The sequence below is a fragment of the Lygodium microphyllum genome, chromosome 23 (assembly GCF_053477565.2).
Source record: "Lygodium microphyllum isolate KBCC chromosome 23, Lygodium_microphyllum_v1.1.10, whole genome shotgun sequence".
NCBI lineage: Eukaryota > Viridiplantae > Streptophyta > Polypodiopsida > Schizaeales > Lygodiaceae > Lygodium > Lygodium microphyllum.
In genome coordinates, this window is record NC_141157.1 from 128,877,367 (window position 1) to 128,949,455 (window position 72,089).

Genomic DNA, 72,089 nt, shown 5'->3' on the forward strand with positions numbered 1-72,089 from the left:
ATCATATATTACCACTTGGAAATACCATGCTTGAGTCTCATGATCATGGGCGACATGTTTTACAAAAACTTGGCATGGACTACAACAACATCATGCATGTGTCAACGATTGCATGCTGTTTCAAGGAGAGTACGAGACAATGGAGACATGTCCAAAGTGTGGTGCTCACAGTCTCAGAAATTTCTTAGATACTTTTCACTTATCCCCCGTATATACCACATGTTTCAAACGTCGGGCTTGGCAAGCTTGACAACATGGCATACGCAGAATAGATCAGCAGATGGAGTCCAACAAATATCAATGGATTTATGCACATGGAGCCACATTGACTCTACCTTTCCAAGCTTTGCATGAGAGCCAAAGAATCTTCGGCTCAGTCTTGCTATGGATGGCATGAACCCATTCGATCTCGGCTCAACTTCTTACAGTGTGTGGCATGTAGCCCTTGTTAACTATAACATGCCACCATGGCTTTCTACAAAGAAAGGACACTTGATCCTTAACTTGCTCGTTCTTGGCCGCTACAAATTCAAGAATATAGACTTCTATCTCCATCCATTAGTCGATGAGCTAAAGATCTTATGGAAGGAGGGGATCACTGTGGAAGATATGAGCAAGCGCGTTGGTCAATGGTCTACCAATATATGAGCCATTCTCATGTAGACCATGCATGACTTTTCGGGATTCGAGGAGTGCTCAAGTAAGTAGGCTTTTGTTCTCGTTGGTCATACCTATCATAGCTCATTCAAGTTTGTATTCACAAGATAGAGGTGTTGGGACAGGTTTGGTTACCTCAAGTTATCATGCATATCCCTTGTGTAGGCAACAGTTAGACTCTTGAAGGTCACAAACCATGAAGAAGATGATATATCAAGGACACATCGCTTTCTTGCTGGAGGGTCATGAACTGAGGAAAGGTTTTCTTGGATGACCTCTAGCACAAATGAATGCCCAAAGCTGATACGAGTTGAAAATGGTCCACACAGAGTCGTATCCAAATGGAATGCGACGGTTCTCAATTTTCTACGAGTTTCCGTATTGGACTCGCTTATAGATCAAACCACTTGTTGGATCCCATGCATATTTTCAAGAATGTGGGTAGCTTACTATGGGACCACATCACAGGAAAGAGAGACTCTACAGGAGCACGAATGGATTTGAAGGAGGTAGGCAAGATGGAGGCGTTGCCACAATTGGGTGCTAATGGTCACTTGCAACTACCTCATGCACCTTGGATTTTGTCCACTAAAGAAGAGTGCATTATGAAGCAAATTATCAAGTCTATTCGCACTCCGACGGGCATGATGCATTCTCTCAAATCCCATGATTGGCATAAGATATGTCAAGTTTGTACTACGAATGGATTGTAAGTGATCAGTATATTTTGCTATCGAGTCTAGTTGATGTTCGTAATGCTTCTTCATTTGTGACAGTTTATACTACCAATCGCAATCACACGATACCTCACTCCAGAAATACGCGAGGCGATTTACAAGTTGTCAAATTTAGTGCAATGGATCTCACAAAAGGAGATCAAGACATCCTCTATTGAATTCGTAAGGCGAGGACTAGTGAGACGGTTTGTCTCTTTGAGAAGTACCTACCCACTAGCATGCTCACAATACAAACCCAGCTCCTGGTGCATCTTGTAGATAAAGTGGAGATTGTGGGACCTATCCATACATGATGGATGTTCTTCTTGGAGCGTTTCATGAAAACCTTGAAAGGCTTTGTGCGACAACGAGCTCAGCCAGAAGGTAGCATGGCTAAAGGTTGGTTGGTGTCCGAGGCATTAGTGCATATCTCACAATGGCTACCAACGGTGGATTCAAACAATAGTATGCTTGGTCATTGAAGGACGATAATAGACTGACCAGAGATGTGGTGGTTGGAAATGGGGTAGAAAAAAGGATGGATGCTGTCATGGAGGAGAAAGTGAATTGTTTTTGTATGTTGCACCATGTCTCCATGGAGACGTGGCTTGCTAGGTACAAGCAAGCCAGGAAAGATCGGGAAGAAGCGTGATCCAAATTTTGACGTATTACGTGCCATCGACCGATTCGATATCCCGAGGGCATGGAGGAGATGCTGCAATTTATATCTATGTGATGGTTACATGGAGCTTTGATCGCAGGAAAGGGGTGGAGGTCTCTACTGAGGAGTGGAAATTCTCGAGGGGATATAGTCCAAAGGTGACCACATGTTTTATAAGCTATCTTATCTAGATTTTATATGTGACAACTAATTAACCATCTCAATCTACAATATAAAATACATAGTGCGGTGTGGTCGCGCGGACGACATTTTCGCCTAGAGCGTATCGACAAAATGCGCTCCACAACGGATTGCAGTGTCATGGCAAAGTTCAAGCAAGAGAGCTGACGGCGAGCCACAAATCCAAACACTGTTATAGAAGAGATGAAGTATTTTGGAAACTTGCAAAGTATTATCACCGTGGATTACCATAGCTTCTCCATGATCCCATTTGATGTGCAGTGGCTCAAAGTGATACTGGAAGAAGCCATGGCAATTGTTCAATGAGGTTTATCTGGATTTCTCAAAATAGATTTCGAAAAAAGATGGACGGATTTGTGTGACACGTTGTCTTGCCAGCCAATTGTGAATAGGTGCATGAACTCATGTTTTCTTAAATTTTATTATGACATGGTATATGTAACAAATGTTAAATCTCTCTTGTATATGATTTTGAACAGGTAATTTTCTATCCAAACCCTCGACAACCTCGATGGTGGTATGTTGTACTTTCAACTCCCCGAAGTATGAGAGTATATGATGAAAGTAATGTTCCCAATGTAGATAAGGACAGTATGGAGATACAGGGGTTGATATTGCAAGGGGTGGAGGTCGCCCAAATCTGGGAGCATGTAGAGAAGGCAGAATCGAGTAATGATGATGGAAAGACAGGAGGCCAAGAATTCTTTGAGAACGAGGTGAACTCATCCTTTTGTGGTGACCTTTCTATCGATCTTCTAGTGTATGTGGAGTTGTGTCAAGAGATTGACATGGGACCATAGGCTACGTCATACTTGTAGCATCCACCTACTCAATTCGTTGATGAATCACTTATAAGGGTACTCTAGAATATGCATTTTAAGTAATATCATTTTTTTCAGAGTTATATTATCGTGCTTTATTTGAATCTTTATACTAATTATACTAACATCAATTTTTGCCTATGCAGGTGACCTTTGTGGATATTTGGATAACACGATGAGTTGAGGGAAGAGCGACGAGGAGCTGCCAGAGATCTTCACATGTATATCTCCAAATCAGATGGCTTGATTCAAAGATATGGCGGACCAGGAGCTATCTCGGACACCATCAGGCCGTTCCATTAAATCCGCTTTGGCACGCTTTGATGCTTCAATTTCTAGTAGACGAGATGGATGCTCCAGACTTGGACTGGACAGAGGGAGTAGTTCTAGGGGGTGCTGCGGAGAAGTGGATATGGTGAGCCCAGCTTGAGATGCAGGTGCTACTCCTCGCTCTCATGCAGGTTCGAGAGAGAGTGGCTCAAGTGGTTGTTGTGGAGGTACCGACTCAGTATCTCCATCTCGTCATTCTGCTAGAGTTGCATCACCTATGGGAACATCTACTTCAGTCACTCCAACTTTTGCTCAGCCACCCGCAGGTGGCATGCCTATGGGTGCTACTTCGAGAGATACCACCCCCGTGGGTATACCAGATGTACAAGGGTCTCCTGGATATGCCCAAGAGCACGGTCACAGGTGGGAGAGGACACATCTTAGACATACCCCAGAGGGGTATGGATACCTTGTAGATGATAGGACATGAGCCATCATCATGAATGATGAGGAGAGGAGGGTGATGGCTCGTATGAGAGAGTTGTGCCAACAAGTTTTTTGGCACAATGTCTTGGATCATTGGAAGAACACACTAGAGGGGAACAAGGACTACATAGTAGCATCCTTGCATGAGGAGTTTCCGGTACCCACCACAGCAGATAGGTTTTCTACAGGTTGGATGATGGAGTGCGTGTGTACGTACATGTCCCACAAACAATTGGGGGCCGCACCCAAGGCAATTAAGAGTGGGGCATCAAACCCCGAGTGGCTAGACATGGATGACTGGCACCAACTCAGGGAGGAGGCTACAAATTCTCCAAGATGTTAGAGACAATAGCGTGAGGCAGCAAGGACACAACTGGAGTGGTCCATCATCTTGGGAGTGGCAGCCACACATGACTTATTTGGAGGACTTTATAAGTTTTTCGTCTATTCTTCTCGCTTATTTTTTTGCAATATCCCTTGTAATGAAAATCATGTTTCTAACCGTTGTATTTTGTTTTCTTTGTAGCACTCCATTACAAACCACGATCCCACCGGCTTAGAGACTCGATATGCAGAGAGACACGGTCTCACTGCATTGATCGATAGATTGTATGCACGCGATGGCCCAGTAAGTCACTCATCTTTCTTGTCTGTAATTACTATTTTTAATTAAAATGCATTATTGTATGGTGGACTAATGTGTAGTTGTTTCTTTTTTTGCAGAGTCCATTCAATGCTCCTTTGCGTTAGGATGAGCTTTCAAATGGCAAGGACCTATAGCTCACGCTTGGATTCGTGGAGCGCACATCCTCTTCTTTTTTGGTCCAGTGATTTATATAGGCATTTTGTATGCACTATGCTATTATCATCCTTTGTATCTTGCCATGATTCCATGACGCTTTCATTAAGCAATCTTGTATTTATTGTATGTGTCACTCTAGTGGATTCAAGTACACTTTGCCTTCATTTTGACAACCATTGTACACTTTATATGTAACCCATTTTTAAATTTAAAAAATCTCTGTAACCATCGCTATTAGTGTTGCAAATTTACCGCATGCATTGCTATTGGTATCGCAATGTGCATCGCTATCAGTGTCATTATGTGACGCACTAATAACGACGCTAATAACGACGGTTCTACGGAGATGCTAATACCAACGTGTTTAGCGATGACGGGGGCAATTTTTTTGTGAATATTTTCATCCCTTTAAATGTATGTATGAGGCATGTATCTTGTAGTGGTGGCTAACCTTGTATATCTTTGACTTGACCTTGGCTACATCCATTGAAATGCCATCTAGACTGACACTATGAACCCTAGATATTCAACCTACTTTTTGAAGAAATCACATTTCTTCGTTTTAGCATACAGCTTGTGAGTTCTCATTATTTTAAAAATTATTTGCAGTAGTGGTTCATGGTCCTCTTTATTCATGGAATATGCTAAGATATCATCGAAGAAGACAAAGATGAAATCATCAAGATAAGGCCTGAAATGCCTTGAATCAATATGTTTGAAGGTGGCAAGAGCATTCATTAATCCAAATGACATCACAATAAATTCATAATGACTGTACCTTGTGTTAAAGATGATTTTTGGGCCTCCTTGATTCTTATTTGATAGTAGCCCTCGATCTTTGAAAATATCTTTTCTCCTTGGAGTCGATCAAGCAACTCATCAATCGTGGGCATTGGATATTTATTTTTCACTATCACCTGGTTCAATCCATGGTAATCAATATAAAGGCAGAGTGTTTTGTCTTTCTTTTTCTAAAATAGTACCGGGGCTCCCCATGGTAAATTACTTGGCTAGATGTATCCTTGGTCTAATAACTGCTTGAGTTGTTCTTTTAGCTTAATGGCTTCAAGAATTCACATCTGTAAGGGTCACTTGGCTACATGAGCAGCACTGCCTCTAGAATTATTTGGATCTCATGATCTACCTCTTTAGTTGGTGAAAGCTCTATTATGTCTTCTAGAAAAACATCTGTATAATCTTTTAGCCAAGATGGTTTTCCTTGGCTTCACTATCTTGCTCAGCCTTGTTGAGTTTAATTAGATAGATTGGTAATCCCTTCTTCAGACCTTTCACTATTCATGAAGCTTTAGCCAACTAAACTTTAGGTTTTTTTGCTTCTCCCTGGTGGTTACTTGTTCCCTTTCTAGGTTTTGAAATGTAATTTGACCCTTTCCACAATGGATATGGGCGTTGTTTGGAATTAGACAATCCATACCCAACAAACATTCATAGACCCCAAGGTTCATAATCTGGAAATTCATTTTGGAAAAATTGCCACCCAAACTAAATTCTACCTTGTTAATTTGTTGTGTTGAAGGAACTTCTTTACTATTTGCTAGCTCCACAAGCAATCTAGGTACAAGAATAGTATTTATGCCTAGATTTTTTGCACATCTTGGTGATATGAAAGAATGGGTACTCCCACAGCCAATTAAAATTCAAAAGGGTTTACCTTGATAATTTGTTGGTGTCTAGATCATCAAGAATTGGTGATTTGGACCCTTCTTGTTGAGAGTGGCATGTACTCTTGCTCTTTCCATATCAATTTCCATCATAGGATCTTTATTATCACTGATCTCTTTTAGGGTTACTCTAGCAACTTTGCCCTTGCTTGCAGCTTGGTTCTACCCCGAAACTGCCCTTGGTGGTTATTTGGGCCAAGCTTCATGCACTACCTCTTAAACTATCCTAGTTCCTTACAATAAAAGCACCTTGGAGCCTCGTTATCTTTTCTTGTGGATACAAAGTTTCCTACCGCATTTGACTTGGCTCTCTTTGCCCTATCTGTGATACTACCCTTGAGCTCTTTTGCATAGGCTTGGGAGTTGCCGTTATTTTGACTGTTTTTGTTCCAAACTTTAGCATTTCTTGGCCTTTGCTCCATCTATTGAACTATTGGGGCCGCTCAAATCAATGCATCCTATAAATATGATGGTCACATTAACTCAAGACACATAGTCAGGGGCATATTTAGACCATTGCAAAATTTGGATACTTGGTGTAAAGTATCCATCGATGTTGCATATTTTAGAAGCATTACGAATTTGGAGTAGTAAGCTTCTAGGCTTATGCTTAGGTGCTTCAAGTTGAAAATTTCATTCATCTTCTGGGCCTAATACATGGGTGGAAGGTATCTCCCATGCACAACATGCTTAAGCCTATCCCATGTGATAGTGGTTTCGAACACTCCTTGGTCCTTGCACCATTATTTCCACTAAAAATGGGCATCCCCTTTATCAATTTTAGTTTTGTGATTATTGCTTGATTCAAGGTGCAGTCCTCCCTTCTGCAATTCTATCTCTCAACTTAGTCATGGGTCTCGAGTAACTCAATAGATCTTATCGAGGAGTTGTAGCGTATACATCCATATTTCAATATTTAGTGGGAAAGTATAGATATCTGTCTCTGTAATAGTTATGATGAGGGTTACTCCCTAAAATAGCAATTCTATCGACCAGGACAAACTTAGTTAATTATTCATATACATAATGATTTTGGAGATCTAGTCAGCCATTAATACGAAGAATGGGATTCTATTCAAAGATATCAAAGAGAAATAATTCAATGAGCTTTGAGCTCTCCATCCATTGGATTCGCCTAAGGTTGATCTTGATATAGTCAGGATGATCAGTTTCAATGTATCAATTTGCCCCATATTTCCCCTAATACCATTCTGGATAGGAGGGATAAGGACTATACATTCACTATATGATAGCTATAGAATTATTTGCCATTCATAATCCAACGAATGCATGGTGGATATACACATGGCCTAGAATACAAGGAATATCTTCCACCTTCATTACCTTGAAATAAATTGCTATTAGTCTATAATAACCCTATTTGCACTAGGGTTTAACAAATCTAGAATTCTTAAAATTTCAAAAAATTACAACAAAAAGGATAATATGTTTCCATTGATAGATATGATCAATGGCCCACCCTCATTAGGTGCCACCAATGATCCATGGTGCCCAAATTTGTAAGGCCCCCATTATGAGGAGAAGCCAAATGTGAGCCCAGACATTGGTTGAGTCCTGACTTGTATATCAGATGAGCTCTATGTGACCAGATGGCAAAAAGGTGACCGTTCTGGGTCTAATCTTTGGGTTAGACGAAGTGGTTAAGCTGGTAGCAACTCGAGGCGCATTGCACCGAGTTGCGGGGTAAGGGAGTTAAAAGGGGCCCCTATGTTGGGGTCCGGGGGCTGTAGAAGCGGCCCCTGGCTGGGGGGGTCCCATGGGGGGCCAGCGGCCCCCCTGGCGAGGGTTCGAGGGCAGCGTCCCCGGCCCGATGGTAAAGGGAATATTCTCTGGAATATTCCTTGGTCGACTAGTGGAGGCTCATATGGTAGGTCGGTCAGACCGACCTAACGGCCTTCGCGGGCTATAAAAGCTAAACCCCTTCACAGCCATCGATCATTCATCTTTCACCCAGTCAGAGTTAGTGTTCCAGCTAGCCTTGAGCTCTTCACCTATCTTCTGTCTAGATCGCCATTGAAGCTTCACACAATGGAAGCACACGGGTGGACAGAGCCATCTTTGTATCAGTTGTTTGGAGCTAAAGAATTTACTGATTCTCCTCTTATCTGTTGTATATTCTGTTCGCTGCGCCATGTAATTTTTTACATCCATTATTCTCAGTTGCTAAGGGTGACAATCAATCTTGATTACAATAGATAGACAAAAATAATTACTTACATCAATAGGAAATGGATTACATTATTCGAGTAGCCTAGAGGCTTATATTATTCTTAAAATAGGATTTTCTATTACAATCTAGGCATGGCACTATGATACATCTATTAAATAATGATTAGGGTTCTGGGAATGGATATCCAAAAATATATATATAGGGGAAGATCAGGTAATCCATCTCTTATTGTAGTTGCGACAACTGGAGCGACCTACAACCATCACTCAGTTAATTGATATGATCTTTGTGATCTCCCTGTAGATGCACCGGTTTAATTTGACTTGGCATCCTCCAGTGAATATATTCTAGTTTACTTTGGCCTCATAGAATAGATAAATCTTGGCAACCTCAAGGTTTCCATCCATTTTAGCCTCTTTAAATTGTTCTAGAGGTAAGCGAGACAATTTGTGTCAATATAACAGTCCCTCCACTTAACATCCATCGCCTTTCACAATACAAGGGTAAAGGATTCTATATCTAGTCTAATATTTGCATCGTTTGGTTTCTCTAATTGAAACTAGATGAGTGCATAGCTGACATAAACATGACTTGGAAAATCAAGAATCACTCCCATGGTTTGCCGTTCTACCAAAAATCAAGAACATATATTAACAAAAAGAAGAATTCACAACTTAAAGAAAATATATATTATGTTGTAGTTACAAATCTCTACTAGTTTTTATACTTGAATCGTATCCTATATTAACGTAGGCTCTGATACCAACTATGATGTGCCCACCTGAGCCACTTCCTCGTTGGCACATTCTTAGCAATCCATCAAGAGATATCCTAGACACTAATGTCCAGGACTTCGTGGAATACCTCAAAGTTTGATGTCTAGGCTCGCTTGAGTCTACCTTGCAATGGAATTTTTTGACCATTCCCATAAGGATCAACCTGAGTTTTGGGTTCCTAATATTGTTCAAGTCACCTATCGGTCAGCTAGCCTCAATATTGCATGTTCTCACTTCTCATAGCATTACTCAAATTGAAGCAGACTTGCGATGTACTTGGTTTAAAGAGAATGGGAGTGGAGCACATTGACCCTCTTACCTGGAAGGCAAAATCCCATTCCAGTCCCCTAAAACGATGCAAGTCAGGTTTTTCCTACTATCTAATGGCCATTTTTTTTGCTTTTTTGCTAACATAATTTTTATGTGAAAAGCTCTCAACTAATAAAGTCGTAGGTCTAGAACCATCGGGGACCCATATACATGCTTCCCTCAATAGTGTATTTTTACTTACCTAATTACCTACCACTTTAGATTGGATATATAAAAAGAGCTTTGATTATCTTCTAGCACAGGTTCATTACACGTCTTTATTTCATGATACAAAATCAGTGTAAAGCAATTCTTTCTCATAGTTCCTTTACGAAAAATATATTTTTACAATGTTTCGTATCCTAACTAGACATAATATCAACCCGAAAGTATTATTCCCACCAAGTTCAATCCCTAGACTAGTATAGGCACTTCTAGAATGCTATCTGGGTTCGAAGGGTAATTGACAATTCATAAGAGTTTAAGGAAGTTGTAACCAGAGCCCCCTCGTATCCTCATCTCCTCCTACCAACTAGAATTCCCTATGATAAGACCTTTCACGTCATGATTTGTCCATACTCACTAACGCAAAAACAAAAACCCCTTGGAGTAGGTTTTATTCATGCTAACCTTGGGGAGATCTAGCGCCATTAGGGAACACTACCTCAGTCAATGTTCTCTGCCTATCGACAGAATAGTGCCTCAGTCTCACGACGTCGGTGATTTGTACCCGATTATTGATCTTTGATCATCTTGATAATTTAAGAAAAAATAGAATCTAATTTACAACCACAAACATCTTAGTATTATACACAATAATTTTAATAAATTTTCTTCTAAGACAATCCTTTCCCTAGAATAACAATATTAGGGCTAAACTTTAGTATAAGTGGCAATAGCTTTCAATAATCCTCTAGGATTACTCTTCCCCTTGGGATCTAGCCCAAAATAAATTTTAACAAGAGTAATTTTTCAAAAGTTTCATCTTTGAAAGTCCAGACAACCCATTAGTTCTTCCAAGATTGCTAAAGGACTTCTATAAGCAAACTTTCGTGATGATCTTTTTCTTTTTTTTCTTAATGGATTTTTGTAGGTCCTTGTCTAGTGATAATTCACTATATTCAAAACCCTTGGATATTTTATTATGAAAAGTATTCTAATGATTCCATCTCAAGATTTTTCAAGAAATTAGTATTTGTATTTATTGATCATAAGTTCCATCAGTTTAGTACAAATTGGATTCAAAATTTTTAACTAGTCAAATATTTCTTGTTGCAAAAATCTTAGTCTCTAAATCTAGTTCTTATTAAATCCTATTGATGCAATAAAATCAAAAAAACTTTCGAGTAGTGTAATAACTTCCCTACGTCCTATTCCTAACACATCTCATGCAATCCAAATTAATCCTTTGAATTTGCACTAAAAAGTTTTTCTTTAGAAAATTTTCTGTGCATGAGATTATGTAGAAAAATCCTACTCTTATAGATCCAATTTTTCTTTACCAGTCTGTGAGATTATGATCTATTTGCCATATTTAATATCTAAAATAATAGTCAAACATGGCACCTAGGGATTTATGACGAGTGCTTGGTTATTATTGGTATTCGCAACTCTGTTTGTAATTTCGGTACTTGCTATTCTATTTGTAGTGGTTGTATCCACAACGTGATCAGTAGCTCCCACTTCCATGGCCTTCATAATTTTCCTCTTCGGGGTTATGGTCTTTGATCAAGAAATTGCAAAGAAGGTTTTGATAATAGATTTATGGGCCATCTCAATTGGATCAATAGAGATGGCAACAGTAGGAATTAAGAAGAAATTGAGTAAAGTCTAGATTCTATAGGGGAATGAAGGTAGAAGAGATTGGATTCGACTTAGAATGGCAGTGGAGTATCCCCCTTGTCTTTGCAATAAGAATTATCTCTCTTGCTCTCCTCTCGCCTCTCTCTTACTCTTCTCTCTTGATTCAAGAAGAGACTCATCCCTTAATTCAGGCTAATGTTGTCTATAACTTCTCATGCCCCATATTTATAACTTAATTGAAGGGAGGGGGGTCTCGTGAGTTGTGGCCAAGAAGAGGAGTTCTTTATGGAGGGTATCTTACTAATCCAGCTATTTGGAAGCTTTCAAGATGCAATTTGATGCTTGCAATCTATTCTTTGAGGTCCAAAGAGGTTGTCAAAGATGTCATGATGTGATTTATTCTATGGCTTTTTGGTGATCTTGCTTCAATCTGGCCCTCTTGTCAAACTGAGAAAAGGGGGAGATTATTGGAGTCTTTTGTTGAGTCTCAGAAGGGAGATTTCAGGCTTTTTGTTTTTTCAATTTTCCAAATTGAGAAGAGGATGATGGCATCGTTTTTTTTTAACAAAAAGAGGGGGGCGCCTTTAGTCATCGTCTTCTCCTCTATTAATCCTTTTAAAAAAAGCTTAAAGATTTTTTCTTTCCTTGGCCTTAATCTCTCACGAGTCAAGTCTTAATTTGCTTAACTTGCTCAAGTCTTTAAATGTGTTTAGTCTACTTCGAACTTACTAGCCATAAGCGCCATTCACATGGCAATTCCCGTGTAGAGGTATTTGCAACCGTATCGATCTCAGAAGGTGTCGGAGTATTTGAGACACCACTTTTGATGGTCTAGACACTTCAAATTTAATGTACAGGAAGTCTAGAAAGTCAAAACATCACAAAATAGTAGGGGGTAAGTGGACATCCCTATCTTATAGATCTGAATAGGGGACTATCTTGGCTCTAACTAGTAGGAATTTGCGTGATTATCTTTGGGAGGTGAGAAAATGTCAACAAAGAATATCCTAGAAATCTTTAGGTTTTCAATATTACTGTTGGCCTTGCTACCTTCTTTTTTCATCAGCATACGGACTATTTCTCTTTCCTTCTTTTTCGTCATTAAATTAGACATTTTTTAAGTGGCTCTATCAATTTATGAGCCCATCATGTCCTCAAATAAAGCTTGATATTTTATATTTCTTCTTCTTTCAGTACTCAAAATTCTTTTAGCTTCTAGAGTTTGGTCTCGAAATTGTTAATTCTAGTTTCTAATTCGACTAGCCTAGCATACTTCTGTCATCTTTCCTCTTTCCTTTTGTTTAATTTTTTCGTCTTGGATTGTTTCATAACTTCTTGTGTTGTTGTAATCGGGGTTGTCGAAGCTTGGGCTGGGTGATGGGTTTGGGTGAAGTTATGGTTCCAAATCTCCTAAGTTTTCTCTCTATTTCTTTTGATTTGAAGAGGGAAGGATTTGTATAAAACCACCCTTCTTTAATCACAATAATGTTACTTGAGAGAGTAGAGATCACTAGGTAATGATCAAAGAGTATAAAATTTAAATTTACCATACAATTGAAATTGGAGAATGTGTGAAGGGGATGCAATGGCAGTGGAGAAGGAGAAGAGGAAGATGCGGGAGAGAAGAGCACACACAATGTAGGTGCTGTCCAACTGAACTGACAGCCTTATTGCATTATCATATTATATATGAATAAAGAATGGGCGGTCACAGTATACACGGGCAGGCCCAGAGGCCTTTTACCCCAACAACCTCCCACTAAAAGGCCAATGTGGCTAGGGAGTGAAAACAAAGAAAAGAAAAAAAAAAAGACAAGGTGAGGAATCATAACATCTCACCCAACGCCCAATCGGAAAGCAAGCTGTGCAAGAAGTGTCGGGAACCTCTGTAGAAGAAGAGTCAAGCATCCCCGAGTTCATGACATCCAAGAGATAAGCAATCCTGCAGCTCCATACAATGGAGCAATCCAAGAATGCTTCTCATGAGGCAAGCACAATTCATCAGTGCACGGCTATAAAGCATCAAAGTTGCGCATAGCATCAGCGTGGCGCATATAAGATAGTGGAGAGCACTCAAACTCTCCAGAATCAATCACTAAAAGAGGGCCAACATCCCAACGGGGTCTCAAAACTACATGTGGCCTCAGCGAAGCGGAAGACTGACATATGGCTGGCTGTCTAGCCTGCAAAACTACAAGAAAATGGCTCTCATGTGCGTGCAAGAGGTCTAGTAGCTAACCACCAACATCCTGACCCTGACTGCTATACATAGCTACATCATCTGGGCCAATAAGTGCCTCATTTTCAGCATAAAGAGCTTGCTGTAATGGCACTATAGTTGTTGTAAAATCAGCCACAAAGCATACTGAATGCTCATCAAGAGAGCTAAGAGGTGTCTATCTCTCATAGAAGACAACATGATGGCTGCGGATGGCCTGCTAGGCATCCAAATCCCATAATCTGTAGGCCTTAAAGTCACCATCTCCATAACCAAGGAGGATACATCTACGTGACATAGGCTCATGTGGCATACGTACAGATGCTTGGCAGCCAAACATCCTCAAGTAATCATAGGAGGATTGCATGCCACTCCATGCCTCATGGGGTGTAATACCATCCAAGGTCAAGCATGGCATCCTGTTAATCAAATAGACTATTGTCATAAGGGCCTCAGCCCAAAAGCCATAAGACAACCCAGCTGTGGTAAGCATAGAAGCAACCTTTGCCTATAAGGTCAAACACATGCCATGAGCAATCCCATAATACCGTGGGCACAAGAAATCAATGCCATACTACTGACAAGAGGTCCGAAAGCTAGGAGAGAGAGCATGACTCTCATAATCCATCTGCAAGCACCTAGCCTTGCTACCAGTAGAATCCATAAACCTGTCAAGCATAAACGCAGCATCCTTAATCTGCACCAAGGGGAAAGCCCAAACACGATAGGTAGCATGATTAACAAAGGTCACAAAGTACGACACTCCACCAAGTGATTGGGAAGGCATAGGTCCATATACTACACAATCAACAAGATCTAGAGGAGCATGCCTCATATGATCGCCATAAGCCAAGGGGGCTCTACAAGGGCCAAGAGTACAATCAGGGCAAGCATCAAGATCTGTAAGTGACATAGGAGGCAGCAATGAGTCTGAACGAGACAAGATCTCCAACTCTCTGTGGTGCATATGGCCTAGGCTATAATGCCATAACAATGCATGTGGTATTCGGATAACTGCAACCATAGAATCTCCCACATGAGAGACATGCACTGGGTAATGAGAACCAACTCGAGAACCTCTGGCCAAAACCAAGCAACCATGACAGATCTTCTATGACCTATCCTGAAGAGAAATAGAGTAACCTGCATCATGCAATTGACTGACAAAAATCAGGCTCTTACTGAGCATGGGAACATGTAGAACATCCCTGAGCATAAGAGAAGTCCCATTAGGCAAAGCTAGGTGTATGTTCCCTATACAAACAATAGCATAAGTCTGCTCAAGGCCCAAATCAATACATCCATCAACCTCCCTGTAAGAAGAGAACCATGCTCTATGAGGGGTAACATGGCAAGATGCCATAGAGTCGAAAAGCCAATCAAAGGCATAGGCCTGATCATTGAGCAAGTAAGCTGTAGGGAAACTAGATGACAGGAGGACATGCCAACTGCATCATCATGGGTAACTGCATGTACCTCACCACTAGAAAGAGTGGTAATACCTGCTACATCGTTGACTCTCTACTCATGTTGAGTCCGTCTCTGTCTCTGCTGCTCTCTAATCCATCTAAAGCATTTTCTTTGAACATGCCCAAGCTTCCCACAATGGAAGCAAACAACATCTGAAGTAGAAGAACATGTAGAAGATGACAAGGAATCCAAGTCATCATGAATAGGGCTATCCAACATAGCATCCACGGAGCTCAAGCAGTCGAGGGCTGTCCCAACATAGGGAACCTGCTCATAAAGACAATCATCTGCTAGTACATCAATGGTAGAAGCATGATGCAAATGCTCATGAAACCTCAATGGATGGGAGGACATAAAGGCATCAATCAAGGATGCAAAAGCTCCCACACGAAGAAGAGTTTTAGCCAACTCCATGACATAACCAACCATAGTACAGTAAAGCATAAGACATCTGTCATAAGAGCATATGATATTCAACCATGAAATCAGCCCATAACCATATGCATATGCATAGCTCTACAGTACATCATGGCAGCAAGGAACATCCAAGTCAAGTAAAGACCGACAAGTGGCAAAGCATCCTGCAAGAGTCAAGCTCCAGGTGAAGCCCAAACATCTATACAACAACATCCAAATAAGTGGCTTTGTAAGGTATACAATAGTAGACCATGTGCATAGACGGATAAGCATACATAGCATCTTCTCTCTAACATGGACAGGCAACAGGAGCCCAACTAGCATAGAAGCTAGACAACAGAGGAGCAAGAAAGCCATAACTATAAATCCCAAGCACTATCCAAGTCCATTGATTAGTAAGTATCCCAAATATCAAATGCAAACGAGCAATCACAGCTCAATAGGCAACTGCCAAAACAAGGGAGCAGCTCACTGCTCAATACCTATAACTGCATCCAAGTATAGCCAAGATCCATAATCGAAGCATCAAATCCCATATAGCATCCAAGGTCGTAACGGAAAAAGCCAAGTCGTAACGGAAAAATCCAAGTCAATGTCCAACTGCTCAAGGGAATACTCAAATGAATGTTGAGACGAGCTCAAACAACTACCATCCACAGCCAAAGCATAAAGCATTCACCAAGACATCATAACCGTACTGGGTAGCCTAGGCATAAACCTGTCATAGATGAAATGCCAGTTGCAAAGAAGTGACAGTCAAAATCAAGCGCTAATCTCAACTCAAAAGCATTCCGGAGCATAAACAAGGCATGTGGCATAGTCCAAATACATCATGACATCATACCGAGTAGCCGGGAGCACCCTGTGACCAATAGGCATAACCCAACTGTAGCATAAATAGCTTCAGCCCTGAAGTTTCCAGCAGCATATAACCTCTGTAAACTAAGAAAATCAGTGCTCAATCCAAGCTCAAATCGATAGGCAAACCATAGGCATACATTCACGTATGTATAAGCACCAATCGGGCATCAAATACCAAGACCTGTAAGCATAAAATTGAAGTAACAAGTGCCTGCCCTATTTTGGACAGATTTGGGATTGTTCAAAACAGTCAATGGCTGAGCTAAATCAGCTCCAAATTCATCTCACATAAGAGGCATAACATCCACAAGTGATCCGGTATCAATAGACATCAGTAGAAGCATCACATAAGCCATAGGCATACAAATACATGCTGTCTCAGACCTGAAATCTGTTGCAGAATATTCTATCATCAGAATTTGGCAAATCCAACATCACCATCGCATTCGGAGCGTGCCAAAACCCCAACTTAGACTCTTACCTTGCCTGAATCGGGTTCTAAATGCCCGAGATATGACAAAAAGAGTGATTTTTGGGCCAGATTTTAAAACAGGCGCAAAAAAAAACGTGAGCTAGCTTGGGGGGTTTGCTGTCCCATGTGTCAACAATGGGGACCAAAGGGGGCACAAATGGGGGACAAAGAAGGCCTACACCAAGCCTCAACAAGCCTTGATAGGCTGGAAGCAAGATCCACGTGAAGGAAGCTCCAAGAGGTGTGAGCTATGGTTGCCCACAACCTCTGAAAACCCTGTTGAGCTAAAAACTGAGTGAGAATGAAGATCTCATACCTCATGTGGAAGGCCGCGATGAGCTCTTGAAGACCCACTCTGATACCAGTTGAAGGGGATGCAATGGAAGTGGAGAAGGAGAAGAGGAAGATGCGGGAGAGAAGAGCACACACAATGTAGGTGCTATCCAACTGAACTAACAGCCTTATTGCACTATCATATTATATATGAATAAAGAATGGGCGGTCACATTATACACGGGTAGGCCCAGAGGCCTTTTACCCCAACAATGTGGAGAGCAAACATGAAGATACATACATTCTATCAAGCCCTTACCTTTCTTGTTGCCGACCCTTTTTGTTGGACCATGTGTATCCAATCCTTGTACTTATATCTATAAGACCATGGTAAGACACACAATTTTCCTGAGCTATTTTCTCACTGCTTGCAATTACTTGACCCTTCATGAGATACATATCAGCTTTATCTTCCAGCATATTAAAATCCCCAACAATAATTACAAGGCACTATATTTTTTAAATAATGAGTTCCAAATATTTATTCTTTCATTTGTTGAGCATGGAGCATAAAGAGAAATTGTAGCTATTTCTTCTTGACCTTTGAGGTGAATGCCACCCATCTATTCCTTAGATCTCTTATGGTTTTATCCACCATACCCTTTAGATTATTCATGTACCCTAACACAGACTCCCCCGCTTCTTTGGGAATAGTTAGCATAGGTCCAAGAGTATTTTGGAGGGATCAAATTTAGATTCTTCTTCACACACTACTCAAAAGCTTTGAGTTACTGAAGACATATAATGTCTAAAAAAGGATTTACATCCTTTAGCCAATTTCTAATAGTCCTTGCTCTAGAAGGGTCAAACAACCCTTTGCAATTATAAGACATTATTTTAATGGAACTAACCATTAATAATAATTTATTTTTTGTTCTTACTCTTTTTAGCACCATCGTTATTCTTGTTGAAGGGATTGTTGTTGCTATCCCCTACTCTAGAATATTTTCTTTTCATAGCTTGGTTAGTCTTTCTTGTGCTTTTGTGAGGACTAATAGAGAACTCCGAATTCTAAAATGGATCAGAATCATCCTTGCTCTCATCTACATCCTCTACTTACTATAGATCATCACTCTTTTTAGTAAGATTTATTTCCTTCTCTTTCTTTTAGGTATTCTCAATCAAAATCTACTCATTTGAATTAGAATTTGCATTCCCTTCCTTCTAGCTCCATGTCACATAATTAGGGCCTGCTGATTCATCGGGTACCTCCATTAGGAGAGGTGTATACCTATTATGGTTGGGCTTCTTCTCATTGTTCACTTGATTAGAATTTTGGTTTTGGGGATAGGCCTTTTGCCTTTTTTATTGACTGTTTGGAACCTTCATAAAAGGTTTTCTTATCTTCTTTATTTCCTAACTCCTCTTTGGGCTTCAGGTCTCGGCAATCTCCAATAAAATGTCCTCCCTTTAAACATTTAAAGTGTGCATTTGTTTGGTAGCTTTTTGTACGTTAGAGGCTACTTTGTGAGCATGTTCCCATGCATTAAACATTTAAAGCATGCATTTGGTAGATTTTTGTACGTTAGAGGCTACTTTGTGAACACATTTACATCTATATCAGATATCAACAAAAAGTTTAGGAACCTTTTGGTAAAGCAAGAGAGAGAGAGAGAGAGAGAGAGAGAGAGAGAGAGAGAGAGAGAGAGAGAGAGAGAATGTGGGAACTCCAATGGTCACAATGTGTGACCGACCTTCCCTTTATTCAAATGTCACTGAAAGAATAAAGAATGAAGTGACAGTGATGGGCACCTGCCACCTATAGTGTATAGGTGTGCGGGTATGCGGGTATTGTCAGTGTAACTAATACATGGGCGGCTAGGCATAGGTGCCTTTACCCCCAACACATGGACTTCTAAAATAGCTTCATGACTTAAAGACATGAATTTTACCCATGATTCTCTCAAAGAGTAAGCCTACTCAATTTGGCATTGACACCTTTTCAACATACCAAAATATCCCATAAGTATCCTTAGTTATGCTATCCGTCTTGATAAAAAGCATAAACTTTTCCATGAACCACTACAACTGCATCTTCCTTATTGCATCCAACTACTTTAATATATACAGATTTATCGATCCACATGGGTCTCCAAAAGCCTCTTGCATTTGATCTTTAATGCATTTCCAACTAATGGGATTAGCATTGATGGGTAAAGAGAAGACACAAGCTACAATTGTAGTAGTTCACTCAATTTTTCTAGAAATTTTACCATTTTTTGTCTCAAGATATCCACTTGTGTAGATGCATGAACATTTAATGGCCATTAGTCCTAGGGCAATTGTGCATATGCTAACAATCCAACATTAACTAGCCATTCATGATTAATAGGCTCAAGAATATCAAGACAAAGTTGTGAATCAACAAAGGGCATTATCATATTGGTGGCACTAGGCATAATGTTAGAATTTTTTGGTGTAGTTTCTTCCTCCTCCTACTGTCCCTGCTGGTCATCACTGAATATCTCAACCCCTTCATCATCTTCAATGTTGATTCTAGTGTGCTTTGACATGGCCAACTTGTGAGCTGCTGAAAAATGACGAATATGTGTCATGGTTGTGATTATTGACACTCTAACCTACAATGGGGAAGGAGAATAATAAACATGAAAAGTCAAGGGCTTCGAAGTAAAATTGCCAGTTCAAAGTCCTTGTGTAAGAAGTCACATCACCATCACTTACATATGACATTTGACACCAACAATCAGTCCTTTGAAATATTTGACCCCAACTCGGAGTAATTAAATTCATAGAAGTATAATATGGGTCTACCATCCTCTTAAGCCTAAGCCCATTAACAACAAGTTTTAGGATGTTTCCTTTTAGGTCTTCCAGCAAAAAGATACCCTGACCTAAATTCTAATAAAATTTAGATGGTTTAGTATACCATAACTTCAGCTTATCGATAAATTTTCCTAATTTTGAATTATATACAACCACCCATTCACCTTCTTTAAAATTTCTTCTTTTTGACATGTCTATTGACCCAAGCCTATCTTTTTTATTGTGTCACGCTTGAAACATTGGCAACTAGAACCATGCATTCTTCAAGCTTCGAGAGCTGCTCCAACAAGTACTGAATGGATTTTTCAGGATCTAGCTTGTATTCAATTGCAATTCTAAGGCTAGGAACCATAAATTCCATTGGTACAATAGCTTCTAAACCACAGACTAACCTAAAAGGAGCAAGTCCCATAGTGACTTTAAATTATGTATTTTCATATCCCAATCTTTTCTTGTTGTCCTCCATTATCTTCTTCAGGATTCAATTCAGAGTAGAATTTAATTAGAACTTTCAACTTGTCCTTTTCCTTTGATGCATGATATGGGGTTGACTTTCTATGTAATATCATATGCCTAATAGTCAGTTCCTGAATAACTTGATTCAAGAAATGTTTCCCATGTCACATTGAGCAACTCCACCAGACATCAAAATCTTGTCATGATGTTTAAGTACATAAACTTAGAAACTATGGCTACCTTATTATCTCTCAAAGCCTTTGCTTCCACCCATTGTGTATAGTAGTCTGTGCAAACAAAGATATATCTATTCCATGTTCTTTTAGTTGCATGCTTTATTGGTCCAACAAAATCTATGCCCCATTTTTGAAAGGGTTCTAATGGAAATATTGGGTGATCTTGCATTCTATGTCTATCCAAAGGCTACCCCTCCTTCAAACATTACAAGTATTCATTTGCATATTGATGAGCATCTTTCAAGACTGTTGGTCACCATAATCCAGCATGCAGCGTTTTCATTCTTGTAATCTCTCCTAAAAAATTACCACATGAGAGACCAGCATGAGCTTCATGAAGTACTGATGGCTGCTCATGCTCAGGCGGCACACATCTCCTGAGGATATTATCCAGTCCTCGTTAATACAATCTATTCAAGATAACCTAATAAGACCCTACTCTTTAATGCCAACCTTCTCCTTTGATTACCTATGAGGTGTGCAAGCCTAGCTCCCTCCACCAAGAAATGATATAATTGATCATAATAAGAATCTAGATCTACAACCTACACCACAAATAACCTAGTATCAAGTAGTTGATTTGGAATGCTAGTCTCAATGTCATTATTCTCCAACATGCTCAAATAATCTGCAAATACAAGCACTTTACTAGGAGTATGAACCACCCTGTAGTCAAATTCTTGCAAAAATAGCATTAATCTTGTAAGCCTTCTTGTCAATTGAGGTTTGCCAATGAAGAATAGTAAGTCTTAATAATCAACATGAAAGATAACATGATTGCCCAACAAGTAGTGCTTGAACTTTTACATAGAGTATACCATTCCCAATGCTTCTCTCTTCTTAATCAAATCATTATTTTCAGTAGTCTAAGTCTTCTGCTAGCATAGTATATTGGCCTAAACCACCCAGACGCTTTCTCTTGCAATAGTATTGCTCCTAGCCACATTAGAGGCATCAAAAAATACATGAAAGGGAAAATCCATGTAGGAGGCTGTAAAATAGGTGCCACAACTAGCATCTAGCCCTTTCTTGATCCTCCTGTTGCCAAACAAACTATATATCTTTCTTGGTAAGGATGGTGAGGGGAGAGCAAATATGAGACAAATACCTCAAGTACCTACTATGCCACTTAAACCTAGCCTACAAATCTCATCACTTCCTAAACATTTGTTGATGCCTTAGCTTCCTGAACAACATATATCTTCCTTGGATCAATGGCCATACATTGTTCTAACAAAATATGACCCGACAATACTCCCCTCTTAGTTTTTTGAAAATACAAACTTGAATGGGTTCAAGGACATGCCAAATTTCTTGCACCTCTAAAAACATAATCTCAAATGCTTCATGTGCTCCCCCTTTCTACCAAACACACAATAATCATCAATAAATACTCTCATAAAGGTTGTTAAGTATGGATCAAAGGTCTTTTGTATAGCTCCATGAAACTTTGGGGGTCTATTATTAAGTCCAAAATTCATCACTATATTGACATAACTTCACATTCTATAATAAATGCAATCTTGTCTATATCATCCAGATGCATCTTGATTTGATTATAACTAGAAAATCCATCTAAGAAGCTATACATCTCATGTCTTGCTACATAATTAAGAAGAGAATTAGTAAATGGTATTTGAGAATGGATATGTTATTGTTGCTGCATTCAACTTCCTATAGTCAACATAAACCCTAATCTTCCCATTCTTCTTAGGTACCACTACTATTAGAGACAACAATGTCACTTCATTCACCGGTCTTATAAAGCCAACCCTTAAGAACTTGTCAATTTCCTCCTTAACATGCTTAGCATAATTAGGATTCATTTTGTACCTCTTTTGGACAATAGGATTAGCATCCTCTTTCAAGTTAATCCTGTGCTGACACACTGTTAGATCAAACCCTCTCATATCTATGTAATCCCAAGTAAATATGTCATGAAACTCCTTACACAACTCAATTAGGACTTTCTTGAATGCTTCCTTCATGTAGATACTTACTTTGATTGGTTTAGGATCCCTTGATTAATTTAGGTTTACTTTTTGAACTTCATCCTCCACAACTCTTACAAACTTTTTCATTGTATGCTCATATTCTGCTCAACATGAATAATAGCCTTTTGTCATTCTTCATCCTACATATGTGAGCTGTCCATAAACTAAACTTCCTCAATTCCCTGATTTTTAGATTTCCCTTGTTGTTTTGATTTAGGATAAATAGTTTTAGGGTACTAAGATACTTTATACTCCTCACTTCCTGACCTTTCCTAAAATTTAAACTACTTCTGACTTGCCAAACACTCTTCGTGATGATGTCTTGACATGTTTTGAACTACATGTTGAATAGTTTGTTTGCTATTCAGAAACTCCATTTCCAACACTTTTGGGCTGTTCCTCATACCTTTGAATGATGCTATCCACAACTATTTCAAACATCGGTACCGTTGAAGGGTTTGCCTGAAGAAATAAATCCTCTTCATCATCGTCAACTTCATCCACTAGGTTGATAGTCTGAGCTACTATAGGTCAAAAAATATTCTTTAGGATTGCATTGTTGATTGTAGACAATATCATCTCCTTAGGTCCTTTGGGGATGCACACATAATTAGTCCCCCCAATCTGTCTGGCAAAGTTTAAAACCATGGTCTTCCTAGGAGCATAGATAGGATTCCCCTATCTTTGGCATTCTTAGAACCACAAAACTTACTTTAAACTTCAAGCCAACCACCTTAATTTGTTGATTCTTGAAATCACTATGGGTCATTGCTATTACTGACATTCTCTTTTAATCATATGCCTTGCTCACAGTTCATAATTGGGTCCTATAAAGTGTCCTTGACCTCCACAATAATGGCATGCCTCTATTTATGCAATTCGCTACTACTCCCGAAAGTTACTTGGTTGTCTTATCGACATCCTCTTAGGTCCCCTCAAGGGTCTTTGAGGCATTGGGTCAAGAATTACTTGATTTATTGTAGCTGGTCATATAATCCTTACCTTGGGTTGCATCACTAGCACTTACTGTCCTATGCAAACATTAGGGTTATACTAGTAAGTTTTGGTTTCATGCCCATTACATTGACATATTTCGCAATATTTTTCCTTTCTTTGTGTTTCAAACAATCCTAATTTCTTCAACTTTTGCTTAATTTTCTTTTCAAGCTTATAGTCCTTGAGCTTTTTCTTATCCTTATCCTTTGCTTTTTTTTTCTTGACTTTGTTTTCCTTTTCTTCTTATGTTTTTTCTTAGTAATGTCTCCCAACTTTGAACTACTTGAATCTAATTCCAAATCCCTCTCATCTTCATCACTATCACTATCTAAATCTAACTCTTCCTTTGATTCTGGAGAATCTTCAAAGGCTCTTCATCACTATCACCTAGTCTTTTTTCTACCCTTATAGCAGCTCTGAACTAAAGTATCTAATGTATCATTAGGTGCAAGCTCTACATTTGTTATAGGACCTTGAATCTTACTCTTCAGGCCTTTAATAAAATAAGAATTCTACATTTCTTGAGATGGTGTATTAGCCACATTCAATCTATTCAACAACTTTCTAAACTTCTAAGCATAATCCTCAACATGTCTTTTTTATCTATGTTTTAATCTTCCTCAAAATGTCTCCAAGAGTTTTGTCTTTCTTGAAACATTGTAGAAATGCAATCTTCAATGCATCATAGATAGTGAAGGCATCCATCCCAAAACTGCTAAACCAATCATTAGCCTCTCATGAAGAGTGGTTGCAAACTACTGCTTTTTAACTTGGTCTCCATACAATTGGTTAAACCCACCTGCTGTCCACCTTGTTTCTAATTGAGCCACATGACAATTATGATATTCTTTCTTTTCCCTTGAAAAATTTGCTTCTCCTAGGGTGGTGCTACTTAAGTCAACGTGTTTTTGCTCCTATATACCAATACCTAGTGGATCCAATACTAACTTCCGTTATGCAAGTGGCCCAAAAAGAGCAGTTCCTATTAGCAAAATGTAATGTATATTTCTCCTCAAATCATTCGGAGGAGTTTGTACCTCCAATTCTACATAATCATTTCTATCTACTCCTCTTGCATTTTTGGATGGTATATCTTCTGGTATAATATTCTCAGGTTCATGTTCCTCCCTCTGTAGGTCCTCATCAGCCTTTGCCTCTCTTTCAACATGCATTTCTCCTACAGTTTGCACTTCTCCATCCACTTGTACTTCAAATTAGGCCTTCAACAAAGTGCATCGGGCTTCCCTTCTCAAATATTCATTCAATTGTCATGCTTTTGCTCTTATGAGAACCCAATCCCCTTATTGAGGGAACTATCTTGACATAAATGTTGCCCATAAGCACCCTAAATTTGATAACTGCCATTATAGCCCTGCACTTCTATAGCAAATTTTTGTGTTTGATTTCCTCTAAGCCTAATCCCTAAATCATGAGTGCCCTGCACGTGAAACTGGCATAATCACCAAAGTGGATCTTCATGAACAACGTAAGATAGTACGTTGCCTAAAATATCCATGTTTTAGCATACAACTTTTTGAATCAAAGAATGACCATGGAAAGCACATACATTTTAGGACTACCACTTAGACCTACAATATACATCATAACCATCCATAAGAATGCTCAATCCTGAATGTTATAGGCCGCATATTTTTTGAATGCAAAAACAATAGGAAACACATCTAATGTTCAAGAGATAGAGACATAAATTCAAGTTGTGATATAAATAATCCCAATAGGGTGCCATCTTGAAGGATTTTTATTACACATGAAAGATAGATTCAAGAAGATGCATACAAGGAGTTATAGCCATGATAGTCATTCGTTACATGACATTCAAGGGCTGTTTCATACATAATAACTTAAGTGCCTACATGCGCACTAAGCTTAAGAGTGTAATTTAAGCCTCAACATTGGCAAGTATAATGTGGTAGCTAATGCCCTGAGTAAGAAATCCTTCCTCAATTTCTTACTAATAGAAGAATTGACTAGAAGAGAATTTCTTGTAAGTCAGATTTCCATGCCTAGCAATCCGATTTTAGAGGTTGTAGATGTGTAAGTTCCAAAGGACCTCGACTACCTTGAGATAAAGAGGTCCATCCAATTTAGGAGAGATAGCCAAAATGCAAAGGGCAAATTCAAGCCTTACCACATTGAGGGCGAGCTTATGTACTATCAATACATTTTGTGTTTGCCCAATAGTTGGGACCTCAAGAAGAAGATCTTATGGGAAGCACATGTTAGTCCAATAGTTGGACATCTTAACTATGCAAAGACTGTAAATGCAGTAAGAAGAATTTATCATTGGCCAAGAATGAAAGTGGATGTGCTAAGATATGTTACTCAATGCTTGAGTCATCAATGAATCAAGACTGAAAGGATCAAGCTACCAGGAGAGTTGCACTCTCTAGATATACCACATATGAAGTGGGAGTGTATCGGTATGGATTTGTAGTAGGTCTTCCAATAGTGCAAGGTAGATACGACTCAATTCTAGTAGTTGTTGCTATGTCGACAAAGGTTGCTCACATCATTCTTGTGAAAACTACCTTCAAAGCATTTGACATTGCTAGGTTGTTCTTCAAGGAGATTTTTAAGTTGCATAGATTGCCAAAATTAATTGTCAACGATGACAGAGACTCATTGTTCACCTCTAAATTCTAGATGTGTCTCTTTCAAGCCATCGGCACACAAGTCTGCTTTAGTATTGCCTATCATTCTCAAACTAATGGGTATAAGTGTTGGAAGACATTTTAAGAGCATACGGTAATAGGGAGCCCAAGAGATGGATCGAGTACTTACCATTAGTGGAGCCCAAGAGATGGATCGAGTACTTACCATTAGTGGAGTTTGCTTGCAACACCTTGTACTAACAAAGTATTGGTATCACTCCTTTCTAGGTGTTGTATCCTCTCAAATTTCCGATCCAACCTTAAGTGCTTGGAGAGAGAGAGAGAGAGAGAGAGAGAGAGAAGCAAATAGCGACTCACGACGCCTTAAAAAAATAAAATAAAATTTTCTTTTGGGATTCTGTGATTATATGCCACGTAGGATCTTCAGGTCTGGTTATAGGTGTGGTATATCGTAATAAAAAGAGAGCATAGTTTAATATATTTACGCATTGAAAAAACTTGGGAAACAATAAAAATGTAAATTTCAACCTGCTGGCCAAAGCAAAGGTATAAGAAACCAAGCAACGGGCTACACGTAGAGAGCTGACATTAGACACACAGACCGCTTCTTCGCGCAGCTACGGGATGGGTCTTCTGTCTATCATTCGAAAGGTGAAGAAGAAGGAGAAGGAAATGCGGATCCTAATGGTGTAAGCTTCTTTAGTCACCTGATTCTATTCTTCTTTCTTCTGTTATGGTGGATGTCGCAGTAATAACGCCACCCTTTTTCTGTTGTGGTCAGGGGCCTTGATAATGCCGGGAAGACCACTGTCGTCAAACGGATCAATGGCGAGGATACAAGCGGCATCAGTCCCACTCTTGGCTTCAATATCAAAACGATGCAGTATAAAAGGTATGCCTTTCTTCTTGATCTTCGTGCCCCCACGTCGAATTTTGAAATTGTGGCGAACCATTATACAATGAAGATGCTGAAATGGAAACATCTTAACTGCATTGTTTTCTTGTGTTTTGTATTTGATAAATGGACGGTGCTTGAATCTATCCTTCCCTTTTTTTTTCAGAAAATAAAATTTCTATTAATAACACCTTGGAGGTATAACATGAACTACAGGAACTCTATAAATAGTAGCTAAGGACATCACAAATACAATGGCTGTGCGAGAAACCAATCTGGTGGGCTCTAATGCCATGCTGGAACTTTCCTGCATGTGAAAGATCAGGGCTTTTGGAAGTGCCTTTATTTTAGATCCCAATGTGTAGTCATAGTTCATTTGGGCCTTCTTTTTACTAAAACCTTTCGTGCACGAAAGTTGTTGGATAGGAAGCTGAAAAGCACTCTAAAAAGCTGAAAAACTGAATGCAAAGCATGAAGGCTAAATGCAATACCTCAAACTGCTATTCAAAGGCATTAGAAGGTTAATGTGATCAAAGAGAGAACCAAAATAGCCATAGTTTTGACCAGGAACAGCCATTTCCAGCCTTGCTCCATAGTAATCAAAGCTATCCAAGTACTCACCAGCCTAGGATGACTTCATCTGCTTCTATTGCCATCATCTAGAAAATAGTTGTGCATAATTATTTTTCTCTGGGCTGCATTATTTCAATCCGAAGAGGCCACTCTTGTATCATACACATAAAGGCCAATTTAGTGTTTTCTCCATGAGAATTCTTCATTATTTGCCTTGACTAACTAGGCAAAACAATTCTCTGTAGCCCGTTGGGCGTAGCCCTCTTTTTTTCTTCTTCTTTATTTGGTATGCATGCTTGTTCATCATGCATGTGCTTAAGGCTCTCCCTTTCCCCCATGCAAATCCCCATGCTCTACGATGCCCCCAAAATGAATGTTATGATGATGAGTGCAGGGATACTCGTACACGCCTACAGAGAGAGAGTGCTTGGGCATTCGGACACATAGCCAAGCAAGGACACTCTTCAAATGTTTAGTGCAGAAGAAGAGGCGAGACTACTTGGCAAAAATTGAGATAGATATATTCTAGCTATTTTGGAACGGGATAGCAAAAGAGTATGTAGAATGTTTCATAAGAGATAGCTCCCAATACAAGTTACATTGCCTAATGCTTGGTTCCATTATGGGAGATAGTTATATGATGTATTGGGATAGACACCCATACAGCCTCCACAGGCCCAAAGACCAATGTTGCGGTCCTTCTTCACTACTACGATGGTTAGAGAGGCAATCTATAGACTACGAAATGGGATTGCACAAGATGAGGACGGTCTAGTGGTAGAGCACTTCTCACATGCATATGACACATTGGCGCCCATATTGACAGGTATTTTCAACAAAGCAGTATGTGGAGGATTCCCGAAAATATGGTTAGGCCATACTATATTCCCACTCTTTAAGAGTGGTGACCCTCTGATTCCCAATAACTATAGGACCATCATAATTGGCCACACACTAGCTAAGATATATGGATTGATAGTGGAGCATGAGCTTAGTGCATGGGCTAAGATGCAAGGCAAGAGAGCATTTGGGCAAGCTAGTTTTAGGTGTGGATATACCACATTGGATCATTTTCTCACACTCAAGGCAATCATTGAGGAGGGCCAAGCTTGAGACAAGAGGATTTATTGGTTCTTTCTAGATTTTCACAAGGTATTTGACACAGTACCTTGAGTACATTTCATGCAAAGATTGCAAGAGATTGGAGTGCTTGAAGGTATGCAAGGGGGCATTTATACATTGTACGAGAAAGTGACAAGCCGTATGTGCACACCTAGGGGGATGTTCGAGAGGATCGATAGTACCATAGGAGTAAAACAGGGATGCCCATTTTCACCCACGCTATTGAGACTAAACATAGATGAGGTGTCCAACTACATTGATAGAGGAGGGTGCATACTTAGGTGAAGTATACAAGGTCTCCTCCAAATCTCTTGTGCATTCTTTTAGTGATCTACTCAAATCTAGCATCTCTAATCTGTGACACACAGAGCCATTGTATATATGTAAAGTCTCTTTTGCAAAGTGATATCTGGGGTGCTTGGGGAGATATAGTGCAACGTCTCTCATGTGTCTACAAGAGACTATAAAGGTTAAGATGACATTATTCACTACTATTCCTATCGGTCTCCCTGAGATCTCAAAGTTCTTGATGTTTGGTATTAATGATGGTGATCCTATGAGGTAATCATCACCATCAGGTAATCGACTGTACTTGCCTCACTTGTGGTTTTAACATATCAAAGCATTTGATCCTGGCCAACATGATAGACCATGGAAGATTGTTAATCTATGTGTACTTTTCAGAGCTAGTAAGTGTGTCTCGTAGGTACTTACTGTTGAGAAACCCTTCACATGTAGTTTGTGTTCTGCATTGTCAGAGCGTTTGGGATCGAAAGTCTACTGCGGGGGTAAGAGATAGCAGGGTGAAGGGAGATTTAGGGAGAGGAGTAGACAGAAGAGAAGGGTTTCAAAGAAATAGAAGAATACTCACAGAGGTGAAGCCTGTCAATTTATTTATGCATTATGAGAAGATAAATCTCTTGTAGACAAAAACGTGCATAAAACAATAACTTCCTCTATGTTGCTCAGACCGCCAATCTGATGCTTCCATTGGCTCCGAAAGGGAGGTAAAATACCAGGATATCTAGCGAGAATTTTGCGAGATCACTCCTTCTTCATCCCCTAGTTCGGAGTGCTGTTCACAGCCTGAAAATTACGACCGCATGTTGCGCGATTTTGCCAATCCTTCTTTTTATATAAAATCCTCCCAAAATGGGTGAAAGCTACATGCTTTCTTTTACATGTCATCCTATTTTAGAAGTTGTCTACAGTTTTTGGATTTTTATAAGAGATAATATCTAAAATATTAAAAATTGGCTAAACTTGTCCAAAAATCTAGTATTTTTGAACCATCCACAATACGGACATTAATGACTAATATGGCATTGGCTCTCTAGATCAATAAGAAAGTTGCAATTTAGAGTTTTTCACATTGTGACCGCGTAACAACATGACATCCACCCCCTCTTAACCTGCACATCCTTTGGCATGTGTCAAAGTCTTATAGATCTGTAGTGTCAGAAGAAGTATTCTCTGTCATGTCAATGTCTTCATCTTCTATCTCTTCTTCTCCCATATTCTCATGTTCATGCTCAGTATCCAACTCCTTCAACTCATATCCTAAAGACTCCCTACGTTTTTTTTTTGGCAAGTAAAATGTGGTTGATTATATTACTAAAAAAAAACTGATTACAACGAAGTGCTCATGCTCAGTAGACTAGCTGGAGCTGATGAAAGTCACAAATACATCATATATACAAGCCTCTCAAGGCGGTCTGGGGGGGATGGGGGCAAGAAGCCATGGAGAGGGGATGTATTGCCATCTGGGGCTGCCTGCTTGCATCACGAAAAACAGGTCCTGGCTGCCCCAAGTGCGCATGAAATGACATCGGAGCTCCTGACGAGCCATGGACTTGCCCTGCACCTGATTCCATCGGTTGCGGAGAGAGTGGATGATGGAGGTCCAGAGCTCTGCTAAGGTCGCCTGTACTGAAAGAGTCTCTCCGCCGAAAGCCTCTTGACACCGCGCCTTCTAGATATGCCAACCAGTAAAACTCCCTATGATCTCCCATACCTCAGAGCGGTCTACTATGGGCTCTAGTACTTGGCGGATGGGTAGAGCCTCCAAACCGACCATTGTGCACGACCTTGCCTCGATAATGAATATCGTATCCTGCATCCCGGCCTCATACAAAAGGTGACGGTGTCATGAGATCCTTTGCCTATGGTCTGAACATGAAACTTTAATCCTTTACATATATCACTTAGTTACTTGAAATTTAGATATACTACACAGAGACTTGCCTAGTGCAATGAATCATAAAAACCTAAGTCCACTAGCATATGGCATGGTGTAATAAAGATGGGGCTCTATGCCTTAAAATACAATAAATGTATCATGGGTCCTTGACAAGATGAATGATTGTGGTTACTCACTTTTAACATTCCTTGCATCACTTACATGAAATTGCTACAAGTTCTGTAAGTCGTGGAGCATTAAACAAGATAAAATATGGACATGAGCAATAGACTTGGTAGGTTCCCTTGGATTGCATTTTCCAGGAGCCAATGATATAATTATATACTTATGATAATCAAAGTTTTAAGAATATTCACAAGCCAAGTCACAAGGGAGACGGAGTTACCTAGGTTGATTAAGCATAGGACATTGTATATGTCTTATGCTATGCTTATGTGACTAATGAATTAGTCAAGGAGAAGATCAAGGGGCAGCGTGATCGGCGCCGCATTTTGCGGGCAGATCTTGATCAAGGCACATCCTGAATGGTGGAGCAAGGAGCTCCTTCATTGCCACAGCAAAGGGGGAGAAAACCATGCAACCACAAGTAAACTCCATTGGACATGTAAGTTCTACTCCTCTCATGCATTGACGAAAATGGAAGGCTATTTTTGACTAAGTAAAACAGGGCAGAACTGTATATTTAAAGGACAGCAGCCATACATACGGGAGCTCATTTATTAATCTTGAGAAAGGCCTAGGTATGATGTGTGTATGCTGAGTTTGATCTCCCATATCAAGAGAGACATTAAATCCACTCTCTTGAGTCTTTTAAGAGCTGAATAGGGAATGTTATTGGACTTCCAATCCTATAAATTGGACTGATATTCATCTACTTGCTCTATTGATTATCTTGAACCAAAGGGCTCATCCTTGCTCTTGGAAAGCTTATTGCAAGCTCCTATTGTAGAAGCTTGAAGAGGGATGTGTCAAGAAGCCTTCTTGATTTGATTTTAGGAAGACAGGCTACGGCACCCTTGTTCCCTTGTATCACATTCACTCCATGATTCAGATCTTCATCATTCCATTCATCAGAGTTTCTTCTCTCTTCTCTTCTCTTCTCCATGTTTGCCGAGTTCACTTCGTGTTCCTCCCCGCAAACCCTATTGTCTTGTTGGCACTACATCTTTTGACACTTACTTCTTTGTCCAGGGCCATCCTGTGTAGACTCACATCAACTACATCAATCTCTTTCAACATGGCATCCTCATATATGTAAAAGGCACTTTGGCTAGCCCTAGTCTGTGCTTTAAAATCCCCTAGCTAAAGTACATCTCCCAAACTAGCATATCTCAGATATTCTCGTATAATGTGTCATAGGGTGATCCATCTTTTGAAACATAGCTTGAGTTTGTAGGAGGAAAGTAGCATATGGTAATAAAAATTATCATGTGATCTTCCTGTGTATATCTTGATCCACATGTATCATGCATCTTCATCTTTATGCATCACCTGCATGATATCTCGGAGACACTCTCGAAAAAGTATGGCCACACCTCCAGATTCCCTAGTGTCACGAGGTTTTCTAGCTTGTGGACAGTGGATGGAATACACTTTCTCGTTTGAACCCCAGAATATCTAGCAGTTGGCTCCCTTTGCATTGGTGTGCCTTTGTATACATGGCTATGTCTATTTTTCTAAAACCCTTCTCAAAATACCCAACATCCAAACATAGCATTCCATTGCAATTCCATATTGATATCTTAAGTGTCTCATAGGCCATGTGCCCCCATTGTGATCGATGTTTTGTAATAATTACGCTACCATCTTTGTATATTGCGTACTTTATCTCCTTACCTACCTCCTACCTCCAATATCTTGGGCATATTGGCTTTTCTATGTTCTAGCTGAGTAGGTGTTAAATCCTCATCAAGGTATGTTTTTTCTCCCTTGAGGGCCCCACATTTGAGAAATGTTTTTTTCTTGTCCATGTTTTCAAACTTCAGTATAAGAATATACTCTCTCTTGTCCATTGGATCTCCCACTCTCCATTCATCTAGAATGGATATCTCTTTTGCCCACCATTTCTCACTCAAGGTTGTTGCATCTTCTTGTGGAGTGCCCTTTTCAGCCCATCCTACTATACGAATTCGGGGTGCTCGGATTTTCCGTCTTGCTTCTTTCTCTATGTTAGCATTCATCCCTTCCACTTTGCTTGCATGCCCTCCTTTGTTTTTCTTTCAACTTTAATCCATTGGACATTTTCTTTAGTGACATGTTTCATTGTTTTTGCCTTCTTTTGCCTCTTCAACTATGTCGGCCCATGTGTGCATATCCTTTCTAAGACATTCCATCTCTTTTTGCAATGTGGGTGCCATTGGCATTGGCTTCTGTGTATCAGTTTCTCCTTATATACTACTATGTCTTTTTTATAAGCATCTAGCCGAGATTGTAATTTAGCGATTTATGTCTTTGGGTGTTATGCATGTATCAATGTGCTTTCTCAACATTTCCATTTTGGTTTTCCAAGCTGTATTCAATTGCACCATAGAGAGTGTCAAGGGGATGTGAAATTTTGAGATGCTCTAATCTTGCCGATAACATTTGATTAAGATATTAATCAAATGTGCAAGGTTGTTGAACACTTGTTGCACATGGCAATTATTTCATGGTAACAAGCCAAGGATCTCGAGGATGCACTTGTTGTCGAAGGCCAAAGTTGTAATGAGTTATGCTCGATAGGTAGTAGGTGGTATCCGTTCTCAAATTTGGGCCTAGACCAATTTATTAGGCACTAATGTTAGTGGTGATATTAGAGACTAGGCATTAATTAATTAATTAATGCCACTCTAAGGGCTAATAACTACTCAAGGATACTTGAAAGATAAATTGGCCCAGCTAATTTCATTATTGGCTAGTGAAATTAATTTTGTAAGCACTAGAATAGTTATATTAATTTAATAAGCTGGATAATACTAGAAAATGGGCTTAGAAGGTTGCCACTTGGTAAAACTTGCCCATACAAGTGGGAACATGGCAGCGATAGTTTTTCAGTGTTTCTCGTGTTGAAACTTTGAAATTTCTCTCTCTACAGCATTCTCTCTCATTCCTAGCCATCTCTCAATTATCTTAACATTTTTCAACAATTTGAGCCATTAGAGGAAGAGATTTCAATCAATCTCTGCTATAAACCCTAATTTACAATAGCAGTTAGGGTTTGACAGCCACCTTGGGATGCATGCTTAAAATTGAGGGCTTAGGGCTTGAATTCGAGTAGCTGAAAGTGAGGAGTTTTAGGGAGATTGAAGAGGTCAGTCACAGCAATATTAGATTTGGGGTTGAATTTATCTTTCAAGGAGAAGGTGAAGGCCAATCCCCAAGCAAACCAAGGAGAAAATTGGTTTGGAGGCTTGCCGGTTAGTTTTGACATCAAGAGGCATTTGGATTAGCGGAGAAGATTAGAGGATCTCAGTTGTACTTCTTCCATTTGCAATATAAGATTAAAGAAATACTACAAGGAGAGCTAATTTTGGGGCCAATAGGGTGTCTTATGTCTAAGATTAAAGTGGTAAAGTGTGCATTTTCAGTTTACATGAATCTTATACTTGTTGTATTTAATGCTTAATCAAGTTATTTACCACTATATCCGAGTATGAAGGTTGGTTTCATGGCTCCATTGTTGGGATACCACTCAATCCCTTGATTTGGTGGGCTTGAGGTACCGATTGAAGGTTAGAAGCTTTGCTCTAGTGCTGAAATTACATTTAGCTAAGCATTATAACAAGAATGTCTTTAGATAGTGAGAAGGGATCAAGCGAGGATAATACCTCTCAATTTGAAAATCCACAAAGTGCTAGGGAAAATGCAATGCCTGATCTTGGACAAGGCACAAAGCATGGGCAGCAAGCTGAGAATGAAGGAATTGGACAAGTGGTGGGTCCTTCTACATCTTTTGAAGCTAATGACCAGCAAGAGGAAGAGGAATTTGATGACTAGCGTAAAGATCAGCTGAGGACAATAGCTGAAATGGTAATGCAATTCGCAAATGATTCTTAGCTCATACGCTTTTTGAACCCCTTAAAGGAGGGCAGCAAAGGCAAGAAGAGGAGATCGTCTTCAAGAACTTCGAGACAGTAAGATGCACCGAAGGAAGAGCCAATATAGCAGCATGATGTTCCGAATGTGGGTAGGGAGTATAAGCAAATGGTGCCAATGGGGCAATTGATGCATATGCAAGGCTAACTTGGAAGTGCCAATCCAATGCTTTTTGGACAGTAGGGCATGCACGCAATGATGGAGCAGCCAGGGTACTTTGGTGGTGGTACTAGTTTCCATGCTACGGTGGGCTTGGGACCGCATACAGAGATGCATGACACAACTCCTTATGGTATGCAGTAATCAATGCGTGGTGTACAAGGCCCAATGTATTTGGGTATGGCTAGTAATATGCATAATCCCATGTATAGCAATGTTGACATGATGCTGGGGCACAAAGTGGCAAGTTTGACAACGTATATATGTAGTCCATTGTGTTTGGGGCTCATGGTATCAATGGTAGTCATGCAAATGCTTCGTATATTGTTGGTCATGAGGAAAAATGCAGCTAGTTATGCATGCAAGGTATAGGAAAATGTATCTTATTATAGCTGGTAGTATGTAAATTGCCATGCAGAGTCACATCGCAATGGTCCAAAGTATGCAAACAAGAATGTTTCCATATGGATTTGGTACTCTTAGCATGTTAAGTACACATGAGGGGCTACTCAACTGAATGCAATGTTGCATATTAGTTAAGTTGGAATTGTAGCAATGTGAAAGTATAAAGCATTACAATGCTTAAGGGGAAGAAAGGCCTATAACCTAGTGGAGGTTTGACACAAGTAAAGTTAGAGGTAAAGTTTCCATATACTTCTTGGTAAAGCTTGAGCATTGTTTCACCAATAGATGCAAAGTGGATGGAAGAGGATGACTTGACATACTATTCTCAGTCGTTGTAGCTTTACCTAGATGCCTTTCAATTAGAGCCGACTTTAGTTCGAGCTCAGTCAGGTTCAACAGAGTAGGGGTCTGGAGCATTGCCTGATGCTCAAGGGGGAGGTAGCACTTCCACTCCACTAGTTGTAGACAACTCTTGTATGTGGTGGATCTTGGATATATTCAGCATCCATCCAAGGTACTGATTGATAGTATGTCTGCCATGAGGTCACTACTCAATGTACTCGTCACTATGAGATGTATACAGATGAGTATGAGTTTTGCCTGGGCGCACTAGAACCATACTTTTGTATTAGTTTATAATCAGTTGGGCATGAGTTTTTGCCTCAGTTTTGAGATCGAATTTTGGTCACTTTCAGCTTAGGTTTTGGTAAGCTTGAGAACTGTGTATGGTCACTTTTGGGATCAGTTTTTGCATTGATTGCTAATCAATTTTTGCAATCATTGGGTGTAAAGTCCCTTTATATCCGTGTGTATAAGTTTATACAGGTGTGAACGCACCCCTATTTGTACCCTAACATATAAATACATTTATTTTCTGTGTACCGTGACTTTTTTTGGTACACTCATCTTGGGATTCTCTCACTCTCACTCTCGACACTGCTCTTGCTCCATTTTTGTCTCCATTCATTGTGTACTCATCTCAACAAATTGGTATCGGAGCTGTAGCAAAGGTGTGTATGCTTCCCAAGGCAAGCAACAGGTTTGGTTGTGCAGGCGACAACTGTTCAGGCCAGCTTGGCAGTCCATTGCAGCAAGCATCTGTCAAACCAGGTAGGCGTAGGTCATCAGCTAGATTTAAACGCAATCATGCAAGTCACTGCTTATACATTTAAAAGACAGATGATGGTGGAAGTCTTATTGTGTTGGTCTTATATGTGGATGACATATTGATTGCAGGATAACATAAGAGTACTTTGAATGCTCTTAAAAGGTAGCTGAGTTCAGCCTTCTTGATGAAAGATTTGGAAGCAGTTGAACACATTTTGGGCATGCGCATTAAAAGAGATAGAGGGCAGCATTTGTTGTTTCCCTCATAGGACAAGTACATCAACAAAGTATTTGATAAATTTAATATGGTTGATGCTAAGCCTCTTGGTGTGCCTTTACCTCCACATTCAAAGCTTAGCAAAGCTGATTGCCCAAAGGATTATGCAGCGGCTACTATTATGAAGGGCATATCATATGCATCAGCTTGTGGTTCTTTGATGTATGCCATGGTTGCAACTCGCCCTGACATTGCTCATGCAGTGGGAGTTGTTAGTAGATTCATGTCTAACCTTGGCAAGCCACATTGGGAAGTAGTGGAATGTATCTTTAGATACTTAAAAGGCATATAGGAAAAGTGTATATGCTATGGAAAGGGTACACTAGAGTTGCAAGGATTCTTTGATTTGGACATAGCAAGAGATCTTGACACTAAAATGATGGAGCTGAGAGTGAACGCGACGGATGACACACACAGAGAGTAGAGAGCAGTAGAAAGGAGAGTGTGAGAGTGAGCACGATACTTTTAATGTTTAGTACAAAAGACTAGTGTGCCTCTTTAGGTTGTAGATAGATATATATGAAAGTACAAATGTGCTAAGGGTGTGTTCACACCCGTGCACATATAAAAGGCACGATGGCCCTTTATTCCCAACATAGAAAATCTACTAGTGGGTTACTTTGGCTGGTGTGGCTATTTCTTGGTATTCAAGGTTGCAGAAAATTGTGGCATTGAGTATTATAGAGGCTGAATATATTTCAGCCACAGAAGCTTCTAAGGAAGCTATTCGGCTTGGTTGTTTGGTCAAGGATTTTGCTCTATCTTCACGTACTCCAGTGCTTGGTTGTGATAGCGAGAGTGCTGTATGTCTAGCTAAGAATGCCATGTTTCATGCACTTACCAAACACCTAGATGTTCTGTACCACTTTATTCGAAAGGTCTTGAATGATGGTCTTATCACACTGACTAAGGTCAAAACCCAAGATAACCCTACTGATGTTCTCACTAAGAGTCTTGTAAAGGCTCCAGCACGAGCATTGCATACGATTAGTGGGAATTGGCTAGCTTAAAGATACCACTTCCTGTCTTTAAGTGGGAGGTTGTTGGGTGTAAAGTCCCTTTATCTTAGTGTGTATAAACTTACACGCGTGTGAACATACCCTTATTTATACCCTAATATATAAATACATTTTATTCTTTGTGTACCGTGACTTTTCTAGTACACTTATCTTGGGATTCTCTCTCTCACTCTCACTCTCAACACTACTACTGCTCTATTTTTCTCTCGCATTCGTTGCACACTCATCCCAACAGCAATCAATTTGTGATTAGTTCTCAGATTAGAAAGTGATTAATTTATACTCAATTTTCAATGGTTTACAGCTGGTTCCATGGACATCAGCATGTTAGTAAATGCCATTGATAGTTTCAGTCATGCTTTATGTTGAATTATTGCTTTTCTATGGTTGATAGTTAGAACTGTTGAGAAACATGAGTTATGGATGCATCCAATGAGTTTCTAGCAACAATTCTAGATTGATTTTCAGTTTTATGTTACGTAAATGCTGGTTGGAAAATTTCAGCAGGTTTGGGGCATATGATATGGTTGGACCTCAAAGGCCAATGTCATGACTGTGATGCCTTTTGGAAATCCTAGTATAGTAAGCTTTTCCTTTGTCATAATGTAGTGCAATCGAGGATGAATGTAGGGATTTCAAGGGGGAGGTTTGTCATGGGGTCGTGAAATTTTGAGATGCTCTAATCTTACCAATAACATTTGATTAAGATATTAATTAAATGTGCAAGCTTATTGAACGCATGTGATGCACTTGGTAGATATTTCATGAAAACATGCCAAGGGCCATGAAATGTAGTTGGTGTGAAAGGAAAAATTTGTAATAAGTTATGCTTGACAGGTACTAGGTGGTATCTGTTGTCAGATTTGGGCCTAGACTAATTTATTAGCCGTTAATGTCAGTGGTGATATTAGAGACTAGGCATTAATTGATTAATTAGTGCAATTCTAAGGGCTAATAATTGCTTAGGGATATGATAGTTATTTCATGGTAACAGGCCAAGGGCTGTGAGGATATAGTTGGTGTCGAAGGGAAAAGTTGTATTAAGTTATCCTTGACAAGATCTAGGTGGTCCTCATCAGATTTGAGCCTAGACCAATTTATTGGCCACTAACGTCAGTGGTGACATTAGAGACCAGGCATTAATTAATTAATTAATGCTAGTCTAAGGGCTAATAACTGCTTAGGGATACTTGGAAAATAAATTGGCCCAACCAATTTCATTATTGGCTAGTTGAAATTAATTTTTTGAGCACTAGAATATTTATTAAATTAATTTTTAGAATTAATATTCTGAAAATTAATTTGATAAGCTGAAAATGCTAGAAAATGGAATTAGAAGGTTGCCACTTGGCAAAACTTGCCCATGCAAGTGGGAAAAAGGTTTTTAGGGATTGGTGAAAGTCTATTCTAGCCATTGTGAGAGAGGAGAAGGTTGTTAGAGAGCAAGGAGAAGCTGCTGATGTGATTTATAGTCACCAAGGATCAGTCCTATAGCATGTGACAGCAATTTGGAGCCCTCCAAAAGTAGGTGATAGCAACCCAAGTCCTTCTAGTGCATGTTGTAAAGATATTCGACAAACAGACTAACCAACTTGTGGCTTTTCATAGTTGCCTTTGTAGAAATGAATCAAGCTATTTTTGTCAATCAATCAACCATAACCTAGATTACGTCATGTCCTCGATGTGTACGGGATAAACCTACTACAAAATCTATAGAAATATTGGTTCATTTTCTACTGGAAATTTATAAAGAATATAACATGCTTGTTTGACTATGCCATTCGGCTTTATTAAGCTAACATTGCAAGCACTTATGCACCTAAGACTCAACCATAGTCTTAATGTGCAGCCAAAAAAGTAGCGCGACTAACCAAGGCAAAGGTCCGGTGTATGCTAGGGTGTCTACTGGTCGGTGCATCATGATACTTATATAAAATTTTAGTGCAGATATCTTGTCTTGATCATTATGCACACACTTTGCCTTGTTTGAAAGTGTACTTTGATTTTGTCTCATAGGCCACATTGGCCTTTTGTAGATGTTAATATATCTTTCTTTCTTTGTGTCTTTCTTCTCTCTTGTTGTCTCTCGCTTCTTCCACATCTCTGGAAATGTCATGTAGGAGGTAACCGATGGGAGGACTTTCTTTGAGATACATCGAAGAAGAGCAGAGTATTGCCTTACTATTGTTTTTGTCTCGCTTTCTCATAATTGTCTTCATCCGAATCTAATGGAAGAGGAGATGGCTTTGTTGAGAAATATGCAATCACACTTCTATCATAGCCTTTGTGTATGGAGCAGTAAGGCAAGGAACATGCAATAGTCTAGAGAAGTTGCCTTGTATCCCATAGGCACAATGGAGAAAAGTGGTACCATCTTGCAACTATAAAAGAGTGTACTTGACAATCATTTGAATGAAGGCATTTGTACTTTGTTCTTTCAGTGTATGTTTCATGTCTATTCAAGATTGTGTTTACGAGTCCAAGCTAATCTATCTTGGAATCTAATTCACTTTAGTAAGAGTCTTTTGAGGTGCCTTGTAGTAGGTGACTGAATTAAATGCAGGTTGGAGCAAGTAGTAGGCAGAATTTAGGGTTATCTCGTGAAGAAAATCGGATTTCTCTCACCTTCTCCAACCCATTCTCAGGAGATCTCAGCATTTCTTAGTCATTTTGAGCAGACCTTAGCCAAATTTGGTGGACAGTAGAGAGATCTTTGTTGTAAACCCTAAATGTCTATAGAAATTAGGGTTTGATAGTCACCTTAGGACCTATGCCTATTGGTGAAGGCATCGTAGGCCGAATTCAACACATGAAATTTGTGTAATTGTCAAGGAAATCATATGCCAACCCATTCATTATAAATTGAGGCAGCATTTGGCTAAGAGGCACCGCTTTTGGGGCCAACAAGGTGTTTAATATTCGAGATTATTAAGGTAATTTATGCATTTTAAGTTATATTCATTTGCTGATTGTTGTAGTTAAGTACTTGATCAGGGAATTTACTACCCTATTTGAGGAGGAAGGCTGGTTTCATGGTTTCATTGTTGGGATACCATCAATTCCCTTGACTTGGTGGGCTCAAGGCACCTGATTGAAGGTTAGAAGCTTTGCTCTAGTGCTGAAATTGCATTCAGCTGAGCATTACAGTAAGAATGTCTTCAGATAGTGAGATGGGATCAATTAGGGATGATACTTCTCGATCTGAAAATTCACAAAGTGTTGGGGAAAATCCGATGTCCGATCTTGGATAAGGCATGCAAAATGGATAACATGCTGGTAATGGTTGTTTAGACCAAAATGTGGGTCCTTCTAGGCTTTTACAAGTTGACGATCAGCAAGAGAAAGAGAAATTTGATGAACAATTTAAGATGAGTGGAGGACAACAACTTAAATGTCTATACAATTGGCCAACGATCCTCGGTTCATGTGTTTTTTGAACTCCTTAAAGGAGGGTAACAAAGGCAAGAAAAGGAGATCTTCTTCAAGAACTTCAAGACAGCAAGATGCATCGAAGGAAGAGCCAGTATAGCAGCATGATGTTCCAAATGTGGGTAGGGAGTATAAGTAAATGGTGTCAATGGGGCAATTGATGCATATGCAAGGCCAACTTGGAAGTGCCAATCCAATGCTTTTTGGATAGTAGGGCATGCACGCAATGATGGGGCAGCTAGGGTACTTTGGTGATGGTACTAGTTTCCATGCTATGGTGGTCTTGGGACCGCATACAGAGATGTATGACACAACTCCTTATGGTATGCAGCAACCAATGCGTGGTGTATAAGGCCCAATGTATTTGGGTATGGCTAGTAATATGCATAATCCCATGTATAGCAATGTTGACATGATACTGGGGCACAAAGTGGCAAGTTTGACAACGCATATATGCAGCCCATTATGTTTGGGACTCATGGTATTAATGCTGGTTATGCAAATGCTCCGTATAGTGTTGGTCATGAGGAAAAATGTAGCTAGTAATGCATGTGACATATGGGAAAATGTATCTTGGTATGGTTGGTAGTATGCAAATTCCCATGCAGAGTCACATTGCAATGGTCCAGAGTATGCAAATAAGAATATTTCCTAGTGCATCTGGTGCTCCTAGCATGTCACGTACACATGAGGGGCTAGTCAACTGGATGCGACTTTGATTTTTGTATTCTCTCTTTTTACGTACCTCTGGACTCGTTCTAGTGCTTGCCTCTTGATTGCATCATTCATCAGGGAGTTAGCTCCACCCAATTGGTTTGTACTCAACAGAACAGAATCAGAGGGGGCTTCAGTCTTTGGAGGACTCTCTTGTCAACATTTTTTCTACTTCTTTCTTTTCTACGTCTCTAAATTTAGCTTTCAATCTGCTACAGAGGGGAGGATATTCGGTTTTGAAAGTGTCAAAACCATAGTTACCTGGAACGGGGAACAGGAACGAGAACGTGACCCCCTGGAGCAGGGGGAATGTCCAAGGTGGGGGAACGGGAATGGGGGGAACGACACATGTCTTAACTGCCCCAAATATATGCCATGTATGACCCAAGTTGCCCCAAAGAATGTCCCTCTAATTGCCCCAATATCCCTCAATGCTCCAAATTGACTCAAATGTCCTAAAATTGACTCCATTACCCCCATAGCTCCAAATTGCTTTGAATTGCCTCAATTATCCCAGTTTTCCTTGAAATTAGACAATATAAATGGATGATTACCTTGGAATTGAGAATAGGCTGAAATTTGATTGTGATTTGTAAGAGTTCATTGTGAGAGGTGAGAGGATCGAGGTGCAGCAGAGAGTGCAGTAGACAGTGTGAGAGTGAGTGAGACAGAGTGAAGCACGACACCCAAAAGAATAGACTGATAGAGTGTAGAATGAAAGTACAAAGTACAACCCTTAAACCTTAGGGTTGTAGGGGGTGTTCACACCCGAACACGGTAAGTGCCCATAAGTGTGTAACATAAGCACATAAGCACATATGAAAATAAGACTATAAGCCTGGGGGAAAAAACCTCTCCTACCGAGAGTAAAAAGTGCCCCAGTGTCCTATTGATCACCGACACTCCCATATGAGCGTAGGCGTAAGTGAGGCGTGAGTCAAATACCCAACAAACCCCCCTGGAGTGAAGAGTGATTAAGAGTACAAGGATCATCCGCCACCAAAGGATATCAAATTTAAAGCATCGCGAAATGCTTCAAATTTGTCACGAGGAAGAGCTTTGGTGAAGATGTCTGCCACATTATTGGTGGTAGGACAATAGACAAGGCTGATATCACCTGCATGTAGCCTCTCTCTGACAAAGTGATAATGGATCTCAATGTGTTTCGTGCGTGCATGAAACACTGGGTTCCGTGCCACTGCAATGGCACTTTGATTGTCAGTGAACAAAGGAGTAGGCTCCGTAACAGATACATCCAGATCAACTAGTAAGCGTCTAAGCCATACGCATTCAATTGTGTTAGTGAAAGCTGCCTTGTATTCAGCTTCACATGACGATGTGGGAACAGTGGATTGTTTCTTGCTAAGCCAAGAAATGCAAGAAGAGCCAAGAAAGAAACAATTGCCACTAGTGGAGTGACGTGAATCATAATCACCAGCCCAATAAGAATCACTGTAAGCATGTAACTGCAGTGGTCCCCCCTTGGCATAAAGCAACCCAAGAGATCTAGTACCCTGTAAGTAACGAAAAACACGCTTGACAGCTTGCCAATGTGACATACGTGGCTGATGCATATACCTGCTCAAGGCTGAAACTGCAAACTGTATGTCCGGCCTAGTGTTGCATAGGTAGATAAGACATCCAACTGTTGGAGCATATGTATGTATATCAAACAAATCACTGTCATCATGTAATGATAGTTTTAGTCCAGGTTCCATGGGGGTACAAACTGGCTTGCAATCCTGTAAGCCAAACTTCTCAAGAAGCTGCCCAATATACCTTGACTGTGATAGCCCAATACCTCGAGCATCATGTATGAACTGGATGCCCAAGTAGTAATGCAAAATTCCCAAGTTAGACATGTCAAAAGTTTGCTGCAAATTTTGTTTGAATGCTGAAATCTCATTAGCATGTGTTCCAGTGAGCAAAAGGTCATCAACATAAAGACATATAATCAGCATAGATTCCCCTTCTTTATACGTAAAGGGTAGACTCAGATGAGCTGTTTAGAAACCCCTGACCAAGCAAGAAAGCATCTATTTTTGCATACCAAGCTCTAGGGGCTTGTTTCAAACCATATAGTGCCTTTTTGAGCTTGCAAACCAAATGTTCTGAGCCTTCAACTGCAAAACCAATGGGCTGCTGTACATAAACTTCCTCTTGGAGTTCCCCATGTAAAAATGCAGTCTTGATATCCAGCTGATGCACTGTCCAACCATAATGTGCAGCCAAAGCAATCATAGACCTGATGGTCGTCATACGGGAAGTAGGAGCAAATGTCTCCTCATAGTCAATGCCCTTTTTCTGTGCGTAGCCTTTAGCTACAAGCTGTGCCTTGTATTTATCAATGGATCCATCTGCTTTTCTTTTCAGTTTGTAGACCCATTTCGTTCCAATGGCTTTCTTCCCAAATGGCAAAGACACCAAATCCTAAGTTTGATTCTTAGTGATAGAATCTAATTCAGCTTGCATTGTTGCCATCCAATGCACACTGTGTTGTGCATCCTTAAAACATTCAGGCTCTTCATTATCAAAAGTACTTGCTGCCATAACAAACTCCATGGTATGTGTTGAATCATGCAAACGAGTTTGCCTTCTAGTACGACCAGCCATGGGTGTATTCAAATGACTATCTTGCATAGTCTGCAAATACCATCTAGGTATCTGTCTAGCTTCCTGACTGTGTGGAAGCTCTTGCTGAATTTCAGTTTCAGCATTATGCTGAATATCCCGATCAGCCAATGGCTGAATTTCTGCACTTTCCATAGGAGCAGCTGGCTGAACATTAGGTTCATTTTCTGAAGCTCCAACTGAATCACCAAAAGTAATGGGCAGCAGCCCTTCAAAAACATCACGGGCAGCCTGATATGTGTCTAAACCAGCCAAGGATAATTCTGATTTTTCATCAAAAACAACATCCCTGCTGACAAAAACCTTCTTTGTAACGGGATCATAGAGTCTGTAGCCTTTGCTCTCAGTGCTATATCCCATAAAAATGCACTTAACAGCCTTGTTGTCCAACTTTTTTCTAAGTACCTGTGGAATATGGGTATAGGCAAGACACTCAAAGGTACGGAAGTGGCCAACAGAAGGTTTACGGCTGTTCCAAGCCCCAAAAGGTGTGATGGTCTTCAAGGCTTTGATAGGGCATCTGTTCAAAATATGGCAAGCACACATGACTGCGTCCATCCAAAAACTATGAGGCAAGCTCTTTGCCTTCAGCATACATCTGGCCATCTCCATGAGTGACCGATTCTTCCTCTCTGCTACCCCATTCTGCTGTGGAGTATAGGCAGTAGTGTACTGATGGACTATGCCTTTCTGCTTCAAAAAAGAATTCAGCATAGAGGACATGTATTCCCCCCCTCGATCCGAACGGATGGTCTTAATTTTGCATCCAGATTGATTTTCAACAAGTGCACTGAAAGCCAAAAATGCATCATATACTTTTGACTTCTTTTTCAAACAGTAGACCCAGCAAAAACGTGTAAAGTCATCAATGAATGTCACAAAATAGTAACAACTACCCAATGACATTGTTTGCATAGGCCCATAAACATCTGAATGCACCAATTGCAATCTGGTTGTTGCTCTGAAAGCAACATCACAGGAAAATGAGAAACGATGCATTTTCCCCAAAATGCATCCCTCGCATAAGTGCTCAGTAGGTCTCTCCAAGAGAGGTAAGCCATCCAGCATCTGAGTACGTTGCAAAAGCAACAAGCTGCCATAGTTTACATGCCCCAAACGAGCATGCCATAACTCCGTCTGTATCATAGCAGGAGTAAGAGTGGATGTCAAGTATGCCGATCTATTGAAAGAGGATCCAACTCATATAAACCATGACACAAAGATCCTGTCAAGACCAAAGCCATGCGTTCTTTATCTCTAACCATGCAACGGTCATCATTAAATATGACCTGCAAACCACAACGTGCCAAAGAAGAAATAGATAGCAAATTCTTCTTGATCCCAGGCACAAACAAAGCATCCTGCAGGCGGAGAATAGAGCCATCAATGGGTGTGAGCTGAATCTCCCCAATATCACGAACAGGGTATGATGCATTATTGGCACACTGTACAGATTTCCCAACGGGAGGTGCACTAATTGAAGCAAACAAATCTATGCGAGATGTAATATGCCCAGAAGCACCACTGTTAAAGAACCAAGTGTCAGCATCTTCTGTAGAGCTAAGTGCTCTATCAGCCCAAGAGATGTCATAACTGCAAGTGTAAAAACAATAGTCCCTGTCTACAACAAAGGACGCGGACTCACTAGCAGTGGAAGGAGTAGTAGAAACAGACATTCCTGACTCCTTCTTCTTCTCTTTGGTGATGCGCTTCCTGCACTCAGTGATATAGTGGCCTGGCTTCTTACAATAATGACATTTTCCCTTTTTAGCTTGCGTGCCTCCTTGTGTCTGATTCTGTGATGTGCCAGAAGTACCAAAACTCTGTGGAGCATTTTTTACCTTGCTGTTTTTGCCTTTCTGTCTTGCCACAAAAGCCTGCTCAGAGACTATAGCATCCACACCACTATTTTTCCTTGTTTGCTCCTCCTCTAGAAGCAAACTAACCAGCTGAATAAAAGTGAGTGGGTGCTCGGCAATCCTCATGGTGAGGTTCAAGGCAGTATGAAAAGACAAGTACGAAGGAGGTAAGGAATTCAAGGTGGTGGATATCAACTGTGCATCCGAAAAATACTCATCTACATTCATGAGCTGCTCCCGCAAGTCCTGAATCTTATTCAAGTGATCCTGCATAGAATCACCCTCATTCATCTTCAAAGTCTCTAACTCTTTTTTCAAGAAAGAGATTCGAGTTTCATTCTTTTCTGCAAACATATGCTCCAAAGTCAGCCATGCATCTCGTGAAGAAGGTGCTGAACGAATGTGAGGGATGATGGACCGCTGAACTGCCAAAGCAATTAGCGACAAAGCCTGTGCATCTCCTGTATCCCAAGCTTTTTGAGTTGCAGTTCTTGGAGGAAGTGGCTGAGGTGGAGCGGGCTGAGGTCCCCGTTGTCCACGTGCCCCTTGAGGAGGAGTAACGGGAGCTACAACTCCCGGCCTAGTTTCCTCTCCACTGACATAATCCCATAAATTCTTAGCCACTAATACATTCTTCATCATGATTGACCATAGCGAATAATTGTTTCCATCCAATCTGTCTTCCTTGGATACATAGGTAAATACATCACCTCCCTGATTTGCCATGATGACAAATTTCCAAAGACAAACGAGCAATGTCAAAGCAGTAAGGGCTGGAAATCTGCAAATTTCTAGAAATTGCAGCAAGCACACTTTTGCAATTAATGTGCAAGGGTGTACTCTATCAAGAACTGTCTTTAATGCATGCTTCCCAAGGTGCAAACAGTGCTCAGCAACACTGTAATGTCAAAATCCCCAAAATTTTTGCCAAAATTTCTGTCACAAATACCCCAAAATGTGCATTTAATATGTCTCTATCATAGATACAAGCACGTGTCCCAATGCAGAAAACTGATCCTGCTACTGCACGAACTCCTGTGTTAAAATAAAAAATGCAAAATGTTACCTCTGCAGAATGATTGTAGTTGACTGACGACGGGTACGGATCCCGAGGCAATGTCTGCGCACAGGAACAGGCTGGCGAACTTGGTGGCAGGCTTTTGCAGGTACAGGAGTTGGCGTCCTACAGGCAGGTGGCTCGTGCAGGCCAGTGGCGCGCGCAGTCAAGACTAGCGTGCGCTGACAGGTGGCGCGCGCGCAGGCAGGTGGCGGCTGGGCAGAGTTGGCGGCGCCTGCAGCTGGTGGCGCCCTGCAGACCTGGCGGCGGCTGGCGGCTGGACAGAGGAGGCGGCGCCTGCAGACCTGGCGGCGGGGCTGGAGCAGAGCTGGCGGCGCTTGCAGACTGGTGGCGGCGCGAGGGACTCAAGGTACTGTCGGGGGCGACAGATTGTAGACCGGTGGCTGAGCTCGGAGCTAAGCTCTGATACCAAATGTGAGAGGTGAGAGGATCGAGGTGCAGCAGAGAGTGCAATAGACAGTGTGAGAGTGAGTGAGATAGAGTGAAGTACGACACCCAAAAGAATAGACTGATAGAGTGTAGAATGAAAGTACAAAGTACAACCCTTAAACCTTAGGGTTGTAGGGGGTGTTCACACCTGAACACGGCAAGTGTCCATAAGTGTGTAACATAAGTACATAAGCACATACGAAAATAAAACTGTAAGTTTGGGGGAAAAAACCTCTCCTACCGAGAGTAAAAAGTGCCCCAGTGTCCTACTGATCACCGACACTCCCATATGAGCGTAGGCGTAAGTGAGGCGTGAGTCAAATACCCAACATTCATAATGCATCAAATTTGAACTTTGCATGGACTCTTGATTGGCTTATGGGTTATCTTGACACTTTGAATATTCAATGTGTGTGTGAGAGAGAGAGAGAGAGAGAGAGAGAGAGAGAGAGAGAGAGATTAGTGTGTGTACATTAGGCGATCGAGATGGATGAACATGTGGTAGGAGTGTGATACAAGCAAAAATAAAAAACTTGAAAAAACGTAAAGTTTTAGTCAACAGGCCTGGAACGGCAGGGAGAATGGTAGGGAACGATAGGGAACGGCCTTGGGAACAGCAAGGAAGGTTCCCTGGCCGTTTCACCTCCTCTAAGGGTCTGGAACATATTAGGCCATTCCTACAGGCTGAAACAGCCGTTCCCTGTTTCTATGGTCAAAACTCATTCTTTTGAGGATCATTGTGGTGCCATCATCATAGTGATGCCAACTTTTGATGGTTTTAATAGTATATGTTGTGAAGAATACTCTGTCTACTAGCTTCCAGTGGATTGGTAATTGGATAAACATATCAATACACCATGCATTCCATGTGTCCTACTGTTGAGCATCCATGAACAAATTCCAACTCTTTTCTTTCTTGTTTTCGTGAACATTCATTGACGACAACTCCTAAAGCTTCTTCACGATCTCCCACTTGATGATGTCTAGAAACTTCTCAATGAATGCCAAATCTTCCATGGATGATCATTTTCTCTGTTTCTACATTTTAGTTAGTTCCCAAACAGTTTGCCACCAAGATGCATGTCTGTTGTTTCAACAGAAAGTGGAAATAGTCCACTATATATAGCGTGCGTCATGATGGTAATATGTTTCCGCCATTGTTGAATGAACTTCTTGTAGAAAGTGGCTTTGGCAATGAGAATCTCCAATTCTTCAGTAGTAGAAGGAACTTTGCAAGCATGCATTGAATTCTTCTATTCTTGGCAATGCCATTTCCTTCATTTTCAGCCTCTTTTGATACTTGTTAATGGCAGTCTTTCCCGGCTGCGCACCAGAAGCATGGAACCCCAAGATGAACACCAAGAAAATGGAGTTTCGATTGCAAGAAAATCTATATTGTACTATCCACAACCATCTTTTTCATATTTGATATAATCTCAACAAAGAAAAGAATACCAGGAATAAAAAATCTTCACGTAGCTTCATAGAAATAATTCTTCCATGGCTTTGACTTTAACAAAATCCATCATTCTCTTCTTCATTGATAGACTACAAAAACACAAGATAATACATCACTTTGAATGGAAAGATATCACATATTATTTATCTTCAAAGATTCCATAGCTTTCTCTCACAATCTCTCATACATAGATACATTGTCTTGCATAGAATTAGCTATTTTTTTTTTCGTAATAGAATTAGCTCTCTCTCTCTCTCTCTCTCTCTCTCTCTCTCTCTCTCTCTCGTAAATAGTCTCAATATAATACATGATATCCTCGCTACAATACTAAAAAAATCACTCACATTAATCCTTCTTTGGTCATGAATATTCCTCCCAAGAGGTATGTTTGATATGAAAGGTCACTAAAGCCACTATAGTGACTCTTCATTGGTCACTGCTGCCACTTTACTCTAGTCTTCTCTTGAGTATTTAGCAGCTACTTTTTTCACTTCTTTGAGCTCTTTTGAACTTGCATTCACCACTTTCCAAGGCTAGAAAACTTTCCCATACTACACTCTCATCCAACAGAACACATACAGAGGCATACAAAACAGAACATAACACAGAACAGAACAGAACAAAATAGGAACAAAAGCTCTACAGAAGCTCAACAGAGGGTTATAGAAGGTCAATAGAAAACATTCAGCTCAACTAAAACCAATCAAAACTATCAAAAACCATTCAATGAGCTTTCAAATAACCTCAAACTTCATCAATCATGACTTTATGTTCAGGAATTTTCTCTTGGATTAGTAAGAAGCAGCCAATAGTGGCATTGTCTTCTACCGAAGCAGAGTACAAGGCAGCTTATTTTGCTGCATGTAAAGCAGTATGGTTGAGAAGGATCCTATGACATATGGGAGTGCAGGATGAAGAACCAACTGTGCTGAGATGTGACAATCAGAGTTGCATTGCCATCGCAAAAAATTCCAGTGTTTCATACACGCACAAAACATATAGAGATCTAGTATCACTATATGCGTGATTTGATCGAGGATGTGATAGTGGTTGTATACTGTCCAACAGAGGAGAATGGAGCGGACATCGTTACCAAAGCACTTACAAAGGATTTTCTTCAAGTTTATCTTCAGTGACTCCGTATTGGGCCGAGGAGATAGTTTACCTGCAAGTGGACATTGAGGGGGGGTGTTAGATATGCTCAATGCCCCACCCTCATAAGGTGTCACTAATGATCCATGGTGCTCAAAGTTGTACGGCTCCCATTATGAGGAGAAGCCAAATGTGAGCCCTGATATTGGTTGAGTCCTGACTTGTATGTCAGATGAGGTCTATGTGACCGGATGGCAAAAAGGTGACCGTTGTGGGTCTAATCTTTGGGTTAGATGGAGTAGTTAAGTTGGTAGCAACTCGAGGCACATTGCATCGAGTTGTAGGGTAAGGGAGTTATCAGGGGCCCTAGCCAATGGTAAAGGAAATATTTCGTGGAATATTTCCTAGCCAACTAATGGAGGTGCACATGGAAGGTCAACAGATACATGTGCACATGGAAGGTCAACAGACACAGGTACATATGGAAGGTCATCCATCATGACCCCCTTCACAGGCTATAAAAGCTAAACCCCTTCACATCTATCAATCATCTATCTTTTACCTAGTCAGAGTTGTTCCAGCTAGCTTTAAGCTCTTCACCTACCTTCTGTCTAGATCGCCATCTAAGCTTCACAATGGAAGCGCACGGATGGATAGAGCTATCTTTGTATCAGTTGTTTGGAGCTAAATAAAATTTTTATTCTCTTATCTGTTGTGTACTCTCTATCTCTTTCTCAGATTCTGTTCGCTGCACCGTGTAATTTTTACAATTGGCCCCTTACCCTACCTATACCTCACTTACCACCTCCTCTACTTCTACCTCTCTTATAAGCTCCTCTACTTTTCTCTCTCCTCCATTCACTTTACTCTAGACTCTACCTCTACATTCTCCTCTTCCTCGTGTCTCATCCCCTATAGCTCCATTTCTATTTCCTCTTCCTTTACCTCCTCTTCTTTCCCTTCCCTTACCTCTACCTATATCTCTATATTCTTTACTCCTCTTCCAATGCCTAAGTCTCTTCATAAAGCCTTTGCATTATACACAACTCACCTTAAGTCTCAGTCTTAAGTTTCTTTTTGTATCTACTATCTACTAATTTTTGTACTTGCCACTTGGCATTTGTGACTTGCTATACCATGATCCATGAATCATGATCCATCATTGTAGTGAGCTTTTTTTTTGATCCATTGTAAATCTTATAAATAAAATTGGATCTTGGAAATCGCTTGTGACTAGAGTCTTGGATTTACATTTTGTCTCAACCTCTTGTTGTGTTCATGACTAATTGAAAATTGAAGCGAAGACATTTGTGGTTCGTAAACTATATTCGTAATGGATGGATAATGCCTTGTGATACTCTATCTCATGGGTAGCCACTATCATGTTAAAACAAGTGAGATTTTTTGGTGTACGTTTGGTACCATACTAAGTCCATGGACTAGATGGATCGTACTTGACTACCCTGATCTAATATTACAAAATTTATTTGCATAAGTAATAATAAAAGTCTGTTTCTGAAAACACTGGTTTCCATGAGCTGTTATGATGGTCTAGGTTTGTTTCTGCACTTGAAGGAAATATGTCCCATGGTTGCATCATTTGAAGGATACGTAGGCTTACAACCTGCCTATCAGGGTTTGTTCTTGGGGTTTTAGACTTGTACTTAAATGCAGCATATTTCTAACTGAAAAATTAGAAGAAAAATCTATTTGCTTGCTTTTTCTTCTCATTGTCACTCTTCTATTCCTCTTTGTCTTTGTCTCTTCGGCTTCCTTGTCCTTGCAAGTACCTTGCCTTGTTTGACTTTGCATCTATCTTATGCATTTTTCTTGCATGCTTTTTAACTTATTTGCACTTCAGTACCAATGTACTTTAGGTGTACGTCACCTAGGTATCTAGTAAATGAGCATGGGGAAAAAAAGTTTTGACTGGTGCAAAAGTCCCTGGCAGTTATCGGCTCAATATTTGGGATGTGGGTGGGCAGAAGACTCTGCGTTCCTACTGGAGGAATTACTATGAACAAACAGATGGGATGGTATGGGTGGTTGATAGCTCAGATTTAAGACGGTTAGATGATTGCAAAGCAGAACTGCATAATCTTCTAAAAGAAGAGGTATGGTTAAGCATTTGTGATGTAGTTATTTTTGTGGGCCCCTTTAATCAAGTGGTGTTTCTTTCTTTCAGAGGTTGTCTGGAGCTTCCTTGTTGGTTCTAGCTAACAAGCAAGATATTAGGGGTGCTTTAAAACCTGCTGATATTGCAAAGGTGAGCATTTCCTTGTCCATAAAGTGTATACATTATCTTTTAGACTGTGGTATCAGTGCCCATAAGAATGTTTGAGTCCTTTATTGAATCCAAGTTTTATGGCATTTGCAGTTCTTAAACCTGGAGGTGATGGACAATAGCAGGCATTGGCAAATAGTTGGTTGTAGTGCAGTGACAGGAGAAGGTCTACTATCTGGTTTTGATTGGCTTGTGTCTGACATAGCTTCTCGTATATATGTGCTTGATTAGAGATGAGATTGGTATTTTCTTATGGGTGTATTGAAGTTTTCAATCCTGCCAATGCTGATCACATTGGACTCTTTTGTTTTGCAAATATACACAATACACTGCTTGGATCAATATGCAACAAGCATCTAAGTAATATCCAGATAGAATGACACATGAATTAGGTTTAGGGTCCAAACAACTCTCATGCTACCCTTGCAAAATCACCAGCAAAACAGCTTTTATAGTTATAGTGAATCAACTCTTTTGAAGTTATTGATTTGTCGAGAGTGAATTCTCTTGGAAAGGAGCTTTAGTTGAGTAATGTAATGCTTCATGAAAATGAAAATGATTTTCACTTAATTCACACCGAGCTTCACCATGTAAGAAAGAAAGGATAGGTAATGCATACATGAATGTAAGGCTTAAGCTGTAATGTTGACCCAAAAAAGCAAGAAGGATGTGGCAAAAAACATTGAATGAGACATAAAAGACTTTTGAGTGGGGCATATCTTTTGACAATAATACATTGGTCACATATAGTGATGTAACATAGTGGCCATATGGGACGTAAAAGTGAGTTTAAGAGAAAGGACTAAAAATACAAGGTGATGAAATAACAAGGGCTTGCCTCAGCAAATGCTTTGAGAAGACAACAGAAGTGTACATGAATGTAAGGCTTCAGCTGTAATGTTGACCCAAAAAAAGCGAGGAGGATGTGGCAAAAAACATTGAATGAGACACAAATGACTTTTGAGTGGGGCATATCTTTTGACAATAATACATTGGTCACATATAGTGATGTAACATAGTGGCCATATGGGACATAAAAGTGAGTTTGGGAGAAAGGACTAAAAATACAAGGTGATGAAATCACAAGGGCTTGCCTCAGAGAATGCTTTGAGAAGACTAAGAGAAGTGAGAGATAAGTGCATAAGTAGGGTAAGGGGTTAATATAGTAATAGTCCCCTAATTAGTGGTGTTTCTTTGTTGCAAGTCTAGATTGCAAGTCTAGGCTAATTTAAGCAAAGGAGATTGTTCTAGCCATAAAAGAAGTGATTTGCCCCACATTGATTGGAAAAAGAGGTTTTGAAATTAGCATATTAATGGTCCCCTCTTTGCTTATTTTCCAAGGCTTCTTTGTGTCACAAGGGCTTTTTTTTTACAATAGAGTAAATGCATTCAATAGCTATTTGGGATTAGAATGTAATTGAGATTGTCTAGAGTAAAGTTTACTAGGAAAATTTAATCTCATGAACAAAATTTGAAGGCGAAATTGTGATTTGCCACATCTTGTTGAGATTCTAGTTTGTCCCCATTATCCTCATCGAACAACATAAGCAATTGGTTGAGGGTGAAACTAATCATAGTAATTGTGGTGATTTTTTGTGCAAAATTTGACCTTAATTAGTAAATGCCAAAGTTATTATTGCATAGACATTTCCAACATAGAGAATATGCTAATTGAAATGATGAGCTCATTGTATATATATTTAAAAAAAGGTGGGAGCACCAATTATGCGAGTCTTTTTGCATTACAAGCCAGTGAGTATATCACTAACCTAGAGGAAACAATTTGGAAGTATGGGCATTCCATTACATTTGGGCATTAAAAAGAAATAAACTAGCATTGGGCATTACAAAGAAATAAACTAAGAAGATAGATATATTTAGATGCAAGTTTTCTACTCCAAAATCTAAAACATTATAGAGTGAAAGGCATCCATTGTATACATATTAAGCTAAATAGACTTGCAAAAGTGGCAACAATGGCATTTATGTAGTCCTATATTATCAATTATCTAAGTAGAAAATATTTGACCAAAATCTTGGAAAATTCTCAAGTACTAGATATACTCATTGAACAAATCTTACATTACCATATTATCAAGGTATGAACCACTTGAAAGTGCCATCAACGAGTAAAAGTTGCATGTTGAACTCAAGATGTGAATTGGCACACATTACATTGCTTTTGTTGATGCATTTGATCAAACCACTAGAACAAAGTTTTTATCATTGAATAATTTACTTTTGCTTCAACGAGTTATTTGTTGGCAAAGCTCATAAAGAAGTTCATATTATGCTGAATGGGTTGGTAGAACATATCTTTGATAGTAATTTTGGAAGTGTTGATATGCACATGGAAGATTATCATCCAATTTGGGGCTTATAAAAGCTTTGTTTAGCACTTCATACGAAGCTTGGAATTCATCCGTTGTCCGTTCCCAGATAACCAAAATCTTGTAAAGTGGTGGTGTTATTGAAGTGTAGTTCAACACAAAACAACATAGTTTAGCACAAAGCGATAGTTGTGGTAAAATCCAATGTGTCCAAGGAAACATTGAAGGCCCTTATGGTTGGTTAACCTCAACGGCTATTACAAAAGCGGTAGTACTGGTAAAATCCAATGTGTCCGAAGAAACATTGGATGCCCTTGTGGTTGGTTAACCTCAACGGCTATTACAAAATAACTTTAATTCTTTTTGTATTTTTTAATTTTTATATATTGTAAGAAAAAATGTTGCCCAAGAAAACACCATGGCAAAGGGTAGGCTAAAAAACTTTGAATACTATATTTTTTGTAGATGGAACTATGATTTTATCATTTCAAGGGAGTGGTGGTCGATACTAGCGTAGAGGTCATTGGATGTCTTCCAGGTGTCATATCATATTTCTCAAACTTTTCCCCTCACAATCCTTGCCAATATGTTGGATAGACTTGGAATGGGACTATTTAAACTTCTCTTAGATAGAGCAATTTGAAGAGGATCAATAAATATGATATGATGATTAATACAATACAACAATTTGGGGGCCATGGAATCTAGCCTTTCTGTGTGTTTTCATGGTGTACAAGAAGTAATTTGGGTGACCCAAACAATAAGAGAATGTATTGATGGTCTTTTAATCTAGGATGGTAGAAACTAGGCAACCTCCATTATGGATCAAGTGGTTACAAAACCAATTATAATGTATGGTGATAGGGCTAAAGTTGTGCATCAAGAATGAAAATTTTATCTTTTTCTCTAGCTTTGACATAGGTGCACATGACATCTTTCATACTCTTGCACTATCAATCACGGTAGTTTGATTGAATTAGTAGTAAGGAGGCCTATAGAGGTTCGTTTGGTTGTATTGATATTCTTTTATATAAAATTTCATTCTAGTTTTTTGCAAGTTTGTGCAAATAAGGCAGGTGGCAAGGATAGCTTGATGCTTACTAGGATTTTGATAGTCATAAAGGTGGTGAGAGATGTTGAAGGCCTCTTCTATGATATAGCATTAGAGAGATTGATTTCGTTGATGGTTGGGGGGACTACTCACATTGAGGGGATAACAACAAGGTTGATCCCTACTTGATTAACAAAGCAGTTGTAAAGACATATGGTGTAACTTTGTGTTGTTGCGGAAGGGTATGTAGTAGGTTTTAAGCTCTCATTAGAACAAATTGGCATGAGAGATTCAATATTTATCCCTATTGTTCCCCCAAAATTACTTCTCTCTTGATGCCTTGTAAGACTAGTTGTTTTCACTGCGCAAAGGATATCTTGCTACTTGTGAGCCACTTGACAAAGCATGGGGGAGTGTTTTTGTGCCTTCATGTACTAGGTGGACAATTGAAGGCACTAGTTTAGTAATATTGGTTTAGGGAAACGTAATATCGAAGAGAATCACAAAATACATAGACTGCCTTGTTTTCAACCAATAATTCATAATCTATGTGCTTTATCCAAGAATCAGACATTGCATCATCATAAATATGAATAGTGGATGTTGAGATTTAGATTAGACCATCTAGATCCTCATCAAGTCCTTGCACTTGCCCTTCATCCCCCATTACAACATTCTCTTGCGGGGGTAAGGGTGCTCTAACATTAGTATTGTAGCAAAAAAGCCACTTTTGTAGAAATTTGGACCCACTACAAAAACTTCGTTCTGTCCTCAATGATGAAGATTAAGAAGAAATTGCTTTAGGAAATTGTGAAAACTTTTAATTCTTCTACTCAAAACCATCACAAATTTTTTTAATCATGCTACAATTTCATGAACAATACTTTGATATGTGTATCATATATGCCATTAGAGAATTGTAATTAAGTAAAAATTGGCAACTTTTCAATAGCTCCAAATAGTGTTGTTGAGTATTGTTTAGACCAATTTTGAAAATCTTAGTTCTGTGGATAATGCATTTCCACTTGACACTTATTCTAAATCTTTTATTCTACTATCTAACAATATGATTAAAGTCCCATCAAAATTTTTAATCATATACACATGTTACTTTAAATATTGGTAGATATGACTTGAGTTACCTAAGTGGCTTGTAGCCACTTTTGTGGCAAGTTGCAAGACTAGTGTTAAAAGTTAAAGGGCTATCATAGACCAAACCTTAACAATGAAAGTACAAACTATAGCTTGAGAGAGGTCAATATGGATTATAATCATGAGGAGTGAGCAAGGTAGAAACAGGCTACAATGGTAAGGAGTGTTGAATCTAGGTGAGGGGTTAGATTTAGTTAAAGATGGAAGAGTAAGATGCAAAGTGAATAACATGCAAAGAAATCACTTGTTTAAAAAATCTTAGTCTAAAAGACTCCAAAAACTTTCCATGATAAAGCCTTAAAACAATAGAAAAATATTATGATAAAGTTGAATTTGATAGTTCCATGACAAGAAGCCCCAAAATATCAATGTAAAGAAATTTCCACTCATAGTAACCTTGACTAAAACTGTAGAAACATCATATAAACTACTCACCTTGAAACATTCTAGCTTTGTTAGTCTACAAGCCCATTTCTATGTTATCTTGCATAAAACTCAATCTAAGTGAGACCTTATGGCTATAATCAAAGCTATGAAAGTCTATTGCCAAAATCATCAATTAAAAAAAAAGAAGCAGTTAATTCTACTCAAAGAAATGAATCAAGTTTTGATTTCCAAGACTATATGGAAAAAAGTATGGACCAAATTAGTTAGATAAGTTGCAACAGTGTAACCCTTATCAACTAAGAAGGAGGCATGGATATCCCATCATAGAGGGGGGTGTAAGCTAGCTCCTAGAAAAATCAAAGCCATAGTTGCTCCATGAATAAGTGCCATATCTCAATCTTTGATATAGTACAAACCAAGATAAAATAGATCCTCTAGCTTAGTCAACCTTATATGAGGGCCTCAATCTTAGAGTTGGTCGACTAAGGGTCACTTCCATCTCACAAGAATGAATTATGGAGATTTCTAGGGACATATATAGGTAGGTGATGAAAAAGGCTCAATTTCCTTAAGCATGAACATCTTCAAATAGATTATTTGAGATCCACATTGGGAAGTGTTAATACCTATGCTTGCCTCTATTTGGTAGCAAATAAAAATTGTAGAAGCCATATAGTTAGGCATGCAATTGACATATCATACCTATGTGGCACTAGAGAAAACTAACCTTTCCACTAATGGAAATAAGTACGATCATAGTTTAAAATTTTCTATTTAGAGAATCTCAATTTAGTCCTCAAGGGTTTCATTATATGTAACCTCTATGTTACCTCAAGACCTTTAGAAATCATTATTTGAGAATCATTTGTAAATAGTAGACCCTTCTTGTATTTAACTATAAACACACCCTTTTAATGGTATTGTTCTATGTATTGAAAATATGTAGAAAGGGATGTGAAAAAATCCATTTTATTGAATCCATGTGATGATTATCCTTACATATTTTTGAGTGGCCCCATGTCACTCTTAAATCTAGTCCCTTGATTGCTTTCTAAAGATTTAAGTCTTAAAAGTTTCTTGTTTCAACTAATCTAGCTAAAATATCTACACAAACAGTGAGAAACTATACTGCCTTTGTATTATCTTTACTCCGAACTCGAGCATATGAAGAACCATCATCCAAGGCTTTTGTTTCCAGCCTTGATTCTGAAATATAGGGCTGCCCCAAAATCACTGGATAACTATATGAATCTTGCACAAAAGAATGATATTCATCCCTAACATCTCCAATAGTCACAGGTACATTTGGACAAGCTGCATAAAGATCCCTTGACGAATTGTTTGCTGCCCGCATGCGCCATCCTGGATCTACATCAATTGGCCAACCTCCATTCTCATACAAATTGCATGCCATAACATTGATTTCAGAACCATGATCCAAGAGAGCTATGCAAGGTGTCTCTCTTTCTCCCACTTTAACAATTGTCTCTGTTGTAGCACGAGCCCAATGCGTTCGTGAATAATGACTGCTTGGAATAAAATGAGCATCTTCTTCTTCATGTGCTTGTTGATGGACATCCCTATTATACATAGCCTTTCTCTATGCTTAGTGCTGCCCATAATACCATTTTCGGCCACAAGCTTGCTGTCTATACTTCCATCTAACCCATTTTCAACATCAGTCTATTTCAAAATAACATTACATATATCATCATATTCCAAAATAACATTACATACATCATCATATTCCCTCTGAAGATGTTCCTCTATGTCTTTGTCAACTTGCATCAATGCTTGCAAAACTTCACCATTAAACTGTCTTTTTCGTTGCAGCATATCAATGATTGCATCATGAAATTTACGCTTTACGATTCCAAGAACTTCGCCAAGTGTGAATTCCACTCTACTACCAAGTATGTGATCTTCCAAGACTTTTTAAAGATTTGTGGCAGTATCAAGATCTGATTGTAACCTGTAATCAGGTTGCTTGCCCCTTTTCTTCCCTTCTTGTTTCTTCTCTTGAGATGTATCATCCATAACATGCTCAGGTATGGCTTTTTCAGTCTCTTTTTGTTGCTCCATTTTACTTTGTGTTATGCATTTAGATTGGCCTGAAGAGGAAGGACCAGCAGTGTCCTCATCTCTTCTTCTCTTTTCTTCCACAAGAGCTTCTTGATTATGAACCTCAGCCAACTAAGCATAGGCTAAAAATGAGTCCACTGGTGCACTCTATCCTGTTCTCCCTTGTATACTCTGACTTGCATCAGCCAATTCAGACTTTGTTGTTTTTCCCTTTTCCATGCAATCTAATGCTTGCATCCAAAAACGAGATTTCGCTTCAGCCATGCTTCCTTTATGAGCTTCATCAGTCCTTTCAATTCTCAACCCATATGTGGCTACATCTATGGCAGCAAATGTTGTCCTTGCAGCCATATCTTTCAACCTCTTCTGCATGCCACCATTTCCAAAATTTGGCTCTATTGGAAGACTAGTTTCTATTGCATGTATTTTACTATCTTTCCAGAAGACTAACCTTTTTGCATCGGCTTCATGGTAGGCTGTACAATCTCGCTTTTCATGCTATAAACTGTCACACCAAATGCATCTCCTCTTGTATCCTTCTCTGTACGGCCTTTGGGCTGTTGCCCGACCCTTCTCTTCTACCTTAACATCCAAATTTTTGACCTTTGCATAGATCTCTATCAAATTTAGCCTCAAATCACGCATGCCTTTGATTAATTCATCCACAACATCAGCCGGACCAATAGGTATTGTTTACCGCAACACAGAGGAACAAAAAATGGAGCAGAAGTGCGGGAGAAATGGAAGAAGGAGACAACCAAGAAGGCACAAGACAAAAAAAGGAGAAGAGTAAAAGCGTGCCTGGATGGAGGTCAGACTCTGAAAATCTGAACGACGGTGTCGCCTCGAGAAAAGAAAAGAGTAAAAGCGCACCATTAAATATGAAGGCGTCCCTGAATCCTTGTAAAAAGAGCGCCGCGCTCACTCCCGTACCAATTGTATGCATTAGTGGGAATGGGATAAGTTAGAATGGTGGGAAATAGAAAAAGAGGGCCTAGGCTAATGGCCGGCCATGTAAAAAGTGAGGATGACCGCCCAAAATGTAGGGCATGTATATAAAGTTCAAAAGTGAATGAGAAGCTCATTCTTGGGTGTGGCTAAAGCTTCTTCTTCTTCTTCTCTTGCTTCTTACCTTCTTGCTTGTGTTTGAGTGAGGGATTGAGGGAGTGTGAGGGAGTGAAGGAGTGAGTGTGTGCGAGTGAGGGATCGTGGAGAAGAAGCTCCCCATCTTCTCTCTTCATCTTCCCTTCTCTTCTTCTCTCCTCTCGTCTCGCACGGCTATGGAGGATGGAGCTTGACGGAGAGGGATTGAGGTTGCTTGAGCTTGCTACAAGGATCGCGGAGCTACCGGAGTGTGAGAGAGAGGAGGGAACTCGATCGAGCATCAAGGTAAGCTCACTACACCCACAAGGTAGGCATTGCACGTCGGCTATGTGAGAGGTAGCCATGGCCGCTCGGCTTGAAAGGCTTGATCAATAAGTGGTCTGTAGGTCTCGGGGTAGAGCTCCGTAGCTCCCCTACACTTTGGTTCCGTTGTCGGGACCGACAGAATCGAGCCTTGAGCACCACGCGCATCATATCGGGCATGGCAGTAGGGTTTGCAGCCTGAACCGGTGCTTGAGATAGTTAGAAGGATTAGGAGGTTTTAATCCCTGGAGCAAGTAAGTATTTTAATTTACTGCTGAATGTAGAGTAGGACCATCTATCTTTATTTCTGTTTCTGTTTTCTGTTGCAATAGGTTAAGGGTATGATAGGAAAAGAAGGGAACAGAAGGGTTCTGTTGTTACTGGAGACAGGGAAGTTGGGGCGCAGATTCAGACATTTGGCTTGTGGAGTGTATGAGATTAGTCTCTGGGTCCACAACAGACTATGGGAGGTGATAAGGGGCACAGCAGACTAGGGTGCCCACATTTGATACCCTGTTTTCTGAGACGTGAGACTGGGAGCCTGGGAGAGAGCGAGCGAGGGAGAGAGCTGCGGGAGATCGCGAAGTGTTGACCGATCGAGCGCCCCATCACTTTGAGGTACACCAGACGTTCCCCTTTGTCGCTCGCATTGATTTGGAAAGTGCGGCACGATTTGATAGAGTAGGCATTAACCTAAAGGCGCCGTGCGCAACTTGCGGGCCATCGGCCGCGCAGTCGGACCAGGCCGTCTGATTCCCAAAATCGAACCGCCATCCAATTGCGAGAGTCGGACCGTCCGATTTCCATAATCGGACCAGTTGAAAATTGGACCAGTTGAATCCGATTCCCCAGAATCGGACCAGCCCACCAAGTTGGGCCACTTGTCCGAGTCCCAAACTTGAGCCACTCGACCCATTGCAGTGGTCGAGCCACCCCCCGTTCGACTAAGGGAAGCCAGACCAAAGTAAGACTAAACTCGCCCGTCCGATTCATAGAATCGGACCAGACTCGTCCAATTCCCAGAATCGGACCAGACCCGTTCGATTCCCAAAATCGGACCATCCCGTCCGATTCCCAGAATCGGACCAGAGCACCAGAGCTTGAATAGAAGGTGATTCACCTTGGCTACAGTCTTGGGTGCCCAAGTGACGTCTTTGACCCCCCAGGGAACCCAGTTTGATCTTGGAAGTTGGGATACCAGACAAGGTGACCGAAGATTCACCCCAAATAGCTAGACACCGGGCTGACATAATTGGGATTGGATGCAACGTTCGACGACTAGCCACCCAACTAACCAACCCTGAAGCAGGATAGGGAATGTAGCAGGGTCTTTCTGTAAGACTTTAGAGTGGCCAGGACCTGCACCAAAAGCCACATCAGGCCATAACCGGAGGCAGTGTGGTGGAGCTTGTATCAGGCATTTAGTGCATCCTCACCTCACCTTCTGATTTCATCACCTAGGGTGCACTACGAGCAAAGGAAAAGTCTGCTTCCACACTGAGCACTAGAAAACACTAAGCACAAGTTGTGGATAGGATTAACGATGATTTTTAGTAACAGGGAGCTTAACAGGAAACATAATAATATCAAGGAACCCACTACTAGGAGAGGATCCCAAGGCATAGCGGGCTACTAGGGAACTCCATCTATAGGGCCCTGAGAGGACATGAAGATCTGGAGGACCGCAACATAGAGAATCGGACGCCACCACAGCTACTCAAGCTGATCGATGGCCCAGTGAACCGGGAAGTAGAAGCAATGTCAGGATCCCAAGGCGGACCAGGAGAGGACAGACTGGACTTGGGAGAATTTCCAGTCATGGTGTAGGAGTTAGTCAACGAGTATGACTTGTTGGCCAGGATGGTAGTTCAGGGTAGGCCAGTAGAGGAAGTAGTAGCGGCCCTAGAAGAGGAACAAAAAGCAATCAGAAGGGCGCTAGAGAGCATGATCGCCTATAACCACGAGCATAATACTAGGAGACTCCAACAAGACGTGGATATGTATGAGGCCCGGTGCGTGCTAGCCCTGGCTAGAGCAGCAAAGGCAGGACCAAATGCGGAGAGAGAGCGGGCAGTGGAGGCTGACTTGTCATTAAGTGAACTTGTAGCCAGGTGACTCATGGACAACACGTCCGCTGATGAGCAGGGCGCGGCAGCCTTAGCCACAGCCTTACTCTCAGGATTGGGGGTCACACAAGGGGCAAAGGGGCAATCTAGGATCCCTATAGTGGCGAAACAACTGGACAAGTACGAACCTAGCAATGACCCATATAGCTTTGTGGAGCAGTTCGAGCAGGTTTGTGAAGCAAACGACCTCACAGACCCTGCACAACGCTCCCAAGCTTTTGGCTGTGCTTAGGCGACAAAGGGAGGGTGTGGTACACCAGCCTTGATGCAACCGATCGCGGGAACTTTGCCCATATTAAGGACCACTTTATCAAGAGGTTCTCTGCGGCAGGATACTCCGACAACCTCTTTGTCCGCTTGATGAATGTCAGCTAGAGAGAAAAGGAGGACGTAAGAGACTACATCACATATGTACATAGCCTCTTCAAGAGGATCTCGGACAATGTGAGCGACCTAACGAAAAGGCTGTGTCTACAGTGTTCATAAATGGAATCCGTAGCGAGGAACTCTACAAGGCCTTGGCTATAACTTCACACTACATAGAGACGTGCTGGTTAGGGTTTTTGATGAAGCAATAAGAGTAGATGACCAGCTGAGGGAGCGAAGCATGAGGAACACCAGTCGGGACAGTGCGGTAGGTGAGAGGGCTTCAGAGCGATCAACGACGTTGGGTGAGAGAGAGAGCTCTAGAGCGCAGAATAAGGGAAAGGGAGTCGACCAAGGTCAGGACCTGACGGAGGTGAGAATGGAGCTTGCGCATTTGCAAGAACAAATAAGGAAGCCTACGCAAGCCCACGTTGTAGTGCATACACTGTGGTGGAAACCACCTCCCAGCCGAGTGTCAAGATCTTAGATCTAGACCGTGTTCAAATTGTGGTAGGTTCGGACATGACGCGTTGCACTGCAGATTGCCCAGGAGGTTTCCATACGCTTAGCAATACAACCCTCCGTATCTAGGCAACAGGCCATCTAGCTTCCTTGGCAAGGGAGCCCAGTTGGCCCTCCCAGCACCAAACGACACGAGACCAGCCATTCCTAGGCTAGAGATGAACCCAACAGGCATACCTAGACCACCAGGACCCTACGTAACCCAACCACTGAGTGACGCTCCTATTCATTTTGTGGAGGAACCTAGTGAAGAAGAGAGCTATATAAAGCCATACATCTCCTATGACGAGGAGGGAAATCCAGTCCTGATGGACTATTGACTGGTGCCGGTGATGGCACTGGGCAGAGGAAGAGGCAGAGGCTTTGGAGGACCAAGCCAGGACCCAATCTCATGTTGGACCTGCGGTCATCCAAGCGATATATCATCACGCTACCTAGAAAGGGAACATGCAAATCAGGACAAGGCAAACCTTAGGTGCACCGAATGTGGGATCACGCACTTGTTCCCTGACTGCCCTAGGCGGAAGCCATCAGCCAGTCTGGCCAACGTGCCCTCCGTGCCCTTGGGGCTGTTTGGCGCAGAGACCTTTAGCGGAGAGGACACACCCATCCCATTGCATGTCATGATGCGAGCGCAAACAAGACGAACATGCATCTCACTGCCTAGGCCAAGTAACCTAGACGCAGCCTCGCTGGGAAAGAAGAGCTAGAGGAGAAGGAGAAAGAGAGCAAATGCAAGGATCACTCTTAAGACTGAGGAAGATACAACCTTAGTGCCGGGAAGAGGGGTCACAGACGCTGAGGCAGAGACCTCCGCCCCCAAGACGGCGGCACTAGGTAGTGCTAAGGTGGGGGAATACCCTCATCCCAGGCGGCAACTCGAGGCTATCGCCAAGGTAAAGGAGTGGGTCAAAGATGCCCAAGAACACCTCAAAGATGTAGAACCCATATTGGAGGATCCGATGGAGGACCTTTCTAGTGCAAGCACACCCGATTCGCCATCGCGACCTCAATCGGGGAATGCGCTAACACCATGAGAGATGCCACAAAGGCAATACGAGGAAGAAGATTATCAACAAGCTAGCCACGACATGTGGCCGAAGAGTGGTGGTCGAGGAGAAAGACAACTACCCAGCAATCTCCTCACTACCGTAGTAACCACCCCAATGACTATTAATTTGGGAGACCTACTTCGGCAGCACCCTCCATTGTGGCGAGAATTGAGGCACTGGGTGGAGGGAAAGGGGGAGCATGCTGTGACTAACTTGCACGAGTAGGACGCAGTCATGCAAATTCCAAGCCTAACACTGCACTCGGCTCCAAGGTCACTACACATCAACACTTTCTGGGAAGGCACGGAGATGCATGCAGTCCTACCTGTCCTAGCCTTAGGGGACGCAATGTGGAAAGGAATTGTGGACACCGGTGCAGGGGTCAGTGTCTTGAGCCACACAGTTCTACAGGCCTGGGGAAACCCACCTGTGGAAGCGGCTAGGTTCAATGTTATATTGGCCAATGCAATGAAGGTCAGACCATTCGGGGTCTTAAAAAACTGGCCAGTAAAGATTGCAGGAGTGCAGTTCTCCGTAAATTTCATTGTCATGAAAGGGGTGGACTACAACATATTGCTAGGCCGGCCATGGATGAGGAATGCACGAGTGATTGAAGACTGGGGAAACAACCTCATATTCTTGGGGAATAGGACGGAAGCGGTAAGGGTTGAGATGGACACATGGAAAACTACCCCAGTCGACCTCGATGCTATCTCGACCATGCTAAAAGGTGATGACCAGACGCGCAAGCCTTATGGGACGCTGACCAAGTACATTCCGTGCCCTGAGGACAAGAGGGATTGGATGCATGCCTTGGCAACCATTGACCTGCCATTCTCGGATGAGGAAGAGTTGTATAAGCAAGTGGCTAAGTCACCAAGCATGCCAGCAGAGGAACCCACGGTGCCACTCTGCATGATGGAGGGGAGCTCGCGAGAACCAGGGAGACCGGTCTCGTTCCACACCCCCACGAACAAGCTCGAGCTTTAGGGAATTGTAGGGTACCTAACCACTAAACTGAAAGGCAGCGAAGCGGCTAATCTAAAGCCCCTAAGCGATCTCTTGGCTCAGCCTGAATGGAAATGGACCAAAGTGCACGATCTCAACCTGTCATACAACTGGGCTTTGATCACCAATAAGGCAGAGATCAGAGAGGAGAACCAAGGGGATAACGAGCAGTCGGAGGGGCAAGATTCCAGTGATAAGGAGTATGAGCACTGTCGCTCTGAGACAGACGAGAGCGAGGAAGGGTTTAACACGATAGATTATGACACTGAAGGGAGAGCAATCGAGTAGATTGAGGCAGACTCTAGGCCGAAACAGGAAAGGGATGGAAAAGGAGTCGTGCGGATGGAATGCGATAGAACCTGGCTGGAGCAGGTGGGAGCTATGGATTATGAGCAGGCAGGGGTGGCACAATCGCTGGTAGTCCTAATACTGAAGACGGAATCACCTACTGAACTATGACCCCCAGGCGAAACCCCTTTCTCAAGCGAGGGATGCGAGTTTAACTCGGAGTCTGAAGTTAGTACAGAGAGTGATCCCGAAATACCCCAACCCTCTAATGTCAGACGCACTAAAGGGGACTTGCCAGTCCACTTAAGGTGCAAGAAAATTAAGGAGGGGACCAGGAAGCAAACTAGAGACTCAGAAGGAGAGAGGCAAAGGAAACCAGAGGACCTACCCAAACACTTCACAAAGTTTAAAAAGGGTGATAGAGTGGTGGTTCTGCTAGGAGCAAAGAGACAAGGGCATAATGCCCTCTTTTAGTAACACGACGTGATTCCATCATGTCTATAACCAATTCATCAACACTTTTATTTACTCTCTTTTGCGAGAGTTTAGCTTCATCCACTACTATAACCCTATACCACCAAGATAGCAATTGGATCATTGGATTGCTACCATTCACCCCTTCACCATGATTGGTTTTTCTTTGGTATGCACCACACGTGCTATCCAATGTGAATTTTCCATCCCTTGTGTGGACCAAACTTTGATGCTTCCCTTTTCTGCAAAGTATGGCCCATGTGCCTTAAGGATATGCTACAAGGACACATATCACACATGAGTAAAACTATGCTCAATAGTTTATATAATTTATACAATTTTAAATTATTAACTTAGTACACACCATGTAATGTGTGATAGAGCTTTTGCCCCACGCTTCCACCATGTTTTCGTAGAAGTTATGCACGGCATTGATAAATTCTTGCTTATCTTCATTGTTAAACACCATCTTGTGAATTAAGGGAGCCAATTTGTTAAGACTAATCCAAACCTTAACTTTGGCCCCAACCTTGTTTTTCCTCCATTACTTCGATCAGGAATTGCAAAATGCAACTTTTTCCACCCATCATAGTTTGAAACATGACATTCCCTTCCTCATTGATGGGTGTGTTGAGAGAAACTTCCTAGCCTTTGCTTCTCCAAAGCAAGGATTTTTTGGCACACTACTAGATTTTTCTGATCTCTTCTCATCTTTTTCAATCATCACTTGATGCTTATATAGCCCAATTTTTTATAACACTTGCTCCACATTTCTACACATTGCAAGGGATTCATTTTTTTGTTACATCCTATAAGCAAAGAAAATGCATTCATATACAAGTTTCTCCATGATTTTGACAAAAGCATGCAATGAACAAATGTGTATATGATCCAATGGAATGTTGAAGATGGGTTTCCAAGTGGGATCTTCTCTATTGCGCATTGGTGCAACACTTGTCACCCTTTTCCAGTTCTCCTTTTCGTCCTTTCCTTCCACCTTCTATGTCAAGAAATATAGGCATGGATTCTTTGTATTTGTACCATTGGAGATTCCACACATGCATTTTAAAGTTTTCAAGTCTCTTGCAAGATGCCATTCAACCAAGTATTGACCATACCCTTCAACCGAGAGCATCTCACCGTGTTCTTGATGATCGATGATATTTGGAATGCTTGTGTCCGTAAAGAACATCTGCAACACCTCAAATGTTCCTTAGGAACTTCTAATGCAACAAGCCACCACACATGGAGATCGAATTGAACACTAAAGTTCCCTTGGTTTTTCTTTTTGAATTGTAAAGCTCTATTCATCAAAGTTACACTAACTCTTTCAAGCTTTACTCCTTTGACGACCTCACTTTTATCCAATTTTATAATAAACTGCAATTTACCATTACATTCCTCCAACAGACATATTGTAGTGCATTACCATTGCCGACTGCACCTTGTACAAATCTAAATAGTAATTGTTGAGTTCGGTGAACTTCACCTCATATGAATTTTTTGTCCCAATATTTAGTGTTTCCATGCATTGAACATGCATGGGATCTCCTATCAGCTCCAAAAACTTTGCATTAAGTTGTTGTTAGGCCTCTATTAACTTTGAAGGTTGAGGAAGAGGCATGATTCTATTTCTCTTCAGCACACAACCAAACCTAGCCTTCACACTTTTGAATATCTTTGAGTAAGTTGTTGTGCTAATACTGGCCGTGTCACAAATAGATTGTGCATCTAGTTGAGAACTCATTTGACACATCTTTTAATGTGCATACAATCACATTTTCCTTCACAACCTTACACTTAGGATTGCTCAAAGTGTTTTCCAATGTACTTGCCTTCAGCAATCTACTAATACATGGTTCAACCTCACCCTCACCTAGTTCTCATTTTGAGCTACCTTGCATGCTTTGATATGTCACTTCCTCATTGGCTCCTATTCACAATTAACTCATTAATTGGCTTCTTCTTTTGTGTGCGCTCATGTGTTAGCTTGATGTTGATCTTTCTTAGGTCGTCTAATTGTGCCTTTGCCTCCTCATATGAGATAACAATGTCATGGATAGTGTCCTGCATTGAAATAATGTGATTGTTTTGTTGAATTATAGTGTCATTTAGCTGTACCACTTGTCCTATGAGCTATTGTATATGAAGTTGATGTGCACAACGATCACATCATGACAATTTTTTATGGTTGCTTTGGCAAGTTATAAATACTTTGGAAAGCCTGATCATTGAGCTGCCTAGTGTAACCGAGCAACCCATTTTCACCCTCACACACATACTTTAGAAAATTTTTGATTCCTGAGAAAGTTGGAGGTCTATTTTTTAAGGGGTCAATTGGATAGATTCGCCCATCAACCCCTCACAAGTCCACATGATTCAATCCCATTTTCCTGTAACTCTACAAAATTTGAGGGTTGACATTGGTACGATGGGTTCTTTTGAATAATGGGACATATTCAATCTCTACCTCAATATGCAACTCCTTCTTTCCTATATTCATTTTACTTATTAATAGAAACGAGGAGCCTACTTGGATGTCACATGAGGTAGAGTGGAGATACACAAAGAGGCACACAAAGGTGCCAAGTGAAAGGAGGGTATAAGTAATTCACTCTATTAATGAAGGTTGCATAAACACAGAGAAGAGGTCACAATAGAGCCATGAGAGAGTATAGATATGGGGAGAAATAGCTCAGAGAGTAGGGATGTCCAAGACTTTTCATATTTTAGAAATTTCTATTTTACCTCCAAATACATTTCCAAAAAACACGAAATTTGATTGGTTGGTTTGTTTTTTAAAACCAAAATCTATGATATAATAAATCCCCAAAATATCTTAAAAGAAACTTTTGAATTTTCATTTTCCTTGTTCTTGATTAAAAAATCAATTATCTCATATCACTAATCATTTTACATCGAAAACGAAGCACCACACTCCCGTAACTAACTCCTTTTTTAATATAAAACTTGGTTGAAAAATACTTCTTGAATGAGGAGAGAGAAGGAATCTGAGTATATCTTTATAGATAATATAAAAAAGACAAAACAAGATTGCAAAATTGGAGAGAGAAGAGGATTATTTTACTATTTTTCTCTCCTCTTTTCCTTGTTTTAAGGAGGATAGGGGACTAAAAGGCCCATTTGTGAGTTCATTTTTTTCCTAATGCTAGGCATAGGGCTTTGCAACTAGCCTTGGGGGATGTCTAGTGCCACTCTTTTATCATGTTGTAAATTTGATTCAATTAGGACCCTAAACTATACAATTATATCTAAGTGCTTTAAACAATCTTTTGCAATCACTATTTAAACCACAAACAAGATGGCAATCAAAAGTAGGATTTAACTTGATAAGCAATCTTTCAATTTTCTTTCTCTTTTCCTTAGAAGTTTCTAGGTTTTTGAAACCTTGAGCTAATAACTTTTCATATTGAATCTTTCCTTGGCTATATTCTACTTGCCTAGTTTGTTAAGGTCTTTTAGGTTTCTTGTAGAAGATTGGATAATCAATCTAATTGTGAGCCTTGCTTGAGAGGTTGGTTTTCTATGTGTTAATGTAATGACTAAGTCTTGGCTTAGCCTATAGGAGCTAATTCAAACTTTGAAGTCTCCTAGTGCAAACTTACTTTGTTAATTAAGTTATCAAAGTGTACCATTTTTCTAAAGTTTAGGTTTCTAATATTTCAAAAAAGGATCCGTAGACTCTTGAATATGCCTCTTTGAATAATGGTCATGTGTCCTTTATGTGGACCTATGTGAACCTATCCTAATTATGCTAAGATCTCTCAATAGACTAAATGTGTATATCAAGAATTTTATTTTATTTTATAACATTTCATAAAATACACAATTTATTCTTTCCAAAAATATTATTATATATATCTATCCCTTTTTGTAACAAAATGACAAATCATTTCTAGTTAGATTAATCAATATTTTTCCTATCTCTACATGACTTTAGATGTCTTGAATATACTCAATGCATTTATTTGTTCTTTTATTCCTTGTCAAAATGGATTTTATGTAGATTTTTAATTGATTTTTTTGTAATTTAGTGTTTGACCTATTTCTCAATGCACTTTAATTAAATTCAACTATTTTTCATTAGCATTGTTTTCTTCTTTCTTAATTCAACTTATTTGTTTAGGAAAGACATACAAACCTAGTGTTTAATTTTTTCTATGCTTTTCTTTCTCTTAAATCAATAACTTAAATTAATAATTTCTCTTTTATCCCTACATTTCTTTATGTCAAATTTATCTCCTAAATTAAAAACTTTTAATGCATAATTTGAAGAAAAATTTCTTATATTTTCATCCCTTAAACTAATCTTAAATTCTAGGAAAAGAACCTAGGATTTGTTCCCACAAATGATGGTGTATTTTCCATCCTCACAGCTTTGTTCATGGCCGCAACCCTTCCCACCCTAGAGTACTGTTGCTTCTTAGGGCCTTTGCAAGAGTAGGATCTTGCAAAGAGAGATGGATTCATGCAAAAAGTGCTAGAGGCTAGGGATGTAGCCACAATTTCCAAAAAATGAAGGAAGATACTCCTTCGTGCAAGGTTGATGATTGGTGATGAGGGCTCCCGTTCTTCCTCTCTTACCTTTTCCTCTTGTCCTTTCCCTTGTTTATGTCCCTTCTCTCTTTGTCTCCTTTTCCCTCTTCTTATCTTCTTTATCTCCTTCTTCTTCTTCTAATGCTTCTCTTCCTTCTTCTACTTCTTCTCTTTCTTCCTCTTCTTCTTCTTTCTCATCCTCCCTTCTTTCCCTTTACCTTCTCTCCTCCCTTCTC

General features: G+C 40.4%; 1 protein-coding gene across 1 annotated transcript; it reads left to right on the plus strand.

Annotated features, from left to right (window-relative positions):
• Positions 1-26,777: 26,777 nt before the first annotated feature.
• On the plus strand, positions 26,778-53,572 carry TTN5 (ADP-ribosylation factor family protein). The gene is made up of 5 exons (XM_087664455.1): positions 26,778-26,934; positions 27,027-27,137; positions 52,719-52,881; positions 52,953-53,033; positions 53,145-53,572. The coding sequence occupies exons 1-5, from the start codon at positions 26,870-26,872 to the stop codon at positions 53,280-53,282; spliced, it is 558 nt and encodes a 185-aa protein (XP_087520581.1). The 5' UTR covers positions 26,778-26,869; the 3' UTR covers positions 53,283-53,572.
• The last annotated feature ends 18,517 nt before the right edge of the window (positions 53,573-72,089 follow it).

What these genes read in the sequence shown, in the direction of transcription:
- TTN5 (XM_087664455.1), top strand. Translation starts at nt 26,870, where the DNA reads ATGGGTCTTCTGTCTATCATTCGAAAGGTGAAGAAGAAGGAGAAGGAA. An exon ending in GAAATGCGGATCCTAATGGT is followed by an intron (nt 26,935 to 27,026) that starts GTAAGCTTCTTT and finishes TGTTGTGGTCAG; the next exon opens with GGGCCTTGATAATGCCGGGA. An exon ending in ATAATCTTCTAAAAGAAGAG is followed by an intron (nt 52,882 to 52,952) that starts GTATGGTTAAGC and finishes TCTTTCTTTCAG; the next exon opens with AGGTTGTCTGGAGCTTCCTT.